The following is a 72,089-nucleotide window of genomic DNA, read 5'->3' as shown; positions in this document are numbered from 1 at the left end:
ATGCTTTGTCTATTTTTATGAAATGTTTTATGATGAGTAAATTGGTAATACACGTTGCTCTCTGTATTTATTCTAGTCGAGTTGTGATGGTGGGTGCAATTGTAAACTATGATTTCTACCTGAAATATGCACATTTTTCTAACAAAAACCATCCTATACAATAAATATGTTATCAGACTGTCATCTGATGAGGTTTTTTCTTGGTTAGTGGCTATCAATATCTTTATTTGGCCGAATTGGTGATAGCTACTGGTGGAGAGAAAAAATGGTGGACAAAGAAAAATGGTGTCTTTTGCTAACGTGGTTAGCTAATAGATTTACATATTGTGTCTTCCCTGTAAAACATTTTAAAAATCAGAAATGATTGCTGGATTCACAAGAAGTGGATCTTTCATCTGGTATCTTGGACTTGTGATTGAATGATATTTAGATGCTACTATTTACTTGTGACGCTATGCTAGCTATGCTATTCAGCTTTTTTACTGGTGGGGGGTGGGGGGTGCTCCCGGATCCGGGTTTCTGACTCGGTAGAAGTTAAAACGTACTGTGTGTACACAGTCTGACGCGGAGAGAGAGGCGCTCTCACTGGCTGTTTACTTCCGCCTTTTAGGGAGTCCAATTGATTTCCTTCACCTATGCACAATCAAGAGTGGAAAGAGAGGCATGCAGGAATGTCGCCTCTTAACTTTTGTTCTGCGGATCTGGAATACCCACCATCAAATGCCGACCGCATTACCTCTCGAGATAATTTTCTTCGGTCATCGTCACAGCCATGTACAGTACCAGTCAAAAGGGTTTTTCTTTATTTTTACTATTTTCTACCTTGTAGAATAATAGTGAAGACATCAACACTATGACATAACACATATGGAATTATGTAGTATCCCAAAAAGTGTTAAACAAATAGATTTTATATTTGACGTTCTTCAAAGTAGCCACCCTTTGCCTTGATGACAGCTTTGCACACTCTTGGTATTCTCTCAACCAGCTTCATAAGGTAGTCACTTGGAATGCATTTCAATTAACAGGTGAGCCTTGTTAAAAGTACATTTGTGGAATTCCTTTCCTTCTTAATGGGTTTGAGCCAATCAGTTGTGTTGTGACAAGGTAGGGGTGGTATACAGAAGATAGCCCTATTTGGTAAAAGTCCATATTACGACAAGAACAGCTCAAATAAGCAAAGAGAAATGACAATCCATCATTACTTTAAGACATGAAGGTCAGTCAATCTGGAAAATTTAAAGATCTTTGAAGGTTTCTTCAAGTGCAGTGGCAAAAACCATCAAGCACTATGATGAAACTGGCTCTCATGAGGACCGCCACAGGAAAGGAAGACCCAGAGTTACCTCTGCTGCACAGGATTAGAGTTACCAGCCTCAGAATATGCAGCTCAAATAAATGCTTCACAGAGTTCAAGTAACAGACAAATATCAACATCAACTATTCAGAGGAGACTGCGTGAATCAAGCCTTCATGGTCGAATTTCTGCAAAGAAACAACTACTAGAGGACACCAATAAGAAGAAGAGACTTGTTTGGGCCTAGAAACACGAGCAATAGACATTAGACTGGCGGAAATCTGTCCTTTGGTCTGATGAGTCSAAATTTGATTCCAACCGCCATGTCTTTGTGAGACGGAGAGTAGGTGAACGGATGTGTCTCTGGGGACACTGTCTGTGATTTATTTAGAATTCAAGGCATACTTAAAACCTGTTATGGCTGCAGGGGGCGTATTGGAAAAACTGGAAAATATGTGCCAATTTTCAAAYGGCCTCTTAATCAATTTTTGCTCTTACAATATGCATATTAATATTAATATTGGATAGAAAACAATCTCTAGTTTCTAAAACCGTTCTAATTTTTTCTCTGAGTGGTACAGAAGTCATTTGGCAGCACTTTCCCTGACCAAGAAGTAGAATGTCAGAAATCTATGCTCGCTTCAACGTTATGCCTATACATGGTCATTATACGTAAGACCCTACGTACACTCCGTACGCCTTGCTCTGGGTGTCAAGAGGGTATGAGAGAAGAAATTTAGTGAATATCTTGTTCAGAGGTTGAATAAGAGCTATTTCTTTGACGTTGACCGACCACTTCCGGAAGTCTGAAGCGCGCGTCTTGGGAGTGATATTGTGTTCTGTTTTGCTGCTGTTTTGACGGGAACAATCTCCGGCTGGGTTTTTATTTGATAAATGAGACCATATCATCGTAATGTATGTTTTTTCAATATAGTTTAATCAGATTATTTGAATTTTTTCCGGGAGTTTTGCCGTGTTTCGGTCTCTGATTTTTTTAACGTTGGACAAATCCGTGCCAGTCGACCAGTGCCAATGCTAAGTGAGAAGGGACAGTTGCCATCCTGACTCCAAACAACGACTCATCTGGACAAAGGACACCCTGATCAACATTCTGATGAAAGATCAGCCAAAGTAAGACCCAATTTATAATGTTATTTCATATATCTGTCGTGCATGTCAACTGGTCGTGCGCCGCCAAGTGTGTCTGGCTATTGTGGCTATGCTAACATAGCGCTACATTTTGTTTTCGCTGTAAAACATTTAATAAATCGGAAATATTGTCTGGAATCACAAGATCCTGTCTTTCAATTGCTGCACAGTATGTATTTCTCAGATATGTTTTATGATGAGTAATTAGTTATTTGACGTTGGTGTCTGTAAATGTTATGGCTGCTTTCGGTGCAATTTCTGATTGTAGCTGAAATGTAATTTATGATTTATTACATACAATATGCACATTTTTCAAAAAAAACATATGCTATACAATTAATATGTTATCAGACTGTCATCTTATGAAGTGGTTTCTGGTTAGTGGCTATATATACTTTATTGGTCGAATTAGTGATAGTAGTGACGGAAGTAAAAACTGATGCGAGTTGAATAAGTGCTCTCTTTTTGCTGACGTTGGTTAGCTAATATTACATATTGTCTTCTCCGGTAAAACATTTTAAAGAATCGGACATTTGGCTTGATTTCACAAGATGTCTACCTTTCATATGCTGTATTGGACTTGTTAATGTGTGAAAGTTAAATATTAAAAAAAAATAGATTTTTGAATTTCGGCGCCCTGCACTTGAAATGGCAGTTTGTCATAAGGTGTACCTGTGTGGGGATTGCAGCCCAAACAGGTTTTAACCAGCATGGCTACCACAGCATTCTGCAGCGATACGCCATCCCATCTGGTTTGCGCTTAGTGGGACTATCATTTGTTTCCAACAGACAATGAACAAAATACACCTCCAGGCTGTGTAAGGCTATTTGACAAGAAGAGTGAAAGAGTGCTGAATCAGATGACCTGCCTCCACAATCACCCGACCTCAACCGAATTGAGATGAATTGGGATGAGTTGAACCGGAGAGTGAAGGAAAGCAGCCAACAGTGGCTCAGCATATGCGGGAACTCTCTCCAAGACTGTGAAAAGCATTCCTCATGAAGCTGTGTTGAGAGAATTTCCAAGATGTGCAAAACTGTCCGTTCAAGTCAAAGGGTGGCTAGCTTTAAAAGAATCCAAATATAAACGTATTTTGAGATATAAACACTTTTTCTGCGTTACTACATGATCATTTGTTTATTTCATAGTTTTTATTGTCTTCACTGATTATTCTGACAATTTGGTAGAAATAGTAAAAAATATGGGACAACCCTTGAATGAGTAGGTGTGTCCAAACTTGATTGTATGTTATACCCCCCCCCCCCAAAAGCCGACATGCGATGGCTCTCAAGGAACAACACTGGACTTTGTGCAAAATAGAAACCGTATATCCTGAGGCAGCATTTATTGTAGCTCGGGATTTTAATGAAGGAAATCTGAGGAAAACTCTACCGAAGTTTTATCAACACATCTCCTGTGCTACTCGCGTTATGAGAACTCTGGACCATTGCTACTTCCCCTTCCGGGGCGGCTACAAGGCCTTCCCCCCGCCCTCCCATCGGCAAATCAGATCCCGATTCTATTTTGCTCCTACTCTCCTATAGGCAAAAACTTAAACAGGAAGTACCCATGGTAAAGACTGTTCAATGTTGGTCTGACCAATGGGAATCTATGCTTCAAGATTGTTCTGATCAAGCAGACTGGGAAATGTTCCGGGTTGCCTCTGAGAATAGTATTGACGTATACGCTGACTAGGGATGGAGTTCATCAGGAAGTGCATAGAGGATGTTTTCCCACTGTGACGATTAGAACTTATCCAAACCAAAAAAGCGTGGATTAAATGGCATTTTTCTCGCAAAACTGAAATCGCGAACCACCGCATTTAACCACGTTAAGGTGACTGGGAAAATGGATGTGTACAAACAGACCAGCTATGCCCTTCGTAAGGCAATCAAAGAGCCAAYACGACAGTACAGGGACAAAGTAGAGTCGCAATTCAGTGAGGAATGTGAGCTCTCGTTCTACGTGGTCGATGTAAGACATTTAAGCGTGTTAACCCTCGCAAGGCTGCCGGCCCAGACGGCATGCAAAGACGTGTCCTCAGGGTATGTGCACACCAGCTGGCTGGAGTGTTTTTGGACATATTCAATCTCTCCCTATCCCAGTCTGTTGTCCCCGCTTGCGTAAAGATTTCCACCATTGTTCCTGTACCCAAGAAAGCGGAGGTAACTAATCTAAATGACTATAGCCCCATAGCACTCACTTGTCATAATGAAGTGCTTTGAGAGGCTTTTTAAGGATCATATCCCCTCCTCCTTACCTGACACCCTAGACCTACTACAATTTGCATACAACAGAGCTACGGATGATGCAATCGCCATCACACTGCACACCGCCTTATCCCATCTGGACAAGAGGAATACCTATGTAAGAATGCTGTTCATCGACTACAGCTCAGCCTTCAACACGATAGTGCCTTCCAAGCTCATCCCTAAGCTCGGGGCCCTGGGTCTGAACCTCGTTCTGTGCAACTGGGTCCTGGACTTCTTGAAGGGCTGACCCTAGGTGGTGAAGTTAGGCAACAACACCTCTGCTGATCCTCACATGGGTTCCCCACAAGGGTGCATGCCTAGCCCCCTCCTGTACTCCCTGTTCACCCAACTCAATCATCAAGTTTGCTGACAACACAACAGTGGTAGACCTGATGACCATGACGACCAGACAGCCTACAAGGAGGAGGTGAGGGCCCTGGCAGAGTGGTGCCAGGAAAATAACCTGTCCCTCAACGTCAACAAATGAAGGAGATGATCGTGGACTTCAGCAGACGATCGTGGACTTCAGGAGACAGCACGCCCCCATCCACATCAACGGGGCAGCATTGGAGAGTGTGAAAGTCTTCAAGTTCCTCAACGTGCACATCACTGACACCCTGAAATGGTCCATCCACACAGACAGTGTGGCGAAGAAGGCGCAACAACTCCTCTTCAACCTGAGGAGGCTGAAAGAATTCGACTTGGCCCTTAAAATCATCACAAACTTCTTCAGATGCACCATTGAAAGCATCCTGTCCTGCTGTAACACCGCCTGGTACAGCAATGGCACCATCCGCAGCCGCAGGGCTCTCCATAGGGTGGTGCGGTAATCCCAAGGCATCACCAGGGGCACACTGCCTGCCCTCCGGGACATCTACAGCACCCGATGTCACAGGAAGGCCAAGAAGATCATCAGGGACAGGCCTGTTCACCCCGTTACCATCTAGAAGGCAGAGACAGTTCAGGTGCATCAAAGCTGGGACAGAGAGACTGAAAAATAGCTTCTATCTCCAGGCCATCAGACTGTTAAATAGACACCACTAGCCTCCACCCAGTACCCTGTCCTGAACTCAGTCACTGTTACTAGCCGGCTACCACCCGGTACTCTACCCTGCACGTTAGAGACTGCTGCCCTATGTAATCGTCATTGAACACTGGTCAATTGAATAATGTTTACGTACTGTTTTACACACTTCACATGTATATTGTCACGACTTCCGCCGAAGTCGGTCCCTCTCCTTGTTCGGGCGGCGTTCGGCGGTCGACGTCACCGGTTTTCTAGCTACCGCCAATCCACTTTTCATTTTCTATTTGTTTTGTCTTTGTTTCACACACCTGTTTTCAATCCCACAATCACCTGTTCATTATTTAACCCTCTGTTCCCCCCATGGTTTTTGTGAGTGATTGTTTGTGGGCTTGGTAATTCTCTTGTATTTTGATGACTTTGAGTAAAGTTACTTTTATTTACTCATCTCTGCTGTCATGCGCCTGACTCCTCTGCACCAGCTACACACAGACCCTTACATATATAGTATATTCTAGTCAAGACTCATAAATACTGCTGTACGCACCCTTCTTATTCATGTACTGTCCATACTGTCTACACGCACCATTATTTATATATATACTGTCATGACTTGACTTTAACATTAATCTGAAGACTGTTATTTCTCTATTAACTAACTATTTTTAATTGTTACCCGATTAAATTAATCATGTAACAGTTAACTCATTAGGATCTGGGGCACCACGAGAGCAGTTCTATAAAGAGTTACCATCTCCCGAATAAACTCTAAAAGGTCTTTACCTATCACATCTATAAACAGTCAACTTATTAATTATAACCTCATATCATATCACCATTCTCAACAGTTGTAACCTCATTGCATCTGCAAAAACCAGAGCCTTACTTATGATTCAGTACTACACAAATTGGTTTGTTTTCTAGCTAATTAACCTCGCTCGACAACAGCCAGTGAAATTGCAGGGCGCCAAATTCAAAACAACAGAAATCCCATAATTAAAATTCCTCAAACATACAAGTATTATCCACCAATTTTAAAGATAAACTTCTTGTAAATCCAACCACAGTGTCCGATTTCAAAAAGGCTTTACTGTGAATGCACACCATGCGATTATGTTAGGTCAGCACCTAGTCACAGAAAAACACAGCCATTTTTCCAGCCAAAGAGAGGAGTCACAAAAAGCAGAAATAGAGATAAAATGAATCACTAAACTTTGATGATCTTCATCAGATGGCACTCATAGGACTTCATGTTACACAATATATGTATATTTTGTTCAATAAAGTTCATATTTATATCCAAAAACCTCAGTTTACATTGCCGCGTTATGGACAGAAATGCATTGTCTCAAACAAACATCCGGTGAAAGTGCAGAGAGCCACATCAAATTACAGAAATACTCATCATAWACATTGATAAACGATACAAGTGTTAAACATATGGATAAAGATAAACTTCTCCTTAATGCAAACGCTGTGTCAGATTTCAAAAAGGCTTTACGGAGAAAGCACACTTTGCGATTATGTTAGGTCAGCACCTAGCCACAGAAACCCATACAGCCATTTTCCAGCCAAGGAGAGTGTCACAAAAGTCAGAAATAGCATTAAAATTCATCACTTACCTTTGATGATCTTCATCTGGTGGCACTCCCAGGTCTCCAAGTTAGACAATACATGTTTGTTTTGTTCGATAATGTCCCTCTTTATGACCAAAAACCTCCTTTTTGTTTGTGCGTTTTGTCCAGTAATCCGAATCCGAAGTCCAGACAAAGTTAAAAAAAGTACAATAAAAGTTAGTAGAAACATGCCAAACGATGTTTAAAATCAATCTTCCGGTTGTTTTTGTCATAAATAATCAATCATATTTCAACCGGACAAAAGCTTCGTCAATAGGAAAGGAGAAACAAGAAAGGCGCGTTCCCGATCAGGCTCATGGCTGATGAATGGAAATTTCCACTGACCTCTGATTGAAAGTGCTGTATCTCCCTCATTTTTCAGAGTAAAAGCCTGAAACAATGCCTAAAGACTGGCCACACGTAGAGGAAGCCACAGAGCTCGTGAACTGGGTCCTAAGTCTTTGTGTAGTGGATAGGCTTTCAATGGAAAAACAGCCTTTCAAAAAAATAGTACTTCCTTGTTGGATTTTCCTCGGGTTTTCGCCTGCCGTATCAGTTMTGTTATACTCACATACATTATTTTAACAGTTTTGGAAACGTTAGAGTATTTTCTATCCAAATCTACTAATTATATGCATATCCTATCTTCTGGGCCTGAGTAGCAGGCAGTTTAATTTGGGCACTCTTTCATCCAAAATTCCGAATGCTGCCCCCTACCCTAGTGAAGTTAAATAGGAACACAGGACAAACACACACACTCTGCACCAGTTATTGACTGGAGATGTAATACGCTGAAAATAGGTCCCTAGCAGAATGACAATAACATGGATACTTGATAAACAAGAGATGGATAGAGGGACAGAGACACTACACATTACCACATTCAGAAACTACTCTCACCTACAATAACCATATACTTTGCACACGAACCGCCGCTTGCATTGAGCAAGAAATCATGAATGTATTTACGTGAAATGCCTGGGTTCGCCGGGGATCGCTCGGTGAACGGGGCAGCCTTGGAAAGTGGGTTGGGCCTTTACGCTGCATGCTTGTAAGGCTCTGGTTGTTCAAAATGGTTCCAACAACTCTTCTACTGCTGTCCTTCTTCGTAGTTGTCCAGTATCCGGTGACTTGTCGTGTAGTCCTGAACAGAACTACAGAGTTGATTTTCCTTCCATTCGCTCTTGAAGATACTTCTTTGAAGATAATATCGATGGTTCCCCAGTGGGGTGATGAGAGTAGCGTAATACGATGGTTTGAGCAGAGTACCAGTGATTGTCCGGGAAGGGATTTTATCGTCTCCACTCGGGGTTGACATTCAAAGTACAAACCATTTTAAACATATAGCTGCAGATAAAGCACATTCCTTTGGTGAATTTGGAGAGCACAGGCCTGGATCTTCTCTCCCTGATTTACATCAGGACATGAGTGTCCATCCCCACTAGTTCTTTCATCCCCCCTCTACGGGTGAAAGGGGGTCTGATTGAAGTTATTCATTGCAAACCTGATCTGACCTATTTGGATTCTCATGGTCAGTCATGACAATAATATATATATTCCAGACTCTGACATAGCTTGTTCTGATATTTATTAATTTCTTTAAATGTTTGGGGATTTGTGTATTGTTTTGTATTGTTAGGTATACTGCACTGTTGGAGCTAGACACATCAGCAATGTGCTGCACCTGGGATAATATCTGTAAAATATGTGTACGCAACCAATAACATTTAATTTTATTTGGTAGCACTCCTGAGAATATAGGACATTCGTGATTGGTAGCACATGTAASATTTTACACTTTAATTGTTGATCAAATCAAATCAAATGTATTTATATAGCCCTTCTTACATCAGCTGATATCTCAAAGTGCTGTACAGAAACCCAGCCTAAAATCCCCAAACAGCAAGCAATACAGGTGTAGAAGCACGGTGGCTAGGAAAAACTCCATAGAAAGGCCAAAGCCTAGGAAGAAACCTAGAGAGGAACCAGGCTATGAGGGGTGGCCAGTCCTCTTCTGGCTGTGCCGGGTGGAGATTATAACAGAACATGGCCAAGATGTTCAAATGTTCATAAATGACCAGCATGGTCAAATAATAATATTCACAGTAGTTGTCGAGGGTGCAGCAAGTCAGCACCTCAGGAGTAAATGTCAGTTGGCTTTTCATAGCCGATCATTAAGAGTATCTCTACCGCCCCTGCGGTCTCTAGAGAGTTGAAAACAGCAGGTCTGGGACAGGTAGCACGTCCGCTGAACAGGTCAGGGTTCCATAGCCGCAGGGAGAACAGTTGAAACTGGAGCAGCAGCACGGCCAGGTGGACTGGGGACAGCAAGGAGTCATCATGCCAGTCCTGAGGCATGGTCCTAGGGATCACACAGCACTTGTGATAGATTGGTACAGAAAACATACTGCATTTAGAGAAAAGTAAACAGCAAACGTGAGAAGAAAAGCTCTTTGTCACCAGGTAAAAGATGTACAAATAAACCAGCTGCATGTCAAGCATCTATTTGTTAGCACGGCCCATCTCATTACTGTGTCCAATTTCCATTTCCAATATCCATTATTTTTTAATATAGCAMAAAAAATGATTTAGCTGGGACTCAAGTGAACGCAGGTCTTCTAAGATTTGTCCTGTAGCTAAATTACTGAAGTATTGAGAGCCAAATGCATTTGACTAGGCTGGACTCTTCACAAAGGAAGAGTTAAAACATGAAAGAAAACACAAAAAGGAAACCTAGGAGAGCACATGCTGATACACCTCTATGTAGCTATGAAAACCTTGCTATGACTAATGTGAAGTGTTTATTAGGCTATAATATACAATCATTGTCTGTAAAGTATATCAAGTATATCAGGAAAGATGATCTATCTTTTTATATGGTGGAGATGAATCCAGGTCAGTGGAGGATCCTCAGAGAAGGAAGGGGAGGACCATCTTCCACAGTGCATTTCATAAAAATGTAAATTGTAAAACATTTAAAATGTTATCCTTTTTAGATAAAACTATACTAAATATGTTCACATGTCACCAAATAATTGATTAATCTTATATATGGGGCTTTGGTGACAAAACGGATGGCACTGTGATAGACTACATCCAATTTGCTGAGTAGAGTGTTGGAGGCTATTTTGTAAATGACATCGCTGGAGTCAAGGATCGGTAGGATTGTCAGTTTTACGAGGGTATGTTTGGCAGCATGAGTGAAGGAGGCTTTATTGCGAAGTAGGAAGCCAATTCTAGATTTAATTTTGGATTGGAGATGCTTAATGTGAGTCTGGAAGGAGAGTTTACAGTCTAACCAGACACCTAGGTATTTGTAGTTGTCCACATATTCTAAGTCAGAACCGTCCAGAGCAGTGATGCTAGGCGGGCGGGCAGGTGTGGGCAGCAATCGGTTGAAGAGCATGCATTTATTTTTACTAGCATTTAAGATCAGTTGGATTCCACGGAAAGARTGTTGTATGGCATTGGAGCTCGTTTGGAGCTACGTTAACACAACCTCTCTGGGATAGGTGTCCTGCCAGCGGGACACCTGTCGACAACTTCCGGTGAATTTGGAGGGTGCGCAATTCAAATAAATAATCATAAAAATTATGGATATTAAACATTTAGGTACATACAAGTGTCTTATATCGGTTAAAAGCTTAAATTCTTAAATTCTTCTTCTTCTGCACTGTCTGATTTACAATAGGCTTTACATCGAAAGCATGCCATGCGATTGTTTGAGGACGGCGCCCCAGATCAACATATTTTTCCACCGGCACAGGCTTCATAAATTCACAAATACCGATTAAATATTCACATACTTTTTGAAAATCTTCCTCTGATTTGCAATCCAAAGAGTCCCAGCTGCAACATTTAGTGTCGTTGTTTTAGATAAAATCCTTCTTTATATCCAAAAAAGTCTGTTTAGTTAGCGCCATCGATTTGAGTAAACCACTCTTTCAACATGCAGAGAAAGGAATCCAAACAGCTCCTGCTAAACTTTGTTAAAACAAGTCAAAATACATTTCTATTTCATCCTCAGGTACCCTAAAATGTAATGAAACTATAATATTTCATACGGAAAGAAGTATGTTCAATAGGAAAACGATTTTAGCAGGTGTGTGTCCTCTTCGTCGTGCGTGCATAGACTTATTTCCAACTCTGAGTCCCAGTACTAAAACTCATAATTCTTCCTCGTTTTGTAAGAAACAAGCCTGAAACCTTGACAAAGATCTAGTGGAAGCCATAGGAATTGCAATCTGGGAGCTGGATTTGGATATGCCCCTATACTTTCCATTGTAAGAGCATGGGCTCTCAAAAAAATAATTCAGAGTTGGTTTTTCTTTGGATTGTCTTGTACCATATCTATTGTGTTTTAGTCTCATACATTATTTTAACATTTCTACAAACTTCAAAGTGTTTTCTATCCAACGGTACCAATTATATGCATATCCTGGCTTCTGGGCCTGAGTAACAGGCAGTTTACTCTGGGCACGTCAGTCAGACAGGAAGTGGAGAAAAATACACCCTAGCTGGAAAAAATGAAGGAGAAGCAAGAGAGAGAGAGAGAGAATTTTTCACTTTCAGTTTCACATACTTAGCTGGCAAACGCAGTTTGCTCGTTTAGTCTAGTCAAACACCCTGCTCAAAAAGAGGGATGATATGTTAGCTAGCTGGCTATCCAAAACAACACTGGAACTCTTCCAAGTCAAGGTAAGCTTTTGGTGTAACTGCTAAACTGCTTACTGACTTTACACTGTAACGTTACTGCTTGATTGTAGTGGGTTTACTAGCGTGTTAGTTATATTAGCTATGTTGACTACTATGTTACGTTAGCTAATATGTGACACGATTCCGAAAACTAGGCGTATGTCGCAAGTCACGACTTCACAGGAGAGCTGTTTGAACATTAAAAAATATGTTTTTATCAAAAACCTTTGGCAGAAATGCCTTCTCGAACATGTGAACTTTCATGTGCTTCTCTAGGGTAGAGGGCAGCATTCGGAATTTTGGATGAAAAGCATGCCCAAATTAAACTGCCTGCTTCTCGGGCCCAGAAGATATGATATGCATATAACTGGTAGATTTGGATAGAAAACACTCTAAAGTTTCCAAAACTGTTAAAATAGTGTCTATGAGTATAACAGAACTGATTTGGCAGGCGAAAACCTGAGAAAAATCCATTCGGGAAGTATTTGTTTTTGTTGGTTTTGTAGTTTTCTATTCAATGCCATTACAGTATCCATTGACTTAGAACTCAAATTGCAGTTCCTATGCCTTCCACTAGATGTCAACAGTCTTTAGAAATTGTTTCAGGCTTGTATTCTGAAAAATGAGGAAGTAAGAGCATTCTGAATGAGTGGACCCTAAAGTGTCACAGAGCTTTTTCATGCGCACAACCGAGAGAGTGCCTTTCTTGTTTACCTTTTATATTGACGACGTTATTGTCCGGTTGAAATATTATCGATTATTTATGCTAAAAACAACCTGAGGATTGAATATAAAGATCGTTTGACATGTTTCTATGAACTTTATGGATACAATTTTGTTTTTTTTGTCTGCCTGTTTTGACTGCGTTTGAGCCTGTGGATTACTGAAGAAAATGCGCAAACAAAACTGAGGTTTTTGGATATAAAGAGACTTTATCGAACAAATGAATGTCTGCTGAGTGCAACCATATGAAGATCATCAAAGGTAAGGGATTAATTGTATCTCTATTTCTGACTTGTGTAACTGTTCTACTTGGCTGGTTACTGTTTGTAATGATTTGTCTGCTGGGCTATGTTCTCAAATAATCGTAAGGTATGCTTTCGCCGTCAAGCATTTTAAAAATCTGACACCGTGGTTGGATTCACAAGAAGTTAATCTTTAAACCTATGTAAAATATGTTTTGTTTTCTGAATTTTTATAATGACTATTTCTGTATTTGAATTTGGCGCCCAGCAGTTTCACTGGCTGTTGAAGAGGTGGGACGCTAACGTCTCACGTACCCTAGAGAGGTTTTAATATCAAACTTGTATGCCATCTGTAAATACGAATAAAATGGTTAAATTACAAGCCTGGTTGGTTTAGCCACAGAAAAGAGGGCAACCTTCCCGCTAGCCATGATTGGCTGAGATAATGAGTGGGCTGGACATGCTGAGAGATGATTTGGGATTGGTCTGCCATATAGCATGCATCTGTCTTTTGGAGCTGGTCAGTATATCTAGGTAATCGTGTCAAACGCGGCTTTAAAAAAAAAATGTATTGCGTAGTAAAACTGCAWAAACCTAATGTCAAGTTAAAGTGTACTGTTAGCTAGCCAACGTTAGCTGGCTGGCTCGCTAGCTAACATTATGTGTATGCTCTCCACTTTCTGGAGGACCGAGTTTGAAATCAGTGGAATTTGAGTATGATAGCCAAGGAGATGGAGAAAACACCAGTCTGGATTAACTAAGGGCAACCATGCATGGCATCAGACAGGAGACGCATCCAACCATGATGTATACTGGTAAAATAGTCTAGCTAGCTACATTTTCAGATATTACACGTTTCTAATTTTGACAGAAAGTGGTTTCATTTCAAGTGTACCATTTCAAGTGTACTCTTAGCTAGCTAATGTTAGCTGGCTGGGTAGCTAGCTAACGTTGTGTATGATCTTATTCTTCGTATCTCAGACACATTTGCTTGACTAGTTATAGCCATAGAACCTGGTTGGTTAGCTACCTGCAGATTCATGCAGGGTAGTAACATCATGAGTTGTGATTATGGTCCATTGTTTAGCTAGCTACATGTCTTACAAAAGACTCCAATCTAATTTTGATGTAGTATTTTCATTTAAAGTTGGTGTACTGTTAGCCAGCTAACATTAGCTGGCTGGCTCACTAACTAACGTTACGTCATGCGTTGGGATTCATTGTTTACCTTGCTAGCTATCTAGCTACATTTCTTAACAAAAGACTCATCTTAGTGTGCCAGAGCACAGAATAACTGATACATTTTTGAACGCTCAGCACCCGTTGAATATGTCCGGCGTCAGTAAACGGTGTCAGTAAACGTCGGCAACAAAGCGTAATTCAATTGTTGCCAGCCGCACGGTTACAGTCACCAACGCTCTGGATAACATGAAAACTGCCTAACCAGCTCTGCTAGGGGGAGTAAAATGGTCAGAGTGGGGTGTTCTCTCATTATGTGTCTAGGAGTAGCTAGCCATTATTAGCCAGTTATCTTGGGTGCTTGACTGTCATTGTGAGGTCAGAGCTTTTGGAACAACCCTACTTATTGGTCAGAGCGTCCAGTGTGAGCTCCGAACACGAAATGTTCTGAATTTAAGAACGGACAATCTGACAGCACAGTTGCAGTCACCGACGCTCTGGATAACATACCAGTCTAACCAGCTCTGCTAGGGCGAGTAATCTTCAGTTAGCTGTTCTCTCTCTCTTAGATGTCTGGAAGTAGCTGGCAAGTTAGTACAGAATGCACGGATCAACCCTTAAAGAGATGGGTGGGGGCTAAGCTTAGCGTGTCAACAATGCTGAATGGGTGTAGACAAAGAAGGGCTCTCCAATAGTAGCACCAAAACATTGAAAGAYGGTTTTCTCAAGTGAGTTTACAAGTTGATCAACATTCAAAGCAGAATTAYTTTCCCATTGTTTCCTCAAATGCAGTGTATGATAKACCATTTTGTAGCTCTGAGTCTCTACTTTTATCCAATGTAAAAATAAAACAAATTCAAATGATGCTACATAAGACCGAATCCAGCTGGTGAGTCACATATGGTGACAACAATGTAGGCTGTGTGTAGCGGTTATGATATGGTTTGGCTTGGAAAKGTTTTTTCACCTGGTCACATACAGCTGATGTGTTGTGCATTGAAGTCCACAAACGAAGGGAAAAGGTGAGAGGAGGAGAAAGCATAGTGTTAACCTTTATTTAACTAGTCAAGTCAGTTAAGAACAAATTATTATTTACAATGACGGCCTACCCAAAGGCAAATAGCTTCCTGCGAGGACTTGGGCTGGGATTAAAAATTAAAATATAGAACAAAACACACATCACGACAAGAGAGACACCACGACACTACATAAAGAGAGACCTAAGACAACAACATAGCATGGAAGCGACACATGACAACACAGTATGGTGACAACACAGTATGGTAGCAACACCACATGGCAGCAGCACAACATGGTAACAGCACAAAACATGGTACAAACATGATTGGGCACAGACAACAGCACAAAGGCACAGATGAAAGAAGGAATAAAATGAGGCTGCTATGAAAGTGAACTGTGTTTATGCATGATCAAGGGTGTATTCATTCTGGCGATTCTGTTGAAAAATGTTTTTTACCTGAATTTGTCCAATAGAATCTCTCATTTGCAATTGTTGGACTAATGATTACACCCTAGATCAGGTAGATGAAGGCAAGAGTGTGCAAGGCGGTATTGAATGAGTCACTGTCTCTTGACCTTCATGCACCTACATTGTAAACTTTCATTCATAGGCTAGCTTCTAGCAACCCCATGATGGGTCTTAAACAGCACCAACCACCACTGATCCAGATATAGTTCCATGGATGTTTGACACAGAAGTGTGAAATGAAACTCTGCCCACAGGTGAAGCCCATCCATGGCCATATGGTACAAGGGCTGGGTACCCTGGCACCATCCTCAGTCTGGTCACACCAACACACTGGAGAGATGGCGGTGACAAGCACACCTCGCCCCATGCATGTCTAAACACCTGTGCTAGCCTTCTGTTCTCTGCTCAGCCTCGCATCTTTCAACACTTGCTGCCTTGTTGTCTATCTGAGAAATGGTCCTGGGGCCTCATTTATCACCGTGCGTACATTTCATACTAAATTCTGGCATACATGGAGATTCTAGGATAAATCAGATTCATTGATAAATCAGATCCATATTATATTATATTATATCCCACCTCATGAATGAGGACAACAACCCCACCTGGAAAACAACCTCCGTTCACCTTTTATGCCCTAATTTTCTGTATGATGTTGGAACTAGGCCATAATAGTTCCTAAAAGAAAGAGCATTTGACATTTTCATCACATTTCTGTAGAGGTGTAGGCAGAATGTTGTATGTTACAGCCCACAAATCTATGCAAAAGACGAATTGTTGTTCAATATTTTGTTTATTTATTCATGATTGTGTTTCTATCGCGTTTCTATCGCCTGCCTTGGGTAAGGCTCTGAAATTAAAYAGGCTAGGCTATGATGTCGTACTCCTAATATCGCACAGCAATACTGTAGCCTACCCATACTRTCACATACTGTCAASGATACCAGTCTATTTACTTTCGAGCATGCTTGGCTATTGAATGTGCAATTGATAAATGGTAGTCTACTATTTGTTGTGTTCAGGGAATAATTTAAACCAGTTTATGTCAGAAAAGAAGAGACGTGCTGCAATATATTTATGACTTWGGCTGATATAATAAAAGTAAAATAAACATATTAGACGACWTACTGCTATGCGATCTCCTTACCAACGGAAAATATATATTATCAGTACATGCTGACCACACAACTTCAATAATTTAATCCAAACTGCTCGCGAACGTCAACGAACGTCTGCGTAGCCAGGCGCTAAAATAGAACTTGGTTCTATTTTTTAAGCTTGACACGCTGCAAGTCCCACCTCTACCATGTCCTCATTGGCAATACAGTTGATCAACCTTCCAGAATTTGTGCTCACAGTTTGAGATCTGCGTGAAGTTAAGCACACCTTCCCCCCCGTCAAGTTCAAAATTGATATATATCAACCATTGTGGGAAAATTGGCGCATGCAAAGTTTAGAGTCTTTTTGTGCACACACACCTTAGATAAATGAGGCCTTTTCAGGGGCAGTCTGTACAATTTTCTGTTCAAAGGGGCCAGGGTGACACTGAGAAGGATTTCTAGATTTAAGGAGTGACAAACCAATGTGCCACCTACATGTTGTGTATCTTCTCTTTGCACTAAGAGATTACCTCTCACATCACGGACATAGGGGAACATTTGAACAAATAAACCAATATTGTGTGCAATGTGCATGTCTACATGACCTACATTGTTGTCATGTGTTCTGTTTTACTTCCCTTYTTACCATGCATAAACATGTCTAAACATGTCAATAAAGGAAGAGAAAGACATACAAGCCAGGTTGATAATGTATGTGGGAAGATGTCATTGAATAAAGGCCGTGTGTGTGTGCATATGTCTGTGTGCATGTGGCCCAGAAAGCAGTTTCCAGCTTGAATAATGCCATTATTCAATCACTCAACCACTGTAGTGCGTTGACCACCAGCCCTATGCTAAAGTTGGTGTGCTGAATTGATAACACATGTGACTAAGTAACATGGGATGTTCACTTGTTTCATTATTTATCCTGTTTCGTTTTTACTTAAATTACCCTGATGTGTGATGATAGATCACATCACATTTCTCAACATGTATGATATTTACAGTAAACAACCACATTCAGCATCTGCAGGAAAAACTCCAAACAATACAACAACACCATCAATTTTTGGTCTTATACAAGTATTCAGAMCGCTTGACTTTTTCCACATTTAYTCTAAAAGTAATTTTTTATTTGCCCAATAATGACTCAGCAAAAACAGTTTCAATTTTTTTTCTTCACATTATATATAAACTCAGCAAAAACGTCCTCTCACTGTCAACTGCGTTTATTTTCAGCCAACATTAACATGTGTAAATATTTGTATGAACATAACAAGATTCAACAACTGAGACATAAACTGACCAAGTTCCACAGACATGTGGAACAGACATGAAATGGAATAATGTGTCCCTGAACAAAGGGGGGGTCAAAATCAAAAGTAACAATCAGTATCTGGTATGGCCACCAGCTGCATTAAGTACTGCAGTGCATCTCCTCTCTCATGGACTGCACCAGATTTGCCAGTTCTTGCTGTGAGATGTTACCCCACTCTTCCACCAAGGCACCTGCAAGTTCCCGGACATTTCTGGGGGGAATGGCCCTAGCCCTCACCCTCCGATCCAACAGGTCCCAGACGTGCTCAATGGGATTGAGATCCGGGCTCTTCGCTGGCGATGGCAGAACACGGACATTCCTGTCTTGCAGGAAATCACCCACAGGGAGAGCAGTATGGCTGGTGGGCATTGTCATGCTGGAGGGCATGGAGGGTCAGGATGAGCTTGCAGGAAGGGTACCACATGAGGGAGGATGGATTCTTCCCTCTAACGCACAGCGTTGAGATTGCCTGCAATGACAATAGCTCAGTCCGATGATGCTGTGACACACCGCCCCAGACGGGGACACACCCTCCACCCAAATCGATCCCGCTCCAGAGTACAGGCCTCGGTGTACGCTCATTCCTTCAACGATAAACGCAAATCCGACCATCACCCCTGGTGAGACAAAAAACTTGTCAGTGAAGAGCACTTTTTGCCAGTCCTGTCTGGTCCAGCAACGGTGGGTCTGTGCCCATAGGTGATGTTGTTGCAGGTGATGTTTGGTGAGGACCTACCTTACAACAGGCCTACAAGCCCTCAGTCCAGCCTCTATCAGCCTATTGCGGACAGTCTGAACACTGATGGAGGGATTGACTGTTCCTGGTGTAACTCGGGCTGTTGTTATTGCCATGCTATACCTGTCCCGTAGGTGTGATGTTTGGATGTACTGATCCTGTGCAGGTGTTGTTACACATGGTCTGCCACTGCGAGGACGATCAGCTGTCGTCCTGTCTCCCTGTAGCGCTGTCTTAGGCGTCTCACAGTACGGACATTGCAATTTATTGCCCTGGCCACATCTGCAGTCCTCATTCCTCCATGCATAAGGCACGTTCACCCAGATGAGCAGGGACCCTGGGCATCTTTATTTTTGTGTTTCAGAGTCAGTAGAAGGGCCTCTTAAGTGTCCTAAGTTTTCATACTGTGACCTTAATTGCCTACCGTCTGTAAGCTGTTAGTGTTACCGACTGTTCCACAAGTACATGTTCATTAATTGTTTATGGTTCATTGAACAAGCATGGGAACAGTGTTTAAACCCTTTACAATGAAAATCTGAGAAGTTATTTGGATTTTTACGAATTATCTTTGAAAGACAGGGTCCTGATAAAGGGATGTTTCTTTTAATTTAAAAAGTTAATTTAAAAAAACGTAGTACTTTGTTGAAGCACCCTTTGGCAACGATTACAGCCTTGAGTCTTCTTGGTTATGACGCTACAAGCTTTGCACACCAGTATTTGGGGAGTTTCTCCCATTGCTTCCTCTGCAGATCCTCTCAAGCTCTGTCAGGTTGGATGGGGAGCTTCGCTGCACAGCTATTTTTAGGTCTCTCCAGAGATGTTCAATCAGATTCAAGTCCGGGCTCTTGCTGGGCCACTCAAGGACACTCAGAGACTTGTCCCGAAACCACTCCTGCATTCTCTTGGCTGTGTGCTTAGGGTCGTTGTCCTGTTGGAAGGTGAACCTTYGCCCCAGTCTGAGGTCCTGAGGGCTCTGGAGCAGGTTTTCATCAAGGATCTCTCTGTACTTTGCGCCATACATCTTTCCCTCAATCCTGAATAGTCTCCCAGTCMCTTCCAGTGAAAAACATCCCCACAGCATGATGCTGCCACCACCATGCTTCACCGTAGGGGTGGTGCCAGGTTTCCTCCAGACGTGATGCTTGGCATTCAGGCCAAAGAGCTTGTTTCTCCTGGTATGAAAGTCCTTTAGGTGCCTTTTGGCAAACTCCTAGCGGGCTTTCATGTGCCTTTTACTGAGGAGTTGCTTCCGTTTGGCCACTCTACCATAAAGGTCTGATTGGTGGAGTGCTGCAAAGATGGTTGTCCTTCTGGAGCTCTGTCAGAGTGACCATCAGGTTCTTGGTCACCTCCCTGATCAAGGCCCATCTCCCCGATTGCTCAGTTTGGACAGGCTGCCAGCTCTAGGAAGAGTCTTGGTGGTTCCAAACTTATTCCATTTAAGAATGATGGAGGCAGCTGTGTTTGTCACGACTTCCGCCGAAGTCGGCCCTTCTCCTTGTTCGGGTGGTGTTCGGCGGTCGACGTCATCGGCTTTCTAGTCACCACCGATCCATGTTTCAGTTTCGTTTTGTTTTGTCTGTATTACACACACCTGGTTTCAATTCCCCTATCATGTTCCCTATTTAACCCTCTGGCATACATTTCTGTTCTGTCCGTGATTGTTTGTGTCGTTAGTGGTTGTTGTATGTGCTAGTGTGTTTGTAATTATTCCTATTTGGAATTTTGCTTGATTTTTGAGTAAACTCCATTGTGTTGCTCAAAACCTGTGTCCTGCGCCTGACTCCGCTACATATCTGCACACAATCGCTGACAGTGTTCTTGGGGTCCTTCAATACTGCATACATTTTTTGGTTCCCTTCCCCAGATCTGTGCCTCGAAACAATCCTGTCTCGGAGCTCGACAGACAATTCCTTCGACCTCATGGCTTGGTTTTTGCTCTGATATGCACTGTGAACTGTGAGACCGTATATAGACAGGTGTGTGCCTTTCCAAATCATGTCCAATTAATTTAATTKACCACAGGTGGACTCCAACGAAGTTATAGAAACATCTCAAGGATGATCAATGGAAATAGGATGCACCTGAGCTCAATTTCGAGTGTCATAGCAAAGGCTCTGAATACTTATGTAAATAAGGTATTTATGTTTTTATTTGTAATAACATTTTTAAAAACGTGTTTTCACTTTGTCATTATGGGCTATTGTGTGTAGATTGATGAGGGCAAAAAAATATTTGATCAATTTTAGAATAAGGCTGTAACATAACAAAATKTTGAAAAAGTCAATGGGTCTGAATACTTTCTGAAATCACTATATATTTATTGAAAGGAGAATCAAGCTCATCACCGTGCACTTTCACCGCCCTGTGAAGTTAATCATATAACTTATTTCATTTGTAACCTAAATAACTGCATGTTTTCCCATGATGTCTTGCCATTTTTTATGTTCATGTACTTTACTCGCATCAAAAGGTTAGATGGAAACCTAGTGAATGTCAAGCAATTTTGARGATGCTGGAATTATATTTTGGATGAACGTGTGCCTGCCTACAGGAGACYTTTGAAGKAGCCTAATCAGACTAAAACATTGTGACGGGTTGTGTTTATGCCACATATAAAAGGTAATACATTTTAAAAGTTAAATGACAAATATTTTGGCTATAATGAAGCGTTAGGTTCTAGGTGTGCGAGGAAACAGCCACTCGACTAGGAGAGGGGCCTGCTGTGAGCATATGTTGCCACATTATTAATGGATGACTTGGGAGAATGCAACAGGCACTGCACCTCAGTATCAGAAGAAAGATTAGAGCCAGACTGGCCTGCTACTGTGCCTTTCTAGACCTTATAAACTGTAGAGAGTAGACCCACAACTGATCCAAATGGAATTAAACATTCAAATCACAAGGCTTTTGCGCCATTATTCAAATGGTATTTTCATTGCAGCCTAGAGTCGAATTTTGTACACACCAGGCCTCTCCGCTGCCTATCAGCTATTCCTGTTTGTTCTTGTGGATTCATGTTGAGAATTGATGCAGCTTAGAATGCTTTTATGTGTGGTATGATTGCTAGTTAGCCTATTGCAGATCTAGACAAACGATCCACCTACCACTATTTCACTATGAATGGTGAATAAAGGGCAGGATAGACAGTTAGACTGGTAGACTATATTGACCTGTGGTATAGTAAAAGTTAGCGCACTGAAAAACMTAGTGCATAAGGGAAGTACCAAAACATGTTGATTGCATGCACATGCAAGCAGCTGTTGAAATGTGGATAGGATGGAAGAAATGATATAGTAAAACCTGCAAAAGAGCGAATGTAAATCAGGGAAAAAACATACTACCCTCCCCTGTGCCCAATAAAAAACACACAACCCTCCCCAAAGCAGAAAGAAAAGTTAGACAACCCTCCCCTATTTTGTCCCTAAAGAGGATTGATGATCAGGCGCTGCAAAGAAGTGCTGCTTCACAAATGTAGCATGTCAGTTGAAAAAGACAGTTTGAAGAGACTGTTCAAATTATAGCTCCTGCGTAGCAAAATTGTGCCATGTCTGTGTCATTCTGCATGCGACAATTCCATCTGCAAATAAATCTAAATGTCAATCATGTTGTGCTGTTATCTCACAACCAAGCAGAAACCAGAGGCAAAGTATTCTCAAACATTTATTGTATTTTAGCTGAAGGAAGAAGCTTGATTCTAGAAGCTCAGGAACTTCTTTCTCGGCAGCTCTGTCAGTAAAGGAGATGTCCGTCATACACTCAGGGCAGCCACACAGGTATCTGGGGCTTAAGCACGTCAATCACACAGATAGACACAGACAAAAACACAGACGAAAAAACACACACAAATACACACACACACATCGGCTGCATCCGTCAGTAAGTGTCATTTAATATGACCTCGTAAAATGTGGTGTTTTCGTTGATGTGTTTACGTGTTTACGTGTGTAGATACAGTACCTGAGTGTGCATGCATGTACTTGAGAGAAATATAACTAGAACTATGAGTCCTTACCTGTATATAACCCCTTTCTCCCGCTCTTTTAGGAGGCATGGCTGGACAGTGTGACGGTCTGAAGAGCTACCTTTGAAAGAATGCAGTGTGTAGACATCAGTAGGCAAGCACGCCCTATACATACATTAGCTCACTTATCCCCAGCGATCTTGCACCGTCATGCCTTTCACAGAGAAAATGCAAAATCATCACTGCCACTCAGTGGCTGCATCCCAATACTCTAAAATGGCATCCATGTGTCCGAACCTGAGAAGAATTAATAGGAGACTGTCATAGAGCTTCCCATGGGCACGCTTACACCTGTCCAGTACTTCTAGATAGATGCAGATAACAAAAACAAGACAAGGAAAGGGTCACTTTAGAATATGCTGGGAGGATGCTACTATATAACATCAATGTTCTCGATTCCGGGTTTCATGATCCCAGAGTCATTCAAGGTACAAGGGGCAACAGCTCAAAATATGCCTTGTAATCTGAAGGTTTTTTCCAGGCAGGCATTCTATTTCTATCAGGATACAGCAGTATCATAGTCAGCACCATACTGCAGCATGAAAGAGCTACACCGAGGAAGATGACCCTATCATACCAAGTAAAAAGCTACAGATTTGTAATGTGTCCTCATGCTTTTCATTTGCCAGAACAGGGTGACAACGTAGGGAACGGAGCCGTTGTGTGGACCAGCAGCTCCCCCAGCTGTAACACTSAGAATGAGGCAGTAAGGAAGAGAAAGGCAGTGTCTGTGTTTGAGTGAGTTAGAGAAAGAGAAAACAGAGAAAGGTGTCAAGAGAAAAAGGGAGACCGAAATGTGTGAGGGAGGGAGAAAAAAGGAGCGGAAATGGTGTCGAGAAGCAGAAGCCAGAGGGACAGAGAGAGAGAAGCCATGAGCGAGACAGAAAGAGTGAAAACAGTGGAGTGAGGCAGAGTGAGAAAGAGTTTAGACCCTGCACGGGAGAGAATCACCATGGCAACCACTGAGCCATGAAGGCTGCTCTCCTCTTTAAAAAACAAAATAGTCTAAATAAGAAGTAAGCATATGATTCCACACATATTGGTAACACTTAATTGTAAGAGCATAGTTACACAGTGCATAGTTACACTGTATTAACAACATGTAGCTGGTGGTAAGTGCAGTCTGTAATTACAAAGGTGTAAAAAATGAATGCTTGTTAATGTGCTTTTTACAAATGTAACATTTTCAGATAGTATCCGAACCGAACACACCATTTTTCAGCCTGCACAAACCACAGTATAAGTGTTAGCCTACTGAAAACCAACCACCTCATTGAAACAACTCTGCTATAAAGGGCTCTGGAGTCCAGGCCCAGGTCCAGCTTTCGTTTGAAATGCATGAAATCTTTGAGCACTATGGCAAAAACAGGGAGGTGGGGYGGGGGTTACATAACATAACAGTTACGTAATTTAACGGTGCATTTGAGTTGAAAAGCAACAGTAGCTAAGGACGTCAGGGCTTGACAATGGGTGAAATCAAACATTTTTAACACTTTAATAAACAGTTATGGCTAAAATTGTGAGATAGTCATTCAATGCTTCCAAAATTGTGAGCCTATTAAAGTAAAAATCCACAGGTTGTGGGCGACCTTATGCCGCCCCACTTCTTKTGTAGTGTTTTCACGTTGAACGAAAACTAGAGATTTGAGCCCTCAGCCGCCTTGGGCTGGCCTTCTGGGCTAGGTGTGTCTTTGAGCTAATCGTGCCTTCTTGAATGACCCTGCTGCCCCAGAGATGGAGAGGAAGTGGAAGGTCACTTGCAAAACCCTAACGTTACAGCCACGAGAAACAAACAGAGCAGAAGAAGCCAACAAGCATCATTCTCAGTTCTTGGATTAGAATAATCTCGACCCCAAAGAAAAAGAAACAAGAAAAGACTACTCATAAACCCGATAAACATTGGAATTAATTTTGAAAGGTGGAAGAGTGATGCAGAAATGGCCATCATTCTCTTGGACTGGTAGCATACGGTAAGTGTTGGGTTGCGTTTTTAACCTGCTAGCTACGTTAGCTGCTAACCTTAGTGTGTTCAATGTTCAAGCTAGCTAACAAGGCTACTTACTAGCTAGCTAACATGTTCTGTATTCTGACTATTTTGCACTCAAAGGAATATAACAATTGCATCACGGTAGCTACACTGCATAACCCCCAACAGATGCCCGATGCCTTTATTTCAACTAGCTAACGTTAGCTAGCTAAAGCTAGTTATGCAGATTGTTTACATTATAGCTAGTGTGTTTCGTTTGTAGWTGATAATGCTAGCTACATAGCTAGGTGGTAGACAACATTTTCGGCCAAGGACAACCCCAAAACATGTATCTAGCTATTAAATTCACAAAGCACGTACAGAATAGAATTTCATGCCTTGACAGCTAACAWTAGCTAGCAAGCTACCTAAAGCTGGTAAATAGCTAGCTAGCTGGACTCGATCGTCTTATATTCCCTGAACCTTGTTCTCAGGGTATCCGTACCCAAGGGTGTTATGTGAGACACACCCAGGATTTTAACGTTAGCTAGCTTGTATCAACAAACCTATAAGTAGTTCCTTTTCAATGTAAACACTAGTGTTAGCAAGCACCATTATTAGTAWGATGATATCTGGATAAGACAACAACAAGGTAGCTAGGCCTACCTATAGGCCTGAACTGTAAATTATAGAAATCATGATAATGATGATAGCAGAGATATYGGAGGAAGGTTTCTATACCGTCTCTGATGAAAGCTAGCTTAGCTAGTAGGCTAAYTGTAGAGTGTCTTTGCTAAATTGTCATACATTCTTCTTCTCAAGCACAGATTCCCACAGGGTCTCAGTCTCCAAGATGGGAAAATGCTTACAATAAAGAAACAGATGATAAATGTAAATGTAAGACGGATGTTGTCGATTTGCTTGTAATGTTAAAAAGGAGAGAAAAATACAATTACGTTTTGCTGCAGATTTGAGTCACCACTAAAATATATATTTTATGTTATTGAGTGGGTGTCACGTTCTGACCTTAGTTCCTTTTTTATATCTTTATTTTAGTTGGTCAGGGCGTGAGTTGGGGTGGGCATTCTATGTTGTTTTTCCATGTTTTGTTCTGTTGTTATATTTCTATGTGTTTGGCCTAGTATGGTTCTCRATCAGAGGCAGGTGTCAGTCATTGTCTCTGATTGGGAGCCATATTTAGGTAGCCTGTTTTCTATTGTGTTTTGTGGGTGGTTGTTTCCTGTGTTAGTGTTTGCACCATACGGGACTGTTTCGGTTGTTTGTTTGTACTTTTGTTATTTTATTCAGTGTTCTGTGGATTTATTAAATATTTCATTATGGACACTTACCACGCTGCACATTGGTCCGATCCTTGCTACTCCTCCTCAGACGAAGAGGAAATCCGTTACAGAACCACCCACCAAAAAAGGACCAAACAGCGTGGTAACCAGGAGCAGAGGGTTCTGGACTCCTGGTCTTGGGAGGACATTTTGGACGGCAAAGGACCCTGGGCACAGTCGGGGGAGTATCGCCGTTCGAAAGAGGAGCTGGAGGCAGCTAGAGCGGAGCGGCGCCACTACGAGGAATTGGCGCGAGGTAACGGGCACGAGAGGCAGCCGCAGATTTTTTTTTAGGGGGGTGGCACACGGGTAGATTGGTGGACTCAGGTAGGAGACCTGAGCCAACTCCCCGTGCTTACCGTGGCGAGAGAGTGACTGGGCAGGCACCGTGTTATGCGGAGAAGCGCAAGGTGTCCCCAGTGCGCACGCATAGCCCGGTGCGCTACATCACAGCTCCTCGAATYGGCCGGGCTAGAGTGGGCATCGAGCCAGGAGGGATGATGCCGGCTCAGCRCATCTGGTCTCCAGTGCGTCTCCTCGGCCCGGGTTATACTGCACCAGCCCTATGCACGGTGTCTCCAGTTCGCCAGCACAGCCCAGTGCGGCCTGTTCCAACTCCCCGCACTTGCCGGGCTACAGGGGGGATCCAGCCAGGACGAGGGGTGCTAGCTCTGCGCTCGAGACCGCCAGTGCGCCTCCACGGTCCAGTGCATCCGGTGCCTCGGCCAAGGACAAGGCCTCCTGCATGTCTCCCCAGCCTGGTGAGTTCTGTGTCTGTGCTAAGCACTAACCCTCCTGCATGTCTCCCCAGCCTGGTGAGTCCTGTGCCTTCTCCCAGAGCCAGGCCTCCTGTGTGTCTCTCCACTCCAGTGGTGATCCATGGCAAGAAGCCTCCAGTGATAATCCATGGCACGAAGCCTCCAGGGATGATCCATGGCAAGAAGCCTCCAGTGATGATCCATGGCACGAAGCCTCCAGTGATGATCCATGCGCACGAAGCCTCCAGTGGTGATCCATGGCACGAAGCCTCCCAGTGGTGATCCATGGCAAGAAGCCTCCAGTGATAATCCATGGGCAAGAAAAGCCTCCAGTGATAATCCATGGCACGGAAGCCTCCAGTGATGATTCCATGGCACGGAGCCTCCAGTGAAATCCATGGCAAGAAGCCTCCAGTAATGATCCATTGCAAGAAGCGTCCAGTGATGATCCATGGCAAAGAAGCCCCCAGTGATGATCCATGGCACGAAGCCTCTAGTGATGATCCATGGCACGAAGCCTCCTGTGAGGATCCATGGCACAAGCCTCCAGTGAGGATCCATGGCACAAAGCCTCCAGTGAGGATCCATGCACAAGTACCTGAGATCCATGGCATGAAGCCCCGGTGAGGATCCATGCATGAAGCCTCCGGTGAGGATCCATGGCATGAAGCGCTCGGTGAGGATCCATGGCATGGCCTCCAACGAAGGACATCATACCGGAGCCTCCAGCGACGCCCTCATATCCGGAGCCTCCAGCGACGCCTTCAATCTGGCAGCTCCAGCGACGCCCTCTAGTCCGGATCCTCCAGCGTCGCCCTCTAGTCCGGAGCCTCCAACGCCGCCCTCTAGTCCGGAGCCTCCAGCGTCGCCCTCTAGTCCGGATCCTCCAGCGTCGCCCTCTAGTCCGGACCTCCAACGCCGCCCTCTAGTCCGGAGCTTCCAGCGTCGCCCTCTAGTCCGGAGCCTCCAGCGTCGCCCTCTAGTCCGGAGCCTCCAGAGTCTCCCTCTAGTCCGGAGCTTCCAGAGTCTCCCTCTAGCTCCGGAGCCTCCAGAGTCTCCCTCTAGTCCGGAGCTTCCAGAGTCTCCCTCTAGTCCGGAGCTTCCAACAGAGCCCCTCTAGTCCGGAGCTTCCAGAGTCTCCCTCTAGTCCGAGCTTCCAGAGTCTCCCTCTAGTCCGGAGCTTCCAGAGTCTCCCTCTAGTCCGCGAGCTTCCAGAGTCTCCCTCTAGTCCGGAGCTTCCAGAGTCCCCTCTAGTCCGAGCAGCCAGAGTCTCCCTCCTGTCCGTCAGAGCTGCCAGACCCGCCCGTCAGTCAGGAGCTGCCAGAGCCGTCCGTCAGTCAGGGAGCTGCCTGAGCCGTCCGTCAGTCAGGAGCTGCCTGAGCCGCCCGTCACTCCGGCATAGCGGAGCCGCCTTCCACTCCGGCGCTGCGAGTCGCCCTTCACTCCGGCACGGCCGAGTCTCCCGCCTGGTCCCGCGCTGCCGGAGTCCCCCGTCTATTCGGGGCCCACTGAAAGGGTCGCCAGTCCAAGGTCGGCGGCGAGGGTCGCCGCTCAAAAGGCGCCCCATAAGTGGGCCAAGACTATGGTGGAGTGGGGTCCACGTCCCGCACCAGAGCCGCCACCCCGGTGAAATGCCCACCCAGACCCTACAGGTTTCAGGTTTTGCGGCCGGAGTCCGCACCTTTGTGGGGGGGTACTGTCACGTTCTGACCTTAGTTCCTTTTTTATGTCTTTATTTAGTTGGTCAGGGCGTGAGTTGGGGTGGGCATTCTATGTTGTTTTTCTATGTTTTGTTATATTTCTATGTGTTTGGCCTAGTATGGTTCTCAATCAGAGGCAGGTGTCAGTCGTTGTCTCTGAATGGGAGCCATATTTAGGTAGCCTGTTTTCTATTGTGTTTTGTGGGTGGTTGTTTCCTGTGGTAGTGTTTGCACCATACGGGTGCAAAAATAAAGATTTGCTGGAGTCCAAGTCAAACTAAGAATCTTTATTTCTGAGCTCAGAGAGAAGCAGAGTTAGACAGTCTGAGTTCCGAAGCATTGGGTGATAGCACATGTCTCTTATAGTCTCCTGTTCTTCGGCGGGACTTTATCTATACAAAGACGCAGGTGCAAGCTGGTGTCAACACAGGATGATACTTCCGAGACAAGGACAGTTTCACACAGTTTGACAAGGTTAGTCACATCACAGTTATGTGGACACATACAATAAAAATGTCCCATTACACCATCAACCCATTAAAATACCTCTCACACCCTACAGTAACCTGCGGATCAAGAAAGAACATTCATAAATCAGCAGACGTTAACCTTCTCGCCCCCCCCGTTCCGCTAGCGGAACTCCTCCCACATTCCACTGAAAAGCAAGAGCGCGAAATTCAAAAATATTTTTTTAGAAATATTTAACTTTCACACATTAACAAGTCCAATACAGCATTTGAAAGATATAAACATCTTGTGAATCCAGCCAACATGTCCGATTTTTTAAATGTATTACAGCAAAAACACCACGTATTTTATGTTAGCTCACCACCAAATACAAAAGAGGACAGACATTTTTTCACAGCACCGGTAGCATGCAGTAGCATGCACAAAGCCAACCTAACTAACCTAGAACCAACCTAAATAACCTAGAAAAAACTCCCTCAGATGACAGTCCTATAACATGTTACACAATAAATCTATGTTTTGTTCAAAAAATGTGCATATTTGAGCTATAAATCAGTTTTACATTACGCACCATCATAGCTACAGTCAGAAATTGCACGGGAGTAGCCAGAGTAAAAACAGACACCAACGTCAACTACCTAATTACACATCATAAAACATTTCAGAAAAATATATGGTGGATAGCAAATGAAAGACAAAGATCTTGTGAATACAGCCAATATTTCCGATTTTTTTTAATGTTTTACAGCGTAAACACCACGTAATTTATGTTAGCTCACCACCAAATACAAAAGACAGACAGACATTTTTCACAGCAACGGTAGCATGCAGGTAGCATGACAAAGCCAACCTAACTAACCTAGAACCAACCTAAATAACCTAGAAAAAACTCCCTCAGATGACAGTCCTATAACATGTTACACAATAAATCTATGTTTTGTTCGAAAATGTGCATATTTGAGCTATAAATCAGTTTACATTACTGCTACCATCATAGCTACCATCATAGCTACAGTCAGAAATCGCATGGGAGTAGCCAGAGTAAATACAGACACCAACGTCAACTACCTAATTACTCATCATAAAACATTTCAGAAAAATATATGGTGGATAGCTAATGTAAGACAAGATCTTGTGAATACAGCCAATATTTCCGATTTTTTAAGTGTTTTACAGCGAAAACACAAATATATCGTTATATTAGCTTACTACAATAGCTAACACACAGCAGCATTGATTCAGGGCAGACGGTAGCGATAGCACAGTTCGACAGATATATGAATACATCCCAAATTGGGTCCTTATCTTTGTTGATCTTCCATCAGAATGTTTACAAGGGGTCCTTTGTTCAGAACCGTCTTTGTTTGGATCCAGAACAAACTATTTCCCTCTGAATTAGCAAGCACACTGGCCGTGCGCGCTAACCTCTCCTTCTTGAACAAATTCTTGCAACGTATCACGTCTAAAGTCCCGAATAAATTTCAATAATATAATTAAACTATATTGAAAAACATACTTTAGGATGATATTGTGACATGTATCAAATAAAATCGAAGCCGGAGATCATATTCACTATAACGACGGTTTTCCAGGAGGCGATTCCAGGTCCAACTTCGCGCCTTCCAAAAAAAAATAATGGCGGACCTCTCACTCCAAGAGGTTGTATTCAATCCCAGAACGAGATAATCAAGTCATTTCTGCTCTCACTTCCGCATAGACACCCAGGGGAAGCGTGTATGACGTGTTTTCTACAGTCATAAGTGACATGCCCTTTTATAGACAAGCTCTTGAAGAGAGACCTCGCTTTTGGAAATCTCACTTCCGGATAGGAAATGGGCTGGAAAAAGAGTTCTGTTTCACTTAGAGAAATAATTACAACGGTTTTAGAAACTAGAGAGTGTTTCTATCCAATAGTAATAATAATATGCATATTGTACGAGCAAGAATGAGTACGAGGCCGTTTAAATTGGATACGATTTTCCCCAAAAGTGAAAATAGCACCCCCTATCCTATTTAATACACTATTTATTGACACTTTATCATGTATGAGTGAGACACCTTTGGTCATTCAGAACACATCCAAAAAGACTATAGTGCATGACGCTGTATATTTTTAATAAAGTCAGACCCCTTTGGTCATTTATAACACATACATAAATGCCTTGTCATATGAAGCTGTACTTATTATAAAGTCAAAGACATGTTAAAGCCATACATTTCCTTTTATTTGTAAAAAAAATTCAACAATACACATATATTTAGTTAGAAATGTCCAGCAATGCAATTACATTGAACATAACATAGGACTGGGAACTTTTTCCTGGGCTGGTGGACAAATGGTTCTTGCCTCTCTCCTGCTGGAAGTACTGCATGTTGGTTCCAACCGTAGAAAGTAACAACAAAGAAAGTTAGCAGGTCTGTTAGGAAATGYCTTTGTCACACCATCTGGATAAGGGCATTTCTGTGCCCAGTTCCTACATTTGAATATAAAAATGTATTTAATCAAACAAAACTATGCTCCATTTTATCTCTGGTGTGTTCTGCCTCCTCATTAATTCACGTAAGAAGTAGACCATTTCAATGTTGTGGACAATTTATGTTTGAGACTTTACTGAACTGGACAAACTCCTCTCTTTGAGGAGAGCCCAAGCACTTCCCCAGTGTTTCCTCAAATCAAGTATGCATACATTTGTGCATCTATAGTCAAAATAGGCCTTGCACAAACTTTTTCCCCCTGGCACATTTTCTGGCTGGTGCCCGCATTGCCTTCATTGTTGTTTTTCTTACAAATAATAACTTTGGACATGTGTGCATAACTATCAGTGCCTTATCTTCTGTATATCGTGTTGTCTTTTCAAATAAAATCAAATGTATTGGTCATGTGTTTAGCAGATGTTATTGCGGTTGTAGCAAAATGCTTGTGCTTCTAGCTCCGACAGTACAATAGTATCTAACAAGTAATATCTAACAGTKTCACAACATATACCCAAAATACATGTAAATCTAAGTAAGGAATGGATTAAGAATATATACCTATATGTCAGAGCGGCATTGGACTAAGATTCAATGGCATAGTACAGAATACAGTATATACATATRRGATGGGTGATGCAATATTTACACACAATTAAAGCGACTAAGATACCGTAGAATAGTATAGAGTACAGTTTACACATATGAGATGAGTAATGCAAGATTCGGAGACAATATTAAAGTGGCTAGTGTGTAATTTCCTAAAAGTGACCAGTGATTCCTAATCTATGTCCATAGGCAGCAGCCTCTGATGTGCTGGAGATGGCAGTTTAACAGTCAGTGGTGTAGTATAGAATACAATATGGTATGTATATATGAGATGGGTGATGCAATATGTAAACACAATTTAAAAGTGACTAAGATATCATAGAATAGTGTGGAGTGCAGTTTACACATATGAGATGAGTAATGCTAGATACGGAAACATTATTAWAGTGGCTAGTGATCTATTTCTAAAAGTGGCCAGTGATTCCTAATCTATGTCTATAGGCAGTTGCCTCTGATGTGCTAGTGATGGCTGTTTAGCAGTCTGATGGCCTTGAGATAGAAGCTGTTTTTCAGTCTCTCGGTCCCAGCTTTGATGCAACTCTACTGACCTCGTCATCTGGATGATAGCGGCAGTGGGCAGTGGTTCCCCCTWGCTGCTCCCCCTATGAACATTCTACACCCCCCTCAACCATGAGCACCAAATGAGATTTCAAAATATCCCTTGGTGCACAGTCAAGATGATTAGTAAGAAATGGAAGGTCTATGGCACCACCAAGACCATGCCCTCCYTCCAAACTGTTTGGTATTTTTAAAGTGTGGAGAATGGTATGTAGATAAGTGGGAGAAAATCGTTATTTAAATGCATGAAACTCTGAGGCACTGACACTTCAAAATGTGAAAAAAGTTCAAGGGGGTGTCGAYTTTCTATAGGCACTGTTTTGTATTTTTGTCCATGTCACTTTGCCGTACCAAAACATTTATGCAGTATTGAAGGACCCCAAGAACACAGTGGCCTCCATCATTCTTAAATGGAAGAAGATTGGAACCACCAAGACTCTTCCTAGAGCTGGCCCCCCGGCCAAACTGAGCAATCGGAGGAGAAGGGCCTTGGTCAAGAGGTGCCCAAGAACCTTGTGGTCCCTCTGACAGAGCTCTAGAGTTCCTCTGTGGAAATGGGAGAACCTTTCAGAAGTACAACAATCTCTGCAGCACTCCACCATTTAGGCCTTTATGGTAGAGTGGCCAGACCGAAGCCACTCCTCAGTAAAAGGCACATGACAGCCCRCTTGGAGTTTGCCAAAAGGCACCCAAAGGACTCTCAGACCATGAGAAACAAGATTCTATGGTCTGATAAAACCAGGMTTGAACTCCTTGGCCTGAATGCCAAGCATCACATCTGGTGGAAACCTGCACCATCCATATGGTGAAGCATGGTGGTGGCAGCATCATGTTGTGGGGGAAGTTTTTCAGCGGCAGGGATTGGGAGACTAGTCAGGATCGAGATAAAGATGAACGGATTACAGAGAGTACAGAGAGATCCTTGATGAAAACCTGCTCCAGAGTGCTCAGGACTTCAGACTGGGGCGAAGGTTCACCTTCCAACAGGACAATGACTCTAAGCACACAGCCAAAACAATGCAGGAGTGGTTTCGGGACACGTCTCTGAATGTCCTTGAGTGGCCCAGCCAGAGCCCAGACTTGAACCTAATCGAGCATCTCTGGAGAGACCTGAAAACAGCTGTGCAGTGACGATCCCCATCTAACCTGACAGAGCTGGAGAGGATCTGCAGAGAARAATGGGAGAGTGTGCAAAGCTTGAAGCGTCATACCCAAGAAGACTCAAGGCTGTAATTGCTGCCAAAGGTGCTTCAACAAAGTATTGAGTAAGGGGTCTGAATACTAATGTAAATTTGTCATTTCYGGGGKTTTTTAAAATACATTTTAAAACAATTCTGAAAACCTGATTTTGCTTTGTCATTATTGGGTATTTAATATACAGTATTTTAGAATAAGGCTGTAACACAAYAAAATGTGGAAAAAGTTGAGGGATCTGAATACTTTCCGAATGAAGTGTATAAGACCAAAAAAAGGGAATTGTTGTTGTATTATTTGGAGTTTTTCATGCAGATGCTGAATGTGGTTGTTTACTGTAAATATCATACATGTTGAGAAAGAGTAATGTGTTAGATGACAAATATATATTAAATTGGTTGGAAATGCTGTGCAATTGTGGAGTGACTGGTCAATGTGATCTATCCCCATACATCAGGGTCTGTCAGAGTCTATCTAARAGATAGCGAAGGAGTCAGGCGCAGGACACAGGTAAGAGTAACAATCACTGATTTACTCAAATCCAAAACATAACAAAATCCCATTCCAAACAAGGACAAAACAGGACTCAAAATACAACACACCGGAATACACGAAAGACAATCACGCACAAAACAGAAAGGGAAACCAGAGGGTTAAATAAGGAACATAATTATGAGATGGGAWCCAGGTGTGTAAACAGACAAAACAAAAGGAAAAATGAAACATGGATCGGTGGCGACTAGAAAGCCGGTGACGTCGACCTCCGAACACCTCCCGAACAAGGAAAGGGAACAACTTCGGTGGAAGTCGTGACAGGGTCATTTAAGTAGAAACCAAACAAAGTAAGTAATGGAACAAGTGAACAGCCCCTCTTACTTATTCACTTGAGTTATCAATTCAGCACACCAACTTTAGCATAGGGCTGGTGGTCAATGCACTACAGTGGTTGAGTGATTGAATAGAAGCATGATTTAAGCTCATCAACCCCCTGCTCTTACATTGCACTGCAGGAAGCTGCCTTCCGGTGCCACAAGCTCACACATGCACATGCACGCACACGCGCACACCCACGCACACGCTCACACACACGCAAGTAAACACACAGCCTTTATTCAATGAGATCTTCCCACATACAGTATCAACCTGGCTTGTACGTCTTTCTCTTCCTTTATCGACATGTTTAGACATGCTTATGCATGGTAAGAAGGGAAGTTAGACAGAACACATGACAACAAGGTAGGTCATGTATTCAGAGGAYAAACTGTTTGTCTACAGCACATTGCACACAATATTGGTTTATTTGTTCAAATGTGGCCCTATATCCGTGATGTGGGAGGTAGTCTCTTTGTGCAAAAAGAAGATAAACAATATGTAGGTGGCACATTGGTTTGTCATTCCTTTAAATATAGATATCCTACTCAGTGTCACCCTAGCCCTTTTGAACATAAAATGTGGCAGACTGCCCCTGAAAAGACAAGGGGCCTAATTTATCTAAGTTGCTGTGTGCACAAAAAAAGACTAAACGTTGCATGTGCCAATTTTCCCGCAACGGTTGGTATTTATCCATTTTSAACTTGRCTGTGGGATGGTGTATCTTCATGTAAATTTCAAACTGTGAGCACAACTTCTAAAATATTGATCAACTGTATTCCAAGCAAATGGTCATATTGTTTGTTTGGTGGAAATGGGAGGTGTTTGATGCGCGGGAACTATAATAGGCCTAATAGTAGGCTAATAAAAACRTAAAAATGTAGGCCTAATCTAGGCTGACTAGACCGGGCTGTAACTTAACAAAATGTGGATAAAGTCAAGGGGTCTGAATACTTTCCGAATGCACTGTGTGTTTCCATAATGAGCTCTGCATCTGTCTTAAACTCTGCAACTTTGTCATTCCCATCTTTCTTTTGGACAATCTCTCTTTTATTACTCACTTTGGCCTGCTGGGGGGGGGGGCACCTAGGCCACGCCATCACCTTGGCCACGCCATCACTCAGACAGCTCTACATATCATAGCATGTACTGTAACTCCGACCCTCCTTACCTTTGCACATATCTGGCTGGTCCTAAGAAGATCTCTGAATGACTTCTTTCTCTGTCTTCTCTTGATTCATCCCCCCACTTGCCAGGACGTTTTCACCTTTGACCTTTGCTGGCTGATCTATCTTTTCACTCTATTTTCTTAAGCTCTCTCCATCAAGCTTATCTGTATTCGGTAATGCTGTAACTGTAATCTTTGTTTTGTCTTTTCTCCCAATTCTCCTCTTTCCACTTTTGCCATACTTTTGCACGTATGAACTCATCGTCCATATCATAGTCACTCTCTGACCAGCCCATGTCAATGTCCAGGTCCTTTTGACCTTTGCTGCCTGGTCTGTCTAAGTGTCTTGAGTCTTTCCTCTAGCTGCAGCAAAAACAGAGAAATCTGACAAGAGAAGAGAGTGAAGGGACATTAATACACACAGAAAAACAGAAACAAGAGGAATGCCTTGAACATGCTTTCAAACTAGCGCAGCACTCATCATTGTATCAATATGCTACCATTCTGKTTTTTTTCACAGTTGCGCTTTGCTGGCTCATCCTCCTGAGGGTTCAGAGTCTTTGACTCAGCTGCAGCAACTGAAATCTGACAAGAAAAAATAAAATTACTGGCATTAATATCAAAAGGAGTGTGTTTGATTATAGTACCCTCAACACTAAAATATGTACAGTATTGAGTATGCTTTCAAACTGAATTTGCTTTCAAATTAGCGAAACACAATAGACTTTTCCAGACAAGTTCAGGACAGTTTGAGTATCAATAGTCCAACAGACCATCCTATTCATTTAATAGGCTGCAATCCAAAATATCAATCTGTGACTACCATAGAGTTAAACGTTTCATTGCACAAAACAACTGTAAACAAAGATGAMCTTTGAACTGGGTCTGTTTGACCTCAGCACYAGCTGAGCAGATGGAGAAATCTGGAAGAGAGGGAGGTGGGAAACAGACAGTATAAGTGAAGGTGTTGAAGCTAACCTTACACATCACACTTTATTCTCCGTCTATCCTCTCTCTTTTTTACCTTTGCACTTTGCTGGCTGGTCCTCCTGAGCCAATCTGACTCATCACCCCAGACTACGCAAAGATTGAGGAATCTGTCATGAAAAGGAAAAATGAATAAGTGAGGTCTTACAGTATGTGACAATAACAAACAGTAATTCATAATGCTGCACCTCTCCTCTTTCTTACCTTTGCACTGCTGGGTGTGCTGAGTCTCTTTGACCTGAACACCAGCCGAAAAGATTGATACATCTGCAGARGGAGATAGATAGGAGAGATAGATAAACATACTGACGGTATTCATGCTCACTTCACATTCTGAACTTCAAGAATAGAGTTATTCTTCTCTTTATCCTCTATAGTGGGATTTCTTTTTAAAGTCTCTCTCTTTCGTCCACATGTTTTACCTTTGCATTTTGCTGGCTGGTTCTCCTGAAATACCTTTTTCTTTTCAACTCCCTCTTTCTTTTTCTTCTCTTGGTTTATTTCATCTCTCTCAGCTGCATTCCCATCACTTTGGAGTTGTGTAGGAGCTTTCTCTTCCTCAATGTCCACATTCCAGTTTTTCCATTCGACTTTACATAATGTATGAACTCATTGTCACTATCCATTGTTGCCTCACTACTATAAAACCCCACAGYGGAGGTGTTATAATACCCATAAAACCTAGCGGTCAAACTGGTTGCAATCGTTTTTACACCATTCATTTTTCCCATAGGGAATTTTAGGAACTTTTAAAATAAGGGCTGTCTTTCGTATAGGTTTAGACTGGCGTGACGCTTTGATATCCATGTAAACCTCTCTCGGACAAGGTGAAAATTAACAATATATTCAGCTCTATTTACTCTCAGATTCGAAAAAGCAAATTTGCATCAGAGTAGACATCATTCAAGACTACAAATCCCTGCAAGCTCCTGCACGTCATCTCTAGCTGACACCTTTGCTAACAGGTATTGTGTCCATTTAAAACTTGCACAAGGCAGTTCACAGAATTGTTAATTAAAATAAATGTTGCCAAARGTAATCCAGAGATTCTTAGCTTTGCCTCAATTCGGCAGTCTCGTCCAGATGATCATGGCATTTGTAGTTCTTTATGGTAGTCACAATAGCAACTAATTAGCATTTCATTTTKGGGGGGTAAATACAGGCGAATATATTGATAAAAGTCACCTTGTTCTAGAGAGATTTACACAGTTATCAAAACGTCAAGCCAGGGTAATGTTTATACGACTCCCTTACAAACAGGCCAATTTTGACCACATTCTTGCTTGCATACACCTTTTACACCTCCCGTGCACATGCTGGCGTGCTGGTGACATTGTAGTGGTGTGCAGATGTGGGAGGGAATCTATTTTAATAAATCCATTGAATATACACCATCAAAATTAGAGCAAAATTGAGAAATCGTTCGGACGCAACAGAAGTTTTCATGAGAAGACCGATTTTCGGGATTTCTGACAAACAGCGCTGTAGCTCGGCCACCTTCCACCGCAGATGCGGAAGGCCGACATTGGCAGATGTGGTGGATTGAGACTCAATCAATGCAAAAACAAATGATATCTTCAGCTGTAACTGAAAGATTTTGATGGGGATTTTTTTATTATGTTTCACTCGGAAAGTATTCAGACCCCTTGACTTTTTCCACATTTTGTTACGCTACAGCCTTATTCTAAAATGGGTTTAATAAAAAAAATCCTCAGCAATCTACACACAATACCCCATAATRACAAAGRGAAAACAGTTTTTACATTTTTTCGGGTGAAAAAAAAAACGTATTTACACAAGTACTCAGACCCTTTGCAATGAGACTCAAAATTAATATCAGGTGCATCCTGTTTCATCCTTGAGATGTTTCTACAACTTGATTCGAGTCCACCAGTGGTTGATCGGAAATGATTTGGAAAGGCACACACCTGTCTATATAAGGTCCCACAGTTCACAGTGCATGTCAGAGCAAAAACCAAGCCATGAGGTCGAAGGAATTAACCGTAGAGCTCCGAGACAGGATTGTGTCGAGGCACAGATCTGGGGAAGGGTACCAAAACATGTATGCAGCATTGAAGGTCCCCAAGAACACCACAACTCTTCCTGGAGTTGCTTTCGCTTTCCTACCCTCAATCCGCTTTGTAAGGGAGCAGTGGTAGGGTCGTACATTAAGAGTATCTTTATCATGATACCAATAGAAATAGCAATCTATATTTTCAAAAGCATGTGAGTCTCGTGTTCATATTTCAGAACCTCCGCGGGCTTTTAGAGTTGCCTTTACGCGATCGAGCAAAATAATAGACGTACACTTGATTTAGGCTACATTGTTGCATGCTAAATGTTTGTGATCAGTGATAGATGAGCAAACGAATAGATGAGCTACCACTTCCACTTATCCAGCCAGAGATCAATTAACCAAATACACAGACAGAGATTCAGTTAAACTAAATCACGTTGATTGATTAAGACAAGTCACAGGCTTTTGGTCAGGAGTAGGCCTAGGCTACTAAGCGACTGCGAGTGACGAGTATAACAATCCACTTATTAAGCTACATAACATGCTGGCAAAATGTTCTGATCAGTGCTAATAAATGAGAAGTACTCACTTCAACTTAGCGAACATTTCCAAACCCTAATTGTAACCTAACCAAACGGAGATTCAGTGAAAAGAAAAATCGGATATTGATTGATTTATCAAGACAAGTACYCACGCTTGTCTCAAAGAAGCGCGAAACGGGGCTGCAATAGTTGTCCACACGCGGGTTGGCTATTGCTTCAAATGTTTTATAATGATCGGATGACTTTTGGAGTTTCAGTAAGGGAGTGAACGTTATTTATAATAAGGGTTACATGGAAAAAATCGGACCTCTTTGAAATGAAAATGTATGGCCCTTCCATCAGCAAAATATATTTAACCTAAACTCTCCATGAACGCTTGAAAAAAACAAAACAAGGGACCCTCCCCTATTCCCAAAAKAATAATGAAATCATAAAGTGGATAGCAGAGAACGTTTACCATTTACCCTCACTTCTTGGACAGACCAGAGCGTTAGATATGCAGTTTTAGAAACTGTTCTCAGTCCTGTAAGCGTTACACTTCAACCTTCTGGCTACGGACCAGAAGGTTGTGGGTTCACAGACCACCGTGGACAATAGTTGGGGGGAATATATATCCTTTATAGTAAAAGCATTGCATGAATCTATCATCATATTTGCAGGTTTGAGAAAAAATCGCCTTTAATAAATATTTCATGCAATTCTACATCCTTTTACATATTAGCAGAATCTTTATTAATACCACATTACTGAAATAACATGCTAAGAATGGACAGAGATAGGCCTATGTGTTCATCTTATCATATTTCTCCAGTGCCAAATCCGTGTGTCTTGTTTGCAACAAAACTGTCTGTGCTTGCAAATAATTAAACCTGAGACGTCATTAGGAATCTGACCATGGTACTTTCAGAATTTCGGCCTACCTACCTTTCTACCCCAGACAGAGTAGGACTACCGACGCTGAAACATGTTGCTGACAGGTGTATAAAATTGAGCACACAGCCATGCAATCTCCATAGAGAAACTGTCAAAGGATGCCACCTTTTCAACAAGTCAGTGCAACAAATGTCTGCCCTGCTAGAGCTGCCCCGGTCAACTGTAAGTGCTGTTATTGTGGAAACGTCTAGGAGCAACAACACAAGCTCACAGAMCGGGACCGCTGAGTGCTGAAGCGTGTAAAAATTGTGTGTCATCGGTTGCAACACTCACTAACTTCCTTTATTTCTTCACTTATGCACCCAGTGTCACKTTCAATTACTTCCTCAATTTCACTGTCACTTTCTGACCAGTCTATTTTTTTWWTTTTTTTATTTCACCTTTATTTAACCTGGTAGGCCAGTTGAGAACAAGTTTTCATTTACAACTGCGACCTGGTCAAGATAAAGCAAAGCAGTGCGACACAAACAACAACACAGAGTTACACATGGAATAAACAAGCGTACAGTCAATAACACAATAGAAAARAAAGTCTATATACAGTGTGTGCAAATGACGTGAGGAGGTAAGGCCATAGTAGCGAAGTAATTACAATTTAGCAAATTAACACTGGAGTGATAGATGTGCATATGATGATGTGGAAATAAAAATACTGGTGTGCAAAAAAGCAARAAAGTTAATAAAAACAATATGGGGATGAGGTAGGTAGATTGGATGGGCTATTTACAGATGGGCTGTGTACAACTGTGGTTGTACACATTATCCAACTGTTTGGATACAATTATGAGTGATGAGCATGTTTGAAACCATGTTCCAGTCTTTTATTGCTTTGTGTTACTATCGCTTGAAAGTCCATTTAATAACACTCCTGTTTCTCTTGTCAGATCTCTCTATTTTTGCTGCAGCCAGGCATAGGACTCAGAACCCTCAGAAAGACCAGATAGCTGATATTTAAAGCTATATCAATGTCCAGGTCCTTTTCACCTTTGACCCTTGCTGCCTGGTCTTTCTGAGGGTTCTGAGTCCTATGCCTGGCTGCAGCAAAAATAGAGAGATTTTTGTTGACACTTCTGGGATTCTGTTGACACTTCCGGGATGTTTTTCTCAGGTTTTTGCCWGCCATATGAGTTCTGTTGTACTCACAGACATCATTCAAACAGTTTTAGAAACTTCAGAGTGTTTTCTATCCAATACTAATAATAATATGCATATATTAGCAACTGGGACTGAGGAGCAGGCAGTTTACTCTGTGCACCTCTGGGCACCTTTTCATCCAAGCTACTCAATACTGCCCTGCAGCCATAAGAAGTTAAAGAAAAAAATATTTGTTCAGTACGAGGTGATTAATTGATGTCCTGCTATACAGAAGCTCTTTTCGGTAATAAGAGACGGATGCAGAAACATTATGTACAAAATAAGTTACAAATAATGCGAAAAAACACACACAATAGCACAATTGGTTAGGAGCCCATAAAACGGCAGCCATCTCCTCCGGCGCCATCATGTTTCCAGGATATTCATTACATTTTGAATGCTTAGCAGGACAGGAACATTGTCCAATTCACGCACRTATCAAGAGACCATCCCTGATCATCCTACTGCCTCTGATCTGGTGGACTCACTAAACACAAATGCTGTTATATTGTCGTCTGGTTTGCTTAACAACCTTTCGACTGGAGTGTGCTAAATCAGGGTCACAAATCTACTTTGAAACCAACGTATACACCTCACACACATGGTTATGGGCTTACAAAATAAGACCTTGTACCATGTCAGATATAGAGTTAAAATGTATTGAAKTTTGAGTCAGAATCCCAATATTACACTTTCTATACATCGCAGAAGACTGAAATATAGCAAAACCGTTTGACATAGACACACAGGATTTTCGGCAGRTTTGAAATAATGTTTATTAATTATGAAGTTATGAAAAATACTAATAACATTCCACCAATGAAGCAACTAGAGGACGATTWGGTCATTTGACTGCAGGAAACTACTATTGAGGAATTTGAAATTATTTATARATATACTTTTGATACAAAAGTATATTTTAGCAATTACATTAACCTTTGATACTTAAGTATCTTAAAATCAAATAGTTAAAAAAATGTACTCAAGTATTATTTTACTGGGTGACGTTCACATTAACTTGATTCATTTTCTATTARGGTATCTTTACTCAAGTATGACATGTGTGTACTTTTTCCACCACGTAATATTTGCTCGCAGGGAAAGCTGTCCGTCATTTCAACGTTTCTCTCCAGCACCAAAATTAGAATACGTCGTGACGCTATGCGTAATGTTTAGGTCGTCCCCTATGGTGAATGAAGAATCCGCTATCCAATTGTGGCACTGCTGTTGTCGAAAACAGCAACATTGTTTCCTTCTGTAGACAAAGGTGCCTCGACAACCCGATAAATTTGTGAATAGTCATCCAGTTCTGTGGCTTCTTGGGGAAGACATGGAAAAACAACCGAGGTTGTTGGCATCCCAACTCCTACTGAAAMACAGCTTATTCGAAGTGTCGTTAAACGGTGTGCTTCTGACATGGAAAGAGATTCCGACCAAGAAAAAACGCGTTTCTGGGGGCATACATCACCCATTTAAAGTCGGTAAGTGTCAAAAGATAAACTGGTTATGAAGTGCAAAGATGTTATTAAAATATTCCGCGGTGCACGATGAAGGACGTTAAGAGGTCAGGGGACTGGTGATTTAGCCTCTTTTCTTTGTTGGGTATATCCGCTATCCACATTCGCGTAAACACATGACGTGGGCATGCACATAATCCTCTGAATGTTATTATATAGGCAATATAAATTAGTCGTTGCATGCTCTTAACATTTGTTATTGTCAACGAATGACATGGAATGATATAGCCTACATTTGCCCTAGAAGTATAAGGTCGATGTAGTTAATTGCCCCATAGCCTATCCGACACCGACAACTAACATTAGGACATTAACAGTTTCATGTAGTCGTTTATTTTTCTTCTATATATGCTTGAGTATTATAACAGCAAGACGATCCATCGACTAGTGGACTAAACTCCACTCCATGGTGAAGGAAGTTTCTGAAGAACTTCAACAGCATGGAGCCGAGACCAGGCTTTGTGGAATCTAGCTTCCGACTACATCGATTCGCACAACGTCAATACTTCAAAACATTTCAATTATGAAATCCCCACATTGTACCTATGTAATAAACATTAATCAAATACCACCACCTACTGTTTCCTTGTTGATATACAATGGGCACATGCGCATTTGTGCTTAGTTGCCATCTTGGAKCAACAGCAATGAGCAAACAGTCAGTGGTTGTATTTGATTGACGTTTATTGAAAAAATATGGATTTCAGTAACCAAAGGTACGCAACTACAGAGGACAAACATATATGTACACGGTGTGTGTTTCATAATTGACATTTTTGGAAGAATTGAGAATGAGCGAATAGATGTAATCGGAGCTAGAATCCTCAAAGCGACTCCACGGCGTTAGTGAAGTTCATCATAAACTTCCTTCACCATGGAGTGGAGTTTAGTCCTCTATCCATTGCCCAGAGCTTCATTTTAAATGAAAGCAAGCCGATTCTGAGCTGTTTGTTGTTTGACAGCTGGTCCGCGGAGTGCGGCTGCGGCYATGGCTTGGATAGCCTCGCTATGTCGGGTCAATTGGATGGCACACAATTTGGCCTCGGAGTTCTTCTTTATGAGCTGGCTGACATTTTTCATCACCTCACACGGTAATAACCACCATAGCCCTTGCAAATTAGCCTTCGTGTTTTAGGCTACTGTGTTGTTGTTAGTCTAAAGACACTGCATATAAACGCACAAAGAATCATAATTCGAGGATGTTATTTATGTATTAGCCGGCAGGTAGCCTAGTGGTTAGAGCGTTGGACTAGTAAAATGAAAGGTTGCAGTCTRCCCCTGAGCAAGGAAGTTAACTGGTCCTAGGCCGTCATTGAAAATAAGAATGTGTTTTCCACAATCTTTTTTGTCATAGGGGATTTTAGAAACACTTAAAATAAGGGCACAGACGTAACAAGTAAAGGTAGACCTATCACGTAGTTGGTGTTTTTACTGATTTCTAATTTGTTTATGAATTATTAACTGATTAAAAATCAAAATTAGGTACTGTTATGTTCACCTCAACTGTTTTCTCTTTCTGTCGTCTGGTCAAGCAAGTGTAAAAAGTCTGGACAACACCTTCCTCTCTCTCTGCCTCTCTAATGTCTCTTTCTCCAGTTAATGTCACCTCTCCTGGCTCTAAATGACACCTACCCATGAGCCCCCTCTTTCCATTTACTGTAAACAGCATCCTTATCCACCGGATGTCCATGGACATTGAAAAGTTGTTGAAATTGGTCATTTCGCCCTGGCCTTGATTTCAACACCCACAAACTTTTTTTTTTGGTGCGGTCCTGACTAGGGCTGTGGCGGTCATTACATTTTGTCAGCCAGTGATTATCAAGCAAATAACTGCCGGTCTCACGTTTATTAATGTAAACACAWCTAGCATCTCCTGGCGTCCACGCAGACCTTTGGAACATCAACATTTTAAAAAGTCTAATATATCCATGTAATTTAGCCTACACCATCACAATAAATCCATTATTTATTTTAGACAGGTCTAAAGAAACATGATATGAAGAAAATGTAGTCTATTTCAGAAGAACAGAATAGTATACTCTGAGTTGTTCTTATGTTAGGCCCTGATCTGGCTATGCCATATGACTGTGGCCTACACTAGTTCATTTAGAAGACAAGATTTGCTTAGTATTCTGTGGCATTATTTTTTTATTATTTTATAGTATGAAGAATACAATTGAACATGGCTGAATAAAATAGAAATKATATTTTCTTTAAACRATTTGAGGGAGTTGAGCRGTTAACAAAGAAACAGGTACTCATATATGCTTAATTTAGTTGTTTATTTAACTTTAGTTGTGATACAAATGTTGGGCTACAGTGGGGAGAACAAGTATTTGATACACTGCCGATTTTGCAGGTTTTCCTACTTACAAAGCATGTAGAGGTCTGTAATTTTTTATCATAGGTACACTTCAACTGTGAGAGACGGAATCTAAAACAAAAATCCAGAAAATCACATTGTATGATTTTTAAGTAATTCATTTGCATTTTATTGCATGAAATAAGTATTTGATCACCTACCAACCAGTAAGAATTCCGGCTCTCACAGACCTGTTAGTTTTTCTTTAAGAAGCCCCCCTGTTCTCCACTCATTACCTGTATTAACTGCACCTGTTTGAACTCGTTACCTGTATAAAAGACACTGTCCACACACTCAAACAGACTCCAACCTCTCCACAAGGGCAAGACCAGAGAGCTGTTGTAAGGACATCAGGGATAAAATTGTAGCTGCACAAGGCTGGGATGGGCTACAGGACAATAGGCAAGCAGCTTGGTGAGAAGGCAACAACTGTTGGCGCAATTATTAGAAAATGGAAGAAGTTCAAGATGACGGTCAATCACCCTCAGTCTTGGGGCTCCATGCAAGATCTCACCTCGTGGGCATCAATGATCATGAGGAAGGTGAGGGTTAGCCCAGAACTACACGGCAGGACCTGGTCAATGACGTAAGAGAGCTGGGACCACAGTCTCAAAGAAAACCATTAGTAACACACTACGCCGTTATGGATTAAAATCCTGGAGCGCCCCCCCTGCTTAAGCCCAGCGCATGTCAGGCCCATCTGAAGTTTCCCAATGACCATCTGGATGATCCAGAGGAGGAATGGGAGAAGGTTGTGGTCTGATAGACAAATAGAGCTTTTTGGTCTAAACTCCACTCGCCGTGTTTGAGGAAGAAGAGGATGAGTACAACCCCAAGAACACCATCCCAACCGTGAAGCATGGAGGTGGAACATCATTGTTTGGGGATGCTTTTTCTGCAAAGGGACAGGATGACTGCACCGTATTGGGGGAGGATGGAAGGGGCCATGTATCGCGAGATCTTGGCCAACAACCTCCTTCTCAGTAAGAGCATTGAAGATGGGTCGTGGCTGGGTTTTCCAGCATGACAACGACCCAAAACACACAGCCAGGGCAACTAAGGAGTGGCTCCGTAAGAAGCATCTCAAGTCCTGGAGTGGCTAGCCAGTCTCCAGAACCTGAACCAATAGACAATATTTGGGGGAGCTGAAAGTCCGTATTGCCCAGCGACAGCCCCGAACCCTGAAGGATCTGGAAAGGTCTGTATGGAGGAGTGGGCCAATCCCTGTGCGTGTGTGCAAACCTGGTCAAGAACTACAGAAACGTATGATCTCTGTAATTGCAAACAAGGTTCTGTACACAATATTAAGTTCTGCTTTTCTGATGTATCAAATACTTAGTCATGCAATATAAATGCAAATGATTACTTAAAAATCATACAATGTGATTTTCTGGATTTTGTTTTAGATTCCGTCTCTCACAGTTGAAGTGTACCTATGATAAATTGACAGCCTCTACATGCTTTGTAAGTAGGAAAACCTGCAAAATCGGCAGTGTATCAAATACTTGTTCTTCCCACTGTATATGTTTAGATGTTTTGCGCAGGCTGTACCGACTTCATCAGTTTCTCATTCACAATTTGACGAGCACTTGATAATGCCATTAGTATGAAAACACCATTCCCAAAAGTGACCACAAATGCGATTTATGTATGTAATGCTTTAATTATAAAGGTGCATTTTTATGGTAAATCATCTTCCCCAAACTTGAAACTCATGCGCTGCGTATGTATATCAGTTGGGCTCTACACCAATTGTAAAGTGGATCAATGTGCTTCATTTTAAGAAGTTATTTGGCCACTTTAGTTGTGATATAAACTTTATCAAAACTTATGGGCCAGGCTACATGAGGTGTGCGACTATAATTTGAAAAAGTAGCCCAAAAAAGCATGCTCTGTTTCTTGCCTTGAGCTGGGCATCATTCACAAGTGATCATATATCATCAAAACAAAATTTTATTGGTCACATGCAGATGTTATTGCGGGTATAGCGAAATGCATTCACAAGTGATAGGCTAATCTTGTCACCCATTTTTATTTGATTTATTTAACCTTTCTTTAACTAGGCAAGTCAGTTAAGAACAAATTCTTCGCACTATTCATGATTTAATATTGTATTTACATATACTAAATAGTATATGTGTGAAATTTGTTTTGATTTATAATGGACCATTATCATGCACCTGTCTCGAAACAGGGGCAGCGAAAAGAATACATGCCATCAATGCACTTAAATAGCGAATGGAGGACGCTTTTCCAGTGGTTCATTTTCATGCCAGCCAGGTAGGCTATATAATCCTATTGTAAAGATAAGGTATGTGCTTAATTTTAGAAAAGTAGAGAAAGAATTATAGTAGGCTTAGCCTATAGAAAGCTGATGGGATCCTCTTTTTAATAAAGGCCATCACTCTGGTTCTCACACAATTACATAGCCTATAGAAATTGTGCACAACATGAGCTCATGGGCTCTTATGAAGTGCTTAATTAGATTTTCGATTACATTTGCATTGATGTCAGAGGGACAAATAGAGTGCTGAGTACCAGGCAGTTAGCAAGTTTGGTAGGCTAGTAATGACTATCAGCAGAGTCAGAGCTTGGAGAAGCCTATTTACCGTGACTAAACGGTCACGTGAAATTTGACTGCCATCATGACTCTTGACCGCCAATGTGTCGGTAATGCTGTCACCCTAACAGCCCTAGTCTAGACCTAGTCTAGATTTTTTTCTGGTCTGGACCAGCCTTGTTTTGGCCAAAACATAGATGTCCATGATTGGTTCAGATTTGGTCCAACCCGGACCAGTTTTTTTTTGTAAATAGCACAACAGGTGAAAGCGGGAGCAGGTGAGTCCAGCTGTGTGTTGTTTGCTTCAATAGAGTGATCAGGAACGTGCAAATATAGTTTTCCTTCACAGAAAATAGCTTCATTTTCATCAGATGACAAATGCAATGCTATTTGGCTGGCAGGCACAGTAAATTACCTTGCAAGGTCTTTTTTGCAAAAAAATTATGCATGGCCATCATATTTGTAATGCTTATCATAGAAAGAATGTAGCCAGCTAGTTAATCTTGAACTTTACCGTAAAAAAGTAGGCTGGCTGGCTACACCGAGAAAAAGGTAGAAAAAGAGCAACACATCAGTCAAGAGAGCTGTCTGCTGATGGAATGCCCATTTGTGAATTCTCATCCAAAAGGAGAAGTGCTACTGAAGCACAAACTTTGTCTGATGCCGAGCAGAAATGACAAAAATTAGCATTTTTCAATCTGCTTCAGAGCAGACAAGCATGCGTCAACATTTCTATTTTGTTCAATGTCTCTCGTTCACATTCGCTTTTACATTTCAAAATTCCCCAAAAATGACATTCGGTAGCCCCATACCTATACATGTATAACTTTATTAGCTGGATTGCCTGTATTTGTAATTAGTTTATTTTAGTTTGCGCTCGTTAGCATATTTAGCTAGTAGCCTCATGGAAATTCGCTATTACTTGAGCTAATTTTGTTAGCATTCTGGTAAGATGCCCAATGGTATTTTTAAAAATGKKGCATTTCTCTATATGCCAACAGTGCGCATTAAATGCCTAATTTATCATACCTATTACAGATAACAAATCCTAATTGCTAAATTGCCTCATATACACCGAGTGTACAAAACATTAAGAACACCTTGCTAATATTGAGTTGCACACCCTTTTGTTCTCAGAACAGCCTCAGTTCGTCGGGGCATGGACTCTTCAAGGTGTCAAAATGTCTCAAGGCCTAAAAACCCTTCTTTGACGTTTCTCCTCCCCTTCATCACTGATTTGAAGTGGATATAACAAGTGACATCAATAAGGGATGATAACTTTCACCTGGTCAGTGTATGTCGTGGAAGGAGCAGGTGTTCTTAATGTTTTATACACTCGGTGTATAGTCAGTCAATAAAAAAACAAGTGCCATTTAAGATTAAGTTATCAAAACTGTAGTATCAGCTGGTTATGTTATCGTGAAACGCAATCTTCAAAAAGGTGGTAACCTCAGCAGTGACGCTTGCTTGTACAATGGCATAGCCTTGTTTTGTTAATTTTGCAGACAAGGCGCTTATATTTCCTCAGCCCTTATCAGTCAAGACCAATGTTCCCTCTAAGCTGTGCCCCCGGGACTGCAGTGCAGAAGAAATATCAGCCCACTGAGAGAAGCACGAGATTGAACTTCACTCAATGAGTTTTGCCTGTTAACACTWGCAACGTTTCCCTTTATTGTGGGAATTGTGATCGAATCAATGCAATATTAGCCACCTTCAGTGCAACATACCGAAACAAAATGAACTATGCAAGAGATTTTGTTGTAGACAGACTTGCCATATATGGATYTGTGCCATTTACGTTGAACTGGATTGTGTTTACAGCTGTGGTTGTGAGTAGATGCGCTTGTTTTGAGATCAAAGCAAGAGCTGCATGTAGCCACATGAGCACATTTTCCTCATATCCTTTGCTAGTTAGTGAGTTATTAGCCCAGTTATGGATACTTTGTGGTCAGCAATGGAGTGATTGCTTCCTACAAGAGCACAAAACGTGTACATTTCTAGGTAAGAGCTTTTTTTGTGTCTTAAAGAGTCAGTGTTGTATTTTGAGACAGGCTTGAATCAGGTAAGTAGCCAATAGGCAGAGGGAAGCATAATTTATCTGATTCTCTGTAATAATGGTATGGGAATATTTTGTTAAGTGGTTTCTTGCATCAAACAACACAACAAGATTTTCAGTCACCTCCTTGTCTGGTGGACAAGTGGATAAACAGGTCTCCCCACAGGTGTGATTACTACCTCTGAGGGTTTAGTGCTTGAGGTAGTCACCTCATACAAGTACTTGGAAGTATTGCTAGACGGTACACTGTCCTTCTCTCAGCACATATCAAAGCTGCAGGCTAAGGTTAAATCTAGACATGGTTTCCTCTGTCGTAATTGCTCCTCTTTCACCCCAGCTGCCAAACTAAACCTGCTGCTGCCATGTTGTGTTGCTACCATGCTGTGTTGTCATGTGTTACTGCCATGCTATGTTGCCGTCTTAGGACTCTCTTTATGTAGTGTTGTGTTGTCTCTTGTCGTGATGTGTGTTTGTCCTATATTTTTAATCCCAGCCCCCATCCCCCCGCAGGAAGCCTTTTGGTATGCCGTCATTGTAAATAAGAATTTGTTCTTAACTAACTTGCCTTAACAAATTTTTTGTTGTTGGAAAAATACGTTTTTATAGGCATTTATTTCTGTAGGCCCAACGTACAGTCGTGGCCAAAAGTTTTTAGAATGACACAAATATTAATTTTCACAAGGTCTGCTACCTCAGTGTCTTTAGATATTTTTGTCAGATGTTACTATGGAATACTGAAGTATAATTATAAGCATTTCATAAGTGTCTAAGGCTTTTATTGACATTTACATGAAGTTGATGCAAAGAGTCCATATTTGCAGTGTTGACCCTTCTTTTTCAAGACCTCTGCAATCCGCCCTGGCATGCTGTCAATGAACTTCTGGGCCACATCCTGACTGATGGCAGCCCATTCTTGCATAATCAATGCTTGGAGGTTGTCAGAATTTGTGGGTTTTTGTTTGTCCACCTGTCTCTTGAGGATTGACCACAAGTTCTCAATGGCCATGGACCCAAAATATCGATGTTTTGTTCCTCGAACCACTTAGTTATCATTTTTGCCTTATGGCAAGGTGCTCCATCATGCTGGAAAAGGCATTGTTCATCACCAAACTGTTCCTGGATGGTTGGGAGACGTTGCTCTCTGAGGATCTGTTGGTACCGTTCTTTATTCATGGCTGTGTTCTTAGGCAAAATTGTGAGTGAGCCCACACCCTTGGCTGAGAAGCAACCCCACACATGAATGGTCTCAGGATGCTTTACTGTTGGCAAGACACAGGACTGATGGTAGCGCTCACCATGTCTTCTCCGGACAAGCTTTTTTCCGGATGCCCCAAACAATCGGAAAGGGGATTCACCAAAGAAAATCACTTTACCGCAGTCCTCAGCAGTCCAATCCCTGTACCTTTTGCAGAATATCAGTCTGTCCCTGATGTTTTTCCTGGAGAGAAGTGGCTTCTTTGCTGCCCTTCTTGACACCAGGCCATCCTCCAAAAGTCTTCGCCTCACTGTGCACTCACACCTGCCTGCTGCCATTTCTGAGCAAGCTCTGTACTGGTGGTGCCCCGATCCCGTAGCTGAATCAACTTTAGGAGACGGTCCTGGCGCTTGCTGGAGTTTCTTGGGCGCCCTGAAGCCTTCTTCACAACAATTGAACCACTCTCCTTGAAGTTCTTGATGATCTGATAAATGGTTGATTTAGGTGCAATCTTACTGGCAGCAATATCCTTGCCTGTGAAGCCCTTTTTGTGCAAAGCAATGATGATGGCACGTGTTTTCTTGCAGGTAACTATGGATGACAGAGGAAGAACAATGATTCCAAGCACCACCCTCCTTTTGACGCTTCCAATCTGTTATTCAAACTCAATCAGCATGACAGAGTGATCTCCAGCCTTGTCCTCGTCAACACTCACACCTGTGTTAACGAGAGAATCACTGACATGATGTGAGCTGGTCCTTTTGTGGCAGGGCTGAAATGCAGTGGAAATGTTTTGGGGGGATTCAGTTCATTTGCATGGCGAAGAGGGACTTTGCAATTAATCTGATCACTCTTCATAACATTCTGGAGTATATGCAAATTGCCATCATACAAACTGAGGCAGCAGACTTTGTGAAAATTAATATTTGTGTCATTCTCAGAACTTTTGGCCACGACTGTACAGTTTAACTTGAAACATGTTACATTTGAATAGAATCCATCAAACCTATGAACAAAGTGGACAGGCTAACATGCTTTTCAAAAAGTTGGAGACCGACAGAAGGGTGTGTTCATAACAATTCATCTGTTCAACCTTGTTAGCTTGCAAATAGATCCCAAGTTGGCTAAACTTGAAATATAAAGATTAGCTGGCTAATCACAAGCACTGGAGTTGAGCGATTGTTGATGAGACCTGTGTTATTTTTCTATAGCCTAACGCCTGCTACAAGAAGTCAGTCATTATTTGTGAATGTGCATTATGCATGGTTCTAGTTAAATGTTTAACAAAAAAGGGAATTTTCATAGACTTCAAAGCCAGATCAGTGATTATTGCAACAAAAAAAGCTGACTAAACTATTTTGATAAAATCATTAAATTATTAGTCGGTCTTATGGTTGGGGAAGGCTTAAATTTAGCCTAGGTATCACTTCACAAGCCCTAAATTCATTAGATTTTTGCTGACTGTTTGTATTGCAGTGTATTTGACCTTTTAATTGTACAACAACGCTTATTTAGAGAAAATATTTTTTTTAAATTGAGATATATCGTGAATCGCCCATAGGTTTGATAAAAATTGAGATATGATTTTTAGGCCATATTAGCCAGACCTAACTGCACCGTACTAAACTCTACTGTAATGTACTCTACTGAGCTGTACTTTGATGTGAAACATATACTTCTATGATTGGTTCAGATTTGGTCCTGACCAAACAAATGTGGTCTTGTTTGGCAGCGGATGAAAATAATAGCCAGTGTGTAGAATAATACCCAAATATGCAAAGGAGAAATATTTGAAAATCAATGTTTTTTGTTTGGCATACATTTTAAAGTGGAATTGACCAGCAGCATCCTTTACCATTTATTAATGCCCTTGAATAACCCCTCAGTAGCACGAACAGTATCACCTTTGCAGTTAATCCGATCGTTATCACATATTGAGTTGCACTCTTGTCTGCAGCCTAATTCTGAAGTAGACMGCATACCCTTTAGTAGGCCTACTCGCCACATTCTCATTCTAACATTGGAACCCTAACAAAAGCAAACATTCCTATCACTTTCTCTGTCAAGAGATGGAGGAAGGCCTAGCACGTTACTTTCACAATGTAGTTCCTSGCACATATTTCCATCAGATGTTGAAATGTTCAAAAACAGTCCAATGTAAAAATGGGAGCCCATCCATATTAGTATAATGATGAAAAGTGAACACTCTAAGTCAGAGCTGAGAAGTCCTGCATGGCATGCATATGACCTACCAAGGGTTTKAAGGTCAACGGATTATGATTTTTCAACGCCGATACCGATTTATTGGAGGACCAAAAAAAGCTGATACCGATTTAATCGGCCAATTTTCTTTATATATATAATATATATATTTTACAGTGGGGCAAACAAGTATTTAGTCAGCCACCAATTATGCAAGTTCTCCCACTTAAAAAGATGATAGAGGCCTGTAATTTTCATCATAGGTAAACTTCAACTATGACAGACGAAATGAGGGGGAAAAATCCAGAAAATCACATTGTAGGATTTTTAATGAATTTATTTGCAAATTATGGTGGAAAATAAGTATTTGGTCACCTACAAACAAGCAAGATTTCTGGCTCTCATAGACCTGTGAGAGGCTTCTTCTTTAAGAGGCTCCTCTGTCCTCCACTCGTTACCTGTATTAATGGCACCTGTTTGAACTTGTTATCAGTATAAAAGACACCTGTCCACAACCTCAAACAGTCACACTCCAAACTCCACTATGGGCCAGACCAAAGAGCTGTCAAAGGACACCAGAACAAAAGTGTAGACCTGCATCAGGCTGGGAAGACTGAATCTGCAATAGGTAAGCAGCTTGGTTTGAAGAAATCAACTGTGGGAGCAATTATTAGGAAATGGAAGACATACAAGACCACTGATAATCTCCCTCGATCTGGGGCTCCACGCAAGATCTCACCCCGTGGGTCAAAATGATCACAAGAACGGTGAGCAAAAATCCCAGAACCACACAGGGACCTAGTGAATGACCTGCAGAGAGCTGGAACCAAAGTAACAAAGCCTACCATCAGTAACACACTACGCCCGCCAGGGACTCAAATCCTGCAGTGCCAGACGTGTCCCCCTGCTTAAGCCAGTACATGTCCAGGCCCGTCTGAAGTTTGCTAGAGAGCATTTGGATGATCCAGAAGAAGATTGGGAGAATGTCATATGGTCAGATGAAACCAAATAAACCTTTTGGTAAAAACTAACTCGTCTGTTTGGAGGACAAAGAATACTGAGTTGCATCAAAAGAACACCATACCTACTGTGAAGCACGGGGGTGGAAACATCATGCTTTGGGGCTGTTTTTCTCAAAGGACCAGGACGACTGATCCGTGTAAAGAAAGAATGAATGGGCCATGTATGTGAATTTTGAGTGGAAACCTCCTTCCATAGCAAGGGCATGGAAGATGAAACGTAGCTGGGTCTTTCAGCATGACAATGTCCCAAACACACCGCCCGGAACGATGGAGTGGCTTCGTAAGAAGCATTTCAAGGTCCTGGAGTGGCCTAGCCAGTCTCCAGATCTTAACCCCATAGAAACTCTTTGGAGGGAGTTGAAAGTCCGTGTTGCCAGCAACAGCCCCAAAAACATCCACTGCTCTAGAGGAGATCTGCATGGAGGAATGGGCCAAAATACCAGCAACAGTGTGTGAAAACCTTGTGAAGACTTACAGAAAATGTTTGACCTCTGTCATTGCCAACAAAGGGTATATAACAAAGTATTGAGAAACTTTTGTTATTGACCAAATACTTATTTTCACCATAATTTGCAAATAAATTCAATAAAATCCTACTTTTTTTTTCTCAATTTTGTCTGTCATATTGAAGTTTACCTATGAGAAAATTACAGGCCTCTCTCTTCTTTTAAGTGGAGAAACTTGCACAATTGCGGCTGACTAAATACTTTTTGCCCCACTGTATAATTTTTTAATATTATATATTTGTAATAATGACAATCAACAATACTGAATACTCAATTACAACAACGCACAACTGATAGGCCTATATTTAATATAATACATAACTAAAATCTATTTAATCTCAAATAAATAATGAAACATGTTTGGTTTAAATAATGCAAAAACACAGTGTTGGAGAAGAAAGCGGAGGTGCAATATGTGCCATGTAAAAAAATGCTAATGTTTAAGTTCCTTGCTCAGAACATGAGAACATATGAAACCTGGTGGTTCAATGTTCCCAGTTCTTCAATATTCCCAGTTAAGAAGTTTTAGGGTGTAGTTATTATAGGAATTTTCACGCGTCAACTATTTCTCTCTATGCCATTTGTATTTCATATACCTTTGACTATTGGATGTTCTAATAGGCACTTTAGTATTGCCAGCCTAATCTTGTAAGTTGATAGGCTTGAAGTCATAAACAGCGCTGAGCATCAAGCATTGCTAAGAGCTGCTCGCAAACGCAGAAAAAGTGCTGTTTTAATGAATGCTTACGAGCCTGCTGCTGCCTACCACCGCTCAGTCAGACTGATCTATCAAATATCAAATCATAGACTTAATTATAATAAACACACAGAAATACGAGCCTTTGGTCATTAATGTGGTAAAATCCGGAAACTATCATTTAGAAAACAAAGCGTTATTCTTTCAGTGAAATACGGAACCATTCCGTATTTTGTTGAACGGTTGGCAACCCTAAGTCTAAATATTTCTGTTACATTGCACAACCTTCAATGTTATGTCAAAATGATGTATTATTCTGGTAAATTAATTACGGTCTTTGTTAGGAAGAAACACAGTTCGCAACGAGCCAGGTGGCCCAAACTATTGCATATACCCTGACTCTGCTTGCACAGACGCAAGAGAAGTGACACAATTTCCCTAGTTAATATTGCCTGCTAACATGCATTTATTTTAACCAAATATGCAGGTTTAAAAATATATACTTCTGTGTATTGATTTTAAGAAAGGCATTGATGTTTATGGTTAGGTACATTTGTGCAACGAATGTGTTTTTTTKTTGTTGGCGAATGCACTTTTGTTAARTCATCACCCGTTTGGCGAAGTTGAAGTAGGATGTGATTCGATGATAAATTAACAGGCACCGCATTGATTATATGCAACGCAGGACAGGCTAGTTAACCTAGTAATATCATCAATCACGTGTAGTTAACTAGTGATTATGTGAAGATTGATTGTTTTTTTTTATAAGATAAGTTTAAGGCTAGCTAGCAACTTACCTTGGCTCATTGCAGCCACAAGGTCCTTTTGACGCTGCACTTGCATAACAGGTGGTCAGCCTGCCACGCAGTTTCCTCATGGATTGCAATGTATTCGGCCATAATCTGCGTCCAAAAARGCAAATTACTGATTGCTATGAAAACTTGAAATCGTCCCTAATTAATCGGTCGACCACTTTCTGTGGTTGTTGGTAGCCAAACAAGTACAGTTGTACACATAGGAATGATCTGGCTAGTGTTTTTAAATGGCATGGGAAAACTGTGACTTTCCAGAGCAGCTCCATACAATTTGGCTGGTACACTGTACAGTGCTTTCGGAAAGTATTCAGATCCCTTTACTTTTCACCAAATTTTGCTACGTTACAGCCTTATTCTAAAATTTATTAAATTGTTTTTTCCTTCATCAACCTACACACAATACCCCATAAAGGCAAATTCTTAAAAAAAACTGTTTTTTTATCATTATTTAGCTATTTTTGTTATTTTWAAAAATCACATTTACATAAGTATTTAGACCCATTTCTCAGTACATTGTTGAAGCACCTTTGGCAGTGATTACAGCCTCGAGGCTTCTTGGCTATGACACTACAAGCTTGGCACACCTGTATTTGGGGAGTTTCTCCCATTCTTCTCTGCAGATCCACTCAAGCTCGGTCAGGTTGGATGGGGAGTGTCGCTACACAGCTTTTTTCAGGTCTCTGGCTGGGCCACTCAAGGACATTCAGAGACTTGTACCAAAGCCACTTCTGCGTTGTCATCCAACCTGACAGAGGTTTTTGCTTGTAAGCAGTAATCCGGAGGATAGAATTATGGTCAGATTTGCCAAATGGTGGTTTCCTCTGGTTGCACATGTGACATGCTGGTAAAAAAAATGGTGATATGCAGGCAAACAAATTAAAGTCCTTGGCCACTAGGAGCGCCACTTCTGGGAGAGCATTTTCTTGTTTACTTATGACCTTAGAGTTGGTTGAGAGTGGTCTTAGTGCCAGCTTTGTTTTGTGGTGGTAAATAGATGGCTACGAATAATATAGATGAGAACTCTCTTGGTAGATAGTGTGGTCTACAGCTTATCATAAGGTACTCTACCTCGGGCGAGCAATACCTCGAGACTTCTTTAATATTAGACATTGTGCCCCAGCTATTATTGACAAAAGGACACACACCCCCACCCCTTGTCTTACCTGACGTAACTTCTCTGTTCTGCCGGTGCATGGAAAATCCCGCCAGCTCTATATTATCCGGGTCGTCGTTCAGCCACGACTCGGTGAAACATAAGATATTACAGTTCTTAATGCCAGGATAATCGTAGGTCATCAATTTTATTTTCCGATGATTGCATGTTAGCAAGTAGAATGGATGGCAGTGGGAGTTTACTCGCTCGCCTAAGGATTCTCAGAAAGCAGCTTCCTCTTTTCTTCCATCTTTTCTTCACGCAAATGATGGGGATTTGCACCTGTTCCCGGGAGGGCAGTATATCCTTCTCGTCGGACTCGTTAAAGGAAAAGGTTTCTTTCAGGTGAGTAATCGCTGTTTTGATGTCCAGAAGTTATTTTCGGTCATAAGAGACGGTAGCAGCAACATTATTTACAAAATAAGTTGAAAAAATAAGATACAAACAATGCAAAAAAACTAACAAAATAGCACAATTGGTTAGGTGCATGTAAAACATCAGTCAGCCTCTTCGGTGCCATCTTATCTGTTAAAGAAATAGCTGTAAGTTATCATAGTTACACACTTTATCCTGTAATACTTATGTAATGGCTTCTTATGTGGACGATATACAGTGCCTTCAAAGTATTCATACCCCTTGACTTATTCCACATTTAGCTGTTAAAGCCTGAATTCAACATTTATTGCATATTTATTTTGTCTCACCCATCTACTCTGAATAGCCCATAATGACATGGTGAAAACATGTTTTTAGAAATTGTTACAAATGTATTGACAATGTAAACAGAAATATCTCATTTCCATAAGTACTCACACCCTTGAGTCAGTACATGTTAAAATCACCTTTGGCATCRATTACAGCTGTGACTCTTTTTGGGTAAGTATCTTATTAAGAGCTTTGCACATCTAGATTGTATAATATTTGCATATTATTGTTTATAAAAATGTTTAAGCTCTGTCAAGTTAGTTGTTGATCATTGCTAGACAGCCATTTTAAGTCTTGCCACATATTTTTCAAGTCAAGTCAAAACTAGGCCACTCATTAACTTTCAATGTCGTCTTGGTAAGTAACTCCAGTGTATATTTGGCCTAGTGTTTTATGTTATTGTCTTGCTGAAAGGTGAATTTGTCTTCCAGTGTCTGTTGGAAAGCAGACTTAACCAGGTTTTCCACTAGGATACTGGCTGTGCTTAGCTTTATTTTGTTTATTTTTATCCAAGAAAACTCCCTAATTCTTGCCAATGACAAGCATAGCCATAACATGATGCAACCACCACCATGCTTGAAAATATGAAGAGTTGTACTCAGTGGTGTGTTGTTGGATTTGCCCCAAACATAACACTTTGTATTTAGGACATAGTTAATGTCTTTGCCACATTTTTTTGCAGTTTTACTTTAGTGCCATATTGCAAACAGGATGTGTGTTTTGGAATATTTTTATTCTGTGTAGGCTTCCTTCTTTTCACTCTGTCATTTAGGTTAGTGTTGTGGAGTAACTACAATGTTGTTGATCCATCCTCAGTGTTCTCCTATCACAGCCATTAAACTCTGTAACTGTTTAAACGTCACCATTGGCTTCATGGGGAAATCCCTGAGCGGTTTCCTTCCTCTCTGGCAACTGAGTTAGGAAGCCTGCCTGTATCTTTGTAGTGACTGGGAGTATTGATACACCATCCAAAGTGTAATGAATAACTTCACCATGCTCAAAGGGATATTCAATGTCTGCTTTTTTTAACGATCTACCAATGGGTTCCCTCCTTTGTGCGGCATTGCAAAACCTTCCTTGTCTTTGTCGTTGAATCTGCTCGACTGAGGGACCTTACAATTATCTGTATGTGTGGGGTACAGAGATTAGGTAATCATTAAAATGTTAAACACTTATTGCACACAGAGTGAGTGCCTGCAACTTATTATGTGACTTATTAAGCACATTTCTACTCCTGAACTTATTTATTGGGCTTGCCATAAATACTTATTGACTCAAGACATTTCAGTTTTTCATTTKTAGTTCATTTGTAAAAATKTATAAACATAATTCCACTTTGACATTATGGAGTATTGTGTGTCACTGGCCTAGGCACAATCTCAATGGAATCCATTTTAAATTCAGCTTGTAACACAACAATGTGGAAAAAGTCAATGGATGTGTAAATGCTTTCTGAAGGCACCAGATCTGTGTAGAGATCGACTAGTAGCCTCCCTGTATCGTGTTAGTTCTTTGGATGCCTTCTATCTGCCATCTTACGTCTTGAGGCTGTCAAAGGTCTCTCCTTTTATTTCAGAATGGATGGGCTTTGGAGTCGAGCCTATTCATTTCAGGAGCTGTAAAAAGAGCATTCAATTCAGAGATATCTGGATGTTTCAAGGACATAACGCCTGAAAATGAGCAATCACAAGGAGCATTATTGAAATGATCATCTTTCCAGATGAAGGGGAATGAAGTCTTTGATAAAAAATAACTTTTTTTCACAAAAGGCCTAAAGGGTAAATGCATTCCTACGCATTTCTCATAAGAAAATTTTTTTCCCATTCTCTAGCTGAAAGGGATCGAATGACATAAGACCTTATCTTGGAGTAGAGATTGCTTAATCAAATGCTGGCTCCTTCCCTCGAACACACTACTGACTTCAGTAACAAAATCAGCTGCATCTTGGCCTCCAATGAATTCATTGTGGTGCCATTGTTGTGGTTTACTGAGGGGAAAACGCTTGCTTAACTTTGAACTCCCCTGGCTAAATTGTAAAGCAAGCTAATGCAGGATGTTCTTAAAGTTTTATTTAGCATTTAAAAAATCCATATTCCAGGGTGGAAAATTTAAATATCAAGCGTTTGCTCATCTTAGTGCAACCAACCACAATAACTCCACTGTTCCCCTTCCAGGTTTCTGTTTTCCTAAGTTTCTGCGCAGAGACAAAGGAGAGTCRGGTAGGAGCACTTACCACAATGTGGTCAAAGAATTGGGTGACGTGTTCGCTAGAGTGAGTAGTTTGAAGTACTTTTGCCAKCTGTATTTGATGGGGTTCCTCTAGATCAGATCAGATTTAGAAGACAGAAAAGTTGGCGAGATTAAATTAAAACCATTTGCTATGATTAGAGGTCTCCTGAATCAGGCTGGATTTTGAAGTTCAGCTTGACGAGTATGACTTCAAAGTCATTGCAAAAAGGTCCCTTACATCCTATTTAGCCTATGTAGGCCTACATCAAATACAGTTAGCTGCTTGTGTAGGGGTGACTAGTGGTCCTAGCTGTAGTGGAGTGTGCTGTTATTTCTTGCCCTCAGCCAACAGTGGTGTTCCCACAGGGAATCACACACTCACATCATAAATGGCTCAGTACGTTCGCAACCTTGATAAGTATGTACAAAACGTGTGGTCAAGGAAGTCCTAGGGAGATGTGTTGGTACAATATCTAAAGAAAAGTGGCGTGATGAACCACGTTCTCTGCAACACGTTTGTTTGAAAARGGGGGAACCTTGTGAACATAAAATGTTCTCTGACCTAATTGGTTTGACCTGACCTGTTTTGTAAAAGGGATGGCACCCCTTCAACTTGGAGACATTGGATCTGGGGGGTGTAAAATCTACSTGTTTTAATGCTCATGACTTAAAAATGATCAGGTGCTTTCCATCGCGTGTGTTTAACACCTACAATTTGCTGAGTCATCACAGTTGATGTATGGTTTTCATTTGGGCTCTCCGTACCTCCACCGGGGTAGGAGAGCCATCTGTTGTTAACAACCTGTAGCAAACAGAACAATGACACTCCTGTGTCCTGTTGCCACTTTGCTTCATCATTAAATGTGAATAGGCTGTGCATTGCAACGTGACCAATGTGATACTAAGTGTCTCTCCGGCGTTACGTTACTGGCACCCTCACGGCCCGTGAACCACAGCAGTTACATTTTTAGAGGGAATTATCCTTTGTTCTTATAMATCTCTGTCGCTCTCGTGCTAATATAAACTGATATTTACCATGTCATTCCACTTTTGTATTGCTCTCGCCTCCTGCTATTGTGTAGCATTTTCATCTCATTGTGCAACAGTGTGAGATTTCACTGAGGCTTTTGCACCCTCAGTGGGTAGGTTATGTAATTGAATGGGGCATCATCCCAGTGATTCATAYGTACACTGCTGTGTGTCTAGGCCCAGACAGAAATGGTTCCCGTTGTTTCATTTTCATTAACACTGTTTTGGAAAACAGCTGARGCATGGGGCTGGAGWTATGGATGCAAAGACCGACCATCCATGAGATCAAAAGTATAKTTTAAACCATGTTTTGAAGCTATACAGTTTGTTTACAATTATATTGCTTACAAAAAGTTGTAAAAAAGTTGAACTAAAGCTCATTAGTCATTTATACATTATATTCTTCAAGAAGTCCAAAAGTTGATTTACCAATCCCAGATTTCCCCATTGAATTGCTTTCTGGTGACTGWTTCCGAGCATGTTGTTATCGCTGGCCATCCCTCTGTGCTGTGTTTCTCAGTTAGGTCCTGGGAGACATTGTCAGGAYTAGCACCATCAACCGAGTCTCTCTGAGGTAATCATTAACCAGATCAGTGTTATGCTCGTGACTTGAGTTTGTGCCAAGAAAAACCATTACACATCAAAAGTGACTGGAGTCATGCCCTTTCTCTTCAGTCTGTGTCTTAGCACCCTGGCCTGAATCCTAACTTGACACCTGTGCACGTGTCTCTTCCATGAATGTTGTATGACATTGGCTTCAGGATTTTTGAAGTCTCTCCATACTCATCGGTGTATTTAATTCTTCCTCACACTACAAAYTCTCCAAAACCCCCTCTCCCTCCATGCCTCTTGTCACATAATCCGCGTCCTCGGGGTTGTGTGTAAAGGTACACGGATAGTGCCTTGCAGCCTGTTGAGCCAAGTCACTGCACCATCCCTCTCCTCTGTAGTGGCCTCTATTTACACTCCTCAGCCAATGGGTTTTTTGTCACTTCTGGCAACGGTAGACTTTCATCGAAGACTAAATGACAATGTCAYAGTAGTGACATGTCATAAACAGGTCGTGATAGCTGAAAAGTGACTTCATTCAGCACACAAACTGCATTCGATTTCAGCTAGTTGGGTTGTGGTATGCAGGCATAAATGAACTGTATTTGTAGTATAATGCAACTCTTATGGCCTCTGTTGTGCCACAACAGGCCATTTTATGGAGTGCATTAATGAATGATGAACATAGAAGTCACTCAGAGGTCATTAATGTTTCTGATTTCCTATAGAGCTGTTATAGAACTGAGCTRGGCAGTGGGCACAAAGTCAAATGAATGCAGACTCGGATCATGATAATGATGAYGACTGCAGGAAAGGGCCATAGGCTGGTAATAAGAGGCACCATTAATGTCGGCATTGTGCTAACTATGGTATTGTTTAGACTATAGTGAAAGATCTCATCTGCCTTCAAATAATCYCACCTGCTGTGTTATTATCCATCAATAGCGTTGTCTATGATGGTCGTCAGACATACAAGACTAATGGCTCTTCCACTCCYTGCCTTCTCAGCCCAACACTAGCTCCACCCTAATGCTGAAATCAAACTGTTAATTAGTCCATTAAAGCTCCCATTTCAACCCATTCAACTTTATTAGAATAAAGCTATCCAAGCTGTAATTGATGCAGCCTGACCAGTTTGTTTGGCTGGGATGGTAAAAAWAAAAAWAAAGTTTTGAAAATAGATTATCCTAGCACACAGTTATCTGTCTGCGTGTGCTTTTCCCTTTCTCTAAGAATTTAATTTATAAAGGGTATATCACTGGTTCCTACCACGTTGTGACGGATTGATTTGGTGTGTGTTTAACAGGTACCAGTCACGGCGTGTCAGTGTCTGAGATCCTAGCAGTCAGGGAGCTCGATGTGGACAGCGGGACGAAAGATGACGGCAGGTGGCAGAAAATGCCTCAGAAATCGGCTGAGGCCTATCCATACGCATTCACAGGTAAGAATGTTGACGATCTTGAGCAATCTACAGACATTGGACTCAATATGGTAGATGATACTGCAAAGTAAATCTATGTTCTGTTAAGCCTCTCTCCCGTCACTGCCTTTGTGTCCCCTTGCCACAGTGTCCTATGTGGAGAGAGCGTGGCAGCACCGCTGGCGGTGTAGTGACGTCACCTTCCACTGTCTAGAGGGGGCGCTGTGTCAGCAGTGGGTCCAGACCATCAGAGAGCAGCTCACAGCACTGAGTATGGCTGAGTATTACTGACTCTCTATTCAGTGTACACTGTTACAGTCACTGAATATGATTTGTGAAGTCTAGTTGCGAGGCTAACTCAGAAATGAGTATGGGCCTCAGTCGGTACTGTTATGCCCTTCTCTCCGGAAAAACCAGTAACATCTTTCACTTGACTTTTTTCAGCCAGCAGACCCAAGCATTTGCTGGTGTACATCAACCCCTATGGGGGCAAGCAGCAAGGCGAGCGTATTTACGAGCAGAAAGTCGCCCCTCTCTTCACCCTTGCCTCCATCTCCACGCACGTGATTGGTGAGTTCCTGTCAACAACATTAAACAYGCTTTAATAAAAGATGAGTCTTTATGGGCCCAAGTCACATTTCTCACTGTAGGCAAATGGGCACAAGCTCTCTCAGGCCGCACAGGATTGTGACATAATTTACCGCCCCCATCCATCACCCAAGTTCCTTAATGGATAGCATGATGGTCGATGAATACTGGATTACTTTACATTCGTTTTACTTCTCAGACTGGAGAACCACTGTGGACATCGTCATTTCATAGTCACAAATTATGACCAATTGTATTTTCAACAACATAGAAGCTTGGGTTGATATCAAGATATTAATAGTTGAGCATTTTTTTAAATATAAATCYAAAATGGKTACGAAATCATGAAAACAAACTATTCCTTTAGCTACACATTGTTATAATGGTTAGAGAAGGTAAATGGCTGCTTTGGGGCTAGAATTCTTTATGGAAAATGCTTATTCAATATATTGCTCCAAGCTAGTGAAGGATTACTCCCAAAGTACAAATTATGAAACCGTCAAGCGATATCGTCTAGTCGATTGTAAACCTGTTCAATGTATTGATTTAAAATCATAACTTTTCAAGTGTATCCCATCTACAGGAAGCACTTGAAAGAAAAATGTAAAGCATGCTGAGATGTCTAACGCCTTCCTTGTCGTTGGTTGTCATAGTTACAGAGCATGCCAATCATGCCAGGGACCACCTGAGGACAGAGGCTGAGTTGAAGCAATATGATGGGTGAGTCATGGATGGAGACATTTCCCAGCAAACCAAAATTGGTTCTGTGAATGTTCCCAGAACATTCATTAGGTTTCCCCCAAAGGTTCTAATAACACAAAAACTGTCCAGTTGTGATGCTGATTATAYAATGTTTGTATAAAAATATTTGGCTGATGTTGCAAGAACTTTCCCAGGAAACCTTTTGTTATTACGTTACCTGGAAACCTAATAAGAACATTAAGGGAACGTTCTGTGGTGGTTTTACATATGTTGTGCAAATATTAAATTTTTTAACATTTTCTGAAATAAACGAAAACATTAGTTTAATGTTTTTGGGATGTTGTCATCCTAATGTTAAATAAAACCCTAACTAGATGTTCCCGGTTTGCGGGGTTCTCAATGTCCTTGTCGCTATAGTAATCAAAAGTCTGTTTGGGAAGCCCCTCTTTGTATTCTGGTTTTCAGCCCAAACGTCAGTCATATTCAGAGTTGAACTAAAAACCACCCCAGGCCCAGTATATTCTTCCTCTCAAACAGCAAACAAAAACATTAGTGCTGTTGTTTTGACCTCTGTGTGCGACCTGACCTTTGACCTCTATGCAGAGTGGTGTGTGTGGGCGGGGACGGCATGTTCAGTGAAATGGTTCACGGCCTGGTCTCCCGGATCCAGAGGGACAACGGCGTGGACCAGAACAGCCCGGAGGAGAAGCTGGTACCCTGTACTCTGCGCATCGGCATTATACCCGCAGGTTAGAGCATACACACTCACCACTATTTTGACACAGCAATGGGCCGCCCCGCTCATTAGGCAGCAATAGACGGCTGCCTATGGTGGCAGATAGACAAGGGCAGCATTTTCTGAGCCAAACTGACGCACCTACAACAACACATAAAACCTCACATAATTTTGCCCAAAAATGACCATTTCTCTCAACCAGTGGCATGTTGGCTTTTTAGGTGAGTGCTGATGCCGCCCTATGATAAGTAGTGCCCACTTTGTCAAAGGCAAGGACGCAAAATATTTATCTTGTCCTTTCGCAGCTAGCCTCTCCTGGGTGCTGTTGGAGAGATGGATCACTGCGGCACTCCACCAAAATTCTGTCAAAAAAAGGATCTAACATAAATTATGTAGCGGATAATGTACGTGGCTTTTTCTGTAGCCTGCAGGCTGGAGATAAAACGGGCTTACCACATGGATGGACATTCCATTGTGGGCTGACACGGTAAACAACGCCCCAATAAGCACTAGCCTTATATTTATTTTGATGTTTTACAAACTGTAAGCCTACCACATACATTTTATTTCAAGCGACACTAGGCCAGGGATAGGCAACAAATCCTCTGGGGTCTGATTGTGTCATACTTTTGCCCCGGGTAACACAACTGACACCAATAATCAACTAATCATAATCTTCAGTTTAGAATGCAATTAGTTTCATCAGCTGCGTTGACTAGGGATGGGCAAAAAGTGACACCACTCCGGCCCCCGAGGACTGTAGTTGCCCATCCCTGTTGTAGGCTATACCTCAGTAAGCACAGAACGACGCTGACACCTTTTGTTGTTGTTCAGTCCCGACCGGCCTTGATTTCCACGTCCATAGACGTTGATTTTTGGTTCAGATTTTGGCCTAAACATAGACGTCTATAAATTACATTTTTAACTTTCATTCAGAACTGAAAATTATCCTGATTTCATTGTCTGTAAAATATGTATTTTCAATGCCCGGAAAATACCTATTTTCACCTTTTCATTCAGAATCGAAATTGAACTTACCTTCCACGTCTGGAAGAATACGTATTTTAGACATATTTTTAACRTCATTTTGCTTACTATGAYTATTCTTTCAGGGGSAGCAATTATATTTGTCTCATCTAGGGCAGCAGAACGGCCAGGACCGGCCCTGGCAATGATCACGTCATAAGCTATCAATAGCTGATGTTGACAAGATGTCCCATCTTATCGTGTCACGGTTTATGAACTGACTGTGTCTGTTTACAAACTAATACGTCAACGACGAGTTCCAWTTCATGTACACTACAGTATCTTATCTTTGTGCTGATTTCCACGTTCCACTTTTCTGTCTTGCATGCTCACACACGGCAGAGTATTGTTTCTGTGTAGTCAGAAACATAAGGTACTGTTGTTTGTGTGTGTTATCCAGGTTCAACGGACTGCATCTGCTATGCAACTGTAGGCATCAACGACCCTGTGACCTCGGCCTTACACATCATAGTGGGTGAGTGCAGTTATCCGTATTGAAATATTGGCAGCACTTCCCATTTAAAATGCCTTTAAAAKTGACTCTAAAGGAAGTGTAACTAAAATGCTTACACTGCACCGATAAGTAGCATAAGCCACCTTTTATCACCRTTCCAGGTAATTCCCCAGGACTCTMTTGTGCACAGAAATGTTTGTCACATTTGTTACTTCTATGCTAACCCTACCACACACTCAGCTGACCAACAAGTGACAGCAGGTGACCTACTTATTCTCATTTGAGATGAGAGGGAACTGCTGGAGGTGTGTGTGGGCGTATGAGCGGGTGTAGGCATGTATGTGAGTTTGAGTGCATGTGGGTGCGTTGTTCTGGTGTATCAGAGGCTGTTGGGAGGAGCTATAGGAGGACAGGCTCATTTACAATATGGAAACCACATGTTTGCCTTTGTTCCATTTATTCCATTCCAGCCATTACAATAAAGCTGGTCCTCCTATAACTCCTTCCACCAGTGTGTATGTAAAAGTACACAAATCCGTCACACCTGTGTAGGACACTGTACTACACACATCTGTGGAGGRTTACTCATACTAGACTTGGGTGGGGGGTGGTCTCTTCACAGGAGATGCCCAGCCAATGGACGTGTGCTCGGTCCATCACAACAACACATTCCTGMGGTACTCTGTGTCCCTGCTTGGGTACGGTTTCTATGGCGACGTGCTGGCAGACAGCGAAAGGAAACGATGGATGGGACCAGCCAGATACGACTTTTCAGGTAGGTCAGAAGAGTAGCTTTAACACTTAGGAAACGTTTAATACTGCTGGAAAATTGTAATACTGTTGCGGTAGACTGTTGCCATTGGTTGCTAATGATATTGTATGCTAATGTTTGTGCAGGTTTTAAGACGTTTCTCACACATCACTACTATGAAGGGACTGTGTCTTTTCTACCAGCAACTGACATATTGGGAACTCCACGAGACAAGACCAGGTGTAGAGCTGGGTAAGTACTACTGTACAAATGCAACCTGTCCAATAATATCCACAACCAATTGTGTAGTTTAGTATTATACCCACATGTTTGTCTATGTAAATATCATCTAGATTTGGCTAGCCAACTTCATTCTCCCCTGTCCTCACTCCATCACTGAGTTCCAGGTGCTTCATATGCCAACACAACGGACAGCTGTATTCCGAGGATGCCCCAGAGATTTGCGAGACTGATCCAGATGTTTCAGACAGTGGTAAGTATTTCTGCCTGAACACCCATATGACCTCAAGCCCACACACCATGGGTCTCTACAAAAACCTACACTATGCATGTACTTCAAAAGCACCAACCTCTATTTCTGCTCTATCCCAGAATACAAAGGGGGGTGGCGGGTGATCAGAGGGAAGTTCCTGGCCATCAACGCRGCCAGTATGAGCTGTGCCTGTCCCCGWAGCCCCAAGGGCCTGTCCCCCGCCGCCCACCTCGCTGACGGCACCACCGACCTCATCCTCGTACGCAAGTGCTCCCGATTCAACTTCCTGCGCCACCTGCTACGCCACACCAGCAAATACGACCAGGTAACCACACTGGGTGGGGCTACTGCAATGATGTCATGTTTTTTATGGCTACTCCAACCCGGGTCCATAGGAGTGTTTGCATGAGATGTGTTAACTCTTCAATTCCCTGTTTCAGGGAGTTGATTTTCTCACTTCTGGCTCTTTTCCCTTCAGTTTGACATGACCTTTGTAGAAGTGCACCGTGTGCGGCGCTTCCGCTTCACGCCGCGCTACTGCCAGAGTGACTCCGAGTTGGACCTGAGGGAGAATGGCAAGAGGCTCTTCAGCCAGATCTGCCGAGACCACCCGGCCTGCAGCTGTAGCCCTGCCTACAGCAGCTGGAACTGTGACGGCGAGATCCTCCCCCACGCTGCCATTGAAGTCGGGTACGCACCTGTCTCTTATACACATCTAGATGTGTATAAGAGACAGCCTATAACCTGTTGTGGAAATATACAGTGCATTCGGAAACTATTCAGACCCCTTCACTTTTTCCACATTTTGTTACATTACAGCCATATTCTAAAATGGATTAAAAAAAGAAATTCAACTCATAAATCGACACACAATACCCCATCATGACAAAGCAAAAACWGGTTTTTAGAAATGTTTGCAAATTCATGACAAATAAAAAAAACTGAAATACCTTATTGACATAAGCACTCAGACCCTTTGCTATGAGACTCATAGCAAAGACTCATAACCCTTTCTTAAATGGAAGAAGTTTGGAACCACCAAGACTCGGCCAAATCACCAAGACCCGCCCAGCCAAACTGAGCAATYGGGGGAGAAGGGCCTTGGTCAGGGAGGTGACCAATAACCTGATGGTCACTCTGACAGAGCTCCAGAGGTCCTCTGTGGAGATGGGAGAACCTTCCAGAAGGACAACAATCTCTGCAGCACTCCACCATTCATGCCTTTTATGGTAGAGTGGACAGACTGAAGCCACTCCTCAGTAAAAGGCACATGACAGCATGCTTGGAGTTTGCCAAAAGTCACCAGACCATGAGAAACAAGATTCTCTGGTCTGATGAAACCAAGATTGAACTCTGTGGCCTGAATGCYAAGCGTCAAGTCTGTAAGTAACCTGCCACCCTCCCTACGGTGAAGCATGGTGGTGGCAGAATCATGGTGTGGGGATTTTTTTTAGCGGCAGGGACTGGRAGACTAGCCAGGATYGAGGGAGAGATCCTTGATGAAAACCTGCTCCAGTGCGCTCAGGACCTCAGACTGGGGTGAAGGTGCACCTTCCATTTGGACAAYGACCCTAAGCACACAGCCAAGATAATGCAGGAGTTGCTTCAGGACAACCGTCTGCATGTCCCTGAGTGGCCCAGYCAGAGCCCGGACTTGAACCCGATCGAACATCTCTGGAGAGACCTGAAAATAGCCGTTTTTGCTTTGTCATTATGGGGTATTGTATGTAAATTAATGAGGGGGGGGAACTATTTAATACATTTTAGAATAAGGCTGTAGCGTAACAAAATGTGGGAAAAGTGAACGGGTCTGAATACTTTCCGAATCCACTGTAACCCACTTCTGAAAGTGCAGTGCAGAAAATCAACATTTGACTTGATTTCCTACCTTTGTTTGCTTAAAACAATCTCTTCTTTGTCTTTTGCTCTTCCAGAGTGCACTGCCAGTTGATCAAGCTGTTTGCGCGAGGGATCGAAGAGCAGCCTGTGTTTGAGGACCTTCCCAACCCATGTGCAGTATAGATCCCCCCCCTCTGCTGCCCTACCCTATCAAAGTCACTGGAACAGTCCTACTGCATTTCAAAGGCTACTGCTGTCATATCCTTACCCSTGTACACTACCTTTTTCTGATGTACTTTGAGGTCTTTCAGACATCTGTTTTCTGGGGCCATTTTTGTTTGTCTGCCACATTTTAGAGGTCACAAGTTCACAGGTCAAAGAGTACTGGTGATGGTACACCTACAGAGAGGTTCACTATCCACATCCTGAAGAAGAAATTATGAAAATACTAAGCGGTATTGAATGAAACTCTTTTCCGCTCTCTTTTTTCAATAGAGCGATGTTAACCTAGCAATTAACATGCTGTTCAACATTTATAGAACTCCTCTTTGCATGTTTTACAATGTATGCTGCTCCAAATTATGAATAACTGTTACAACGTTTTGTTTATTTATTCATTTCGAGAAAACATTTAATTAGAGGATGTTTGAATTTTGCTAGCTGCTTGCACTTTTGTTTCAAATAGGCCGTATGCATTTTGACCTTATAAGCAATGCCTTGTTAGAGGTTATTTCACAGCACCTAAAAAGCATGAWTTTGAATACATATGTGTTGATGATCGGATATTGGGTGAACCAGAGAACTCTCTAGGGCAGTGTTTCCCAACTCCAGTCCTCAAATACCCCCAGCAGTACATTCTTTTTATTGTGGCCCCGAACAAGCAMAACTGATTCTACTTGTCAACTAATCATCAAGCCCTTGACAATTGAACCAGGGGCCTCATTTATCAACCTTGCATACATGTCTTACTTAGTTCTGAGGTACGTGGAGATTCTAGGATTTGCGCACGCAACATATACGCATGTTGTCATTGTTAAATCAGAGCCATACGATATTTGTGGGTTTGTAAACGAGCACTAAAACCTGACTTGKAAAACGCCCTCCATTCACATTTTATGGTAACAAAAATTCCCAAATTTGCTGTATGATTTGGAGATGCTGGAGCTGGGCCAGGAAAGTTCCTAAAATAAATCGCAATAGCACATTTGATCACATTTCTGTACATGTGTGTGCAGAATGTTTAAAAATATATATTTTGCAGTGTCATATGCCTCCTATAGCGAGTGCCAAACACTGTCCACGCGTACAGCAAGATTGATTGTCCATTCGAAACATTTTAAAAGTAAATGCTACAGCCCACACTTCTATGCAAGAATCTAATTGTTGTTCAATATTTAGTTAATCAATAGAAGATAGAAACACAATCTCCTGCCTTGGTATAGACTCTGAGATGAATAGGCTATTATGTCTCGCCCCTGTCGCAAAGCAATACTGTGGCCTAGCCATACTGTCATATAGGCTATCAGTCTATGGTTGGCTATTGAATGAGTGATGGATAAATGGTAGCCTAATAATTGTTGCGAAGCGGGAATAAACCAGTCGTCAGAAAAGGAGAGATGTCCTGCAATATGATTTAGGTCTATATAATAAAAGTTAAATAAATATATTAGGCAACATGCTGCTATGCGATCTTCATACCAACGGCAAATGCATCTGTGTTATCGTTAGACCAACGTTTTAATGTTTTTGTTCGCCTAACATTCTTAGAATTCCTGTGCATCAAACACCCCAATTTCCGCCAAAATAACAATATTTGCTTGCAATACCACTAGAAGTTGCATGGTTTGAGATTTGCGTGGAGCTATGCATGCTTTCAAGTTCAAAATTGGTAAATACCAATCTTTACGGGAAAACTGGCGGAT

The 72,089-nt window shown here is 41.8% G+C and overlaps 1 protein-coding gene across 3 annotated transcripts; it reads left to right on the top strand.

The window, feature by feature from the left end:
• Positions 1 to 42,723: 42,723 nt before the first annotated feature.
• LOC111962164 (ceramide kinase) lies at positions 42,724 to 70,767 on the top strand. 3 transcript variants are annotated; one of them, XM_023985031.3, is made up of 13 exons: positions 42,724 to 43,042; positions 63,465 to 63,599; positions 63,727 to 63,849; positions 64,023 to 64,148; positions 64,820 to 64,886; positions 65,472 to 65,617; positions 67,031 to 67,105; positions 67,707 to 67,859; positions 67,982 to 68,087; positions 68,243 to 68,328; positions 68,448 to 68,653; positions 68,807 to 69,018; positions 70,263 to 70,767. In XM_023985031.3, exons 1-13 carry the CDS (start codon positions 42,892 to 42,894, stop codon positions 70,348 to 70,350), a joined length of 1,674 nt encoding a protein of 557 aa, XP_023840799.1. In that variant the 5' UTR covers positions 42,724 to 42,891; the 3' UTR covers positions 70,351 to 70,767. The 3 variants fall into 3 exon arrangements, with proteins under 3 accessions (XP_023840799.1, XP_023840801.1, XP_023840800.1); XM_023985033.2 differs by lacking the exon at positions 42,724 to 43,042 and adding an exon at positions 43,700 to 43,794; XM_023985032.2 differs by lacking the exon at positions 42,724 to 43,042 and adding an exon at positions 44,019 to 44,169.
• The last annotated feature ends 1,322 nt before the right edge of the window (positions 70,768 to 72,089 follow it).

Source organism: Salvelinus sp. IW2-2015, linkage group LG4q.1:29 (assembly GCF_002910315.2).
Source record: "Salvelinus sp. IW2-2015 linkage group LG4q.1:29, ASM291031v2, whole genome shotgun sequence".
Lineage (NCBI taxonomy): Eukaryota > Metazoa > Chordata > Actinopteri > Salmoniformes > Salmonidae > Salvelinus > Salvelinus sp. IW2-2015.
This window is presented reverse-complemented; position numbering and strand designations above follow the sequence as displayed.